The sequence below is a fragment of the Monodelphis domestica genome, chromosome 6 (genome assembly GCF_027887165.1).
Source record: "Monodelphis domestica isolate mMonDom1 chromosome 6, mMonDom1.pri, whole genome shotgun sequence".
NCBI lineage: Eukaryota > Metazoa > Chordata > Mammalia > Didelphimorphia > Didelphidae > Monodelphis > Monodelphis domestica.
In genome coordinates, this window is record NC_077232.1 from 292,032,663 (window position 1) to 292,093,610 (window position 60,948).

The 60,948-nt window shown below is 36.7% G+C and overlaps 1 protein-coding gene across 1 annotated transcript; it reads right to left on the bottom strand.

The window, feature by feature from the left end:
* Window positions 1-23,603: 23,603 nt before the first annotated feature.
* On the bottom strand, window positions 23,604-58,999 carry DCK (deoxycytidine kinase). The gene is made up of 7 exons (XM_001364549.4): window positions 58,498-58,999; window positions 46,537-46,652; window positions 42,154-42,347; window positions 40,491-40,638; window positions 37,551-37,666; window positions 30,092-30,182; window positions 23,604-25,025 (listed from the first exon to the last, which is right to left on the bottom strand). The coding sequence occupies exons 1-7, from the start codon at window positions 58,586-58,588 to the stop codon at window positions 24,999-25,001; spliced, it is 783 nt and encodes a 260-aa protein (XP_001364586.1). The 5' UTR covers window positions 58,589-58,999; the 3' UTR covers window positions 23,604-24,998.
* Between the last annotated feature and the right edge of the window lie 1,949 nt (window positions 59,000-60,948).

The window sequence follows — 60,948 nt, forward strand, 5'->3', positions numbered from 1 at the left end:
ACATGACCAAGGTTAAGAATCTTTGCTCTATTTTCAAAATATACTCCTGGTGACCCCTCTGTTTGCCAAGAGGTCCTTGATCACCCAGGCCTCAAAAACATCCTCTCCCACCAAAAGAAAGAGACAATATTTTTCCTCTAGTAAAGCAAGATGAGGTAGGGGAAATAAAGAGGAAAAGAGGAGATGGAAGAGAAAGGAAGAAGAAAAAAGAGAAAATGGAAAAACAAAGGAACAATAAAGGGATGTGCCTGAGCCAACTCATACTTGCTCATAACCTTCAAAATCAGCAAAGACTACATAGCAATGCTTGATTTATTATTTTGTTAGTTGTCTAGATTTTAGAAAGTGATGCGAAAATAGTAATAATGTAAATTAAATTTAAAAGTGTATCATGGGTACATTTTCCCCTAGAGAACTGGTTGTTAAACCTTTACCAGCACAAGGTTTCTTGATAAGGTAGCAGGGATGTGTGTATTCTTAAGAATCTAAGATGGAGATAATAAGGAGGGCTGGGAAGATGTGACTAAGAAAGAAGGGAAAACAAGAGTGATTGGAGAAGGAGAAAAATTGTGCCTTGGGAGTTCTGTATCTCTGGACTTAAGAGTTTAATTCTCCTCTTGTGTGTGACCTCTTGTTTTTTAAACAGTGTTACAGTTGCCAAACTGACAGTGCCAAGCCTGGAAATAGGAAGACTCACTTTCCTGAGTTCAAATCTGACTTCAGACACTTAAGCTATGTGACCCTGGGCAAGTCGCTAAATCCCATTTCCCTCCATTTCTTTATGTGTAAAAGGACCTGCAGAAGGAAATGGCTAATCACTCCAGTATCTCTGCCAAGAAAATGGACTCACAAAGAATCTGACACAACTAAAAAAACACTCAAAAACAAACAAACAAACAACAACAACAACAACAAAACGCTAGGCTTGCTAAGAATGCCCTAGTAGGTAGCTTCTAGTATTTAACATCACTTGGATTAGCCAAAGCAGTTCATTGGCCTCTTTCTCCTCCCCTGGATCCCATAAAGCCACACTCAGAGATTCAGCAAAATCCAAATGCCAGATAGGGCAAATGCAAAGTCACAGTGAAATCAGCAATACAAATACGTGAACAGGAGGGGAGATCAAAGCAAAATCAATGAAGGGCTATATCTTCATCAAACATTTACAGAAGGGAGCAGGGCAAAACAGACAAGAAACAGGGCACATGTTGAGACCATGTTTGTTTTAGAGTGATTTGAAATCCAATTTCTTTGCATGCATCTGTCTTTATTCTCCTAGCATTTTGTTTGAAATATACAACAATTTCTGTTAAAGAATAGAATTAGAAAAATGCACACTTGTTTAAATTGGGGGAATTTTTGTTTCTTGGATTGGAGTCTTGTTTGTTTTTTAAGTATGATGTGCCATTTCTTATAGAGAATTACGGGTAGTTTTAAGCCTCCATCATTATCAATCTGAGACCTTATGTTATTCACTCTGCTTAACTATGTAGTGGCATATATGAGCCAGGGAGCTAGGCTAAGGGAAGCTGGATCAGGAAACCGAAAAGTATTTTCTGGATTCAATGAGAATTTTAGAACATTTGTTAATATTGCTTTTTTTTCTTCTTCCCCTCTTCTTGTTTATTTAAAGGATCCCTCTGGTGAAGCAGGAAGGTGTGGAGTTAGCTGTTTATCTTCCATATTATAACCCTCCTTCTTGTACCCCAAAATGTTACAATTCTCCCATCCCTGCTTCCTTTCTTTTTAACTTAAGCCATTTGGGTGGAGTAGGGGTGGTGAAGTTGGTACTAGGACAGGATAAGCAAGGTCAATGATCTTGGGGCCAGGCCTGGCTAACGATCTCCTATCAGAAGCTTCAGAGGAAGGGATATGGAGAACAGAAGGCAAACACGAGGTTTTAGAAGTAGAGCTTTACAAAGAGTCGGTAGCTAAAAGATCAGTACCAGGTTTTCCAACCAGAACCCTTTGGACATATTAGCAAAAAGTCCTTCCTTAAAGGAATCTGTGGATCTTCTCTTATGCCAGAAAGTTATGTGGTCATGAAACTAATAAATGAGGAGGAAGAGGTAAAGGCAGAGCAAACATCATAATGCCCTTCCGCCTCTTAGGTACAAGGTAAAAAACTCCTTGATATACCCAACCCTTAATTAGCTCAAGGGCAAAAATTAATAATAGTCATTACTCTTGCTCTCTTTTGAGTGGCCACTGTGATAACTGTTGTGGCACCTGAAACATGTCTGGTGCAGTAATCTGAACTGTTCAGATTACTTATTGACTTACAAGACCTCGTCATTTTTTTATCGTCCCTTTTGAAATTTAGACTTCAATAAACCCTGACTCTCAAGAATAAGTTGTGTTTCTCAGAAAAGATTTCAAAATCACTTCACCCATCTCCTTCAAAACTCATGAAAGGTATTGTTTGGGATTAAACGAGAATTCGCTTATTAAGATCCTATTGCCCTCTCCATGTCCATTATCTCCATGAAACTCAAACAATTGAGATAAACAATTCTGGCTTCCAACATAGAATCTATCAGTTATTAATTCCTTGTAACTGTCAGCCTCCATTATCAATTTTCCGGCTTAATTTTATTTATATCTATGGATCTGGAAAAACTCTTTGGGGGAATCATGCTATTCTTCACAACAACTAGGACTGAATAATTCACAGTGTGGATGAATTGTCTATTAAATTTGGTAAACATGTAATTTTAGGTGCTTCTCCCAGATGATCCAAAGACATCTCAGGCAAGCTATGGCCTAGTTACCAAAAATGAATCTTTCCATTCACTTCCACTGGTGTCTAGAGGATCCCAAATGACTTCCCCGCCATGCAGCTGGTCCAAGAGCTATATTCCTGGGTCTACACAACTCCTCAGTTTGCCACCTCCCGCTTGTGACTTGAGTCAACTGTGCTTTCCTTCAATGTCCTAGGAATAAACTTCCCTCTACCGATATCAGGTAAGTCAATGATTATTCTAATTTTGTCTTGGGCAATTATTCATTTGGGAGTGGGAGTGCTAATTGAACTCTAGAAAAGTGGAAGAAAATATTTGTTTAAGAAGAGGTCACATTGCTATTTATTGACCAGATTTCTGAAAAAGGTTCAGAAGGATTTCTTGATCTATTTTCTGTCATGCATTAGACATTTGAGCCCTGACAGAGATTATTTAGGCTTAGGCCAGAGATCACTTCCTTTCTTAGGGGTGACAAAAGCTCCCCTATAATTGTTACATTACCTTGGACAGCCTCACCTTTAAAATTAATTCTTAAATTATTTGTATTTTCTCCAAAGGACCACTAACACTCTCAGAGGGAGTGGGGCAGCTACGCGGCTCAGTAGATACAGGAGATCTAGCCTTAGACACTTCCTATCTATGTAAACCTGGGAAAGTCACTTACCCCCAATTGCTAGGCCCTTACCACTCTTCTGCCTTGGACACGGGGTTATCCAGGTTAATTCAGAAAGCATCTAAATTTGGAACTTGGGAAAGTCTAGGAATTAAGACCAGAGTAACTAGGAATCAGAAGAAGAATGGACTCAAGAATTAGGGCCAAGGAAAAAGAAAAGGTGAGAGGTCAGCAGTACCAGACCATCCTTTGCCCTTAGATAAGAGAGCTCTGAGGGAGGACTTGAATACTCCCCCAAATTAATGCATCATTCTTAATCCTCTGAAGGAAATTAAAGCAAAATGTAATTTCAAAATAAGGAAATTTTCTCCAACCAGTTTAAAATGAAATAAATCTTTTACTGTAAGTTAAAAAAAAAATTCCTGACAGAATCAGACTGGATAGTAGGAGTAAAAGGGAAGTCTCAAAACCTGTCATGAACCTGAGAAAAGGAATATTTTCTTTGTTAATGAATTTAAGAGAATAGCATCTGTAATGGGCAGGAATGAGCACTAAATAAGCACTGTGTAGAAACACAAACACAAGTGAAAAAGAAAGTCTCTTAAAGGAGTCTGATGGCCAAGTCTAGAATGTAAGAAGCATATCTGAGAAGGAAACAAAGGTGGGTGGGCCAGAGCTACTCCCCAAACAGGAGAAGGCTAACAATTGTGAAAAGGGAGAACATTTTGCTTTTCACTATTTATTACTTAAGAAATAGATGAGAGAGAGAGAGAGAGAGAGAGAGAGAGAGAGAGAGAGAGAGAGAGAGAGAGAGAGAGAGAGAGCACAATGGATGAACAGATAAATACACAGAAGGATGGATGGATGGATGGATGGATGGATGGATGGATGGATGGATGGATAGACAGACAGGTGGGCAGATGGGCAAATGATCAGATGAATGGATGAATGGAGATGATAGATGCACAATCAATAGGTGAGATAAATACAGTATATAAAAAACACGATAGATGATAAATAGTTGTGTCAGACAGGAACACATGTCTGATAAATGATAGAGATAAATAGATATACAAACGCCCTAGAGAGAAAGAAGAGGGCCCAGGACAGAACCCTGAGAGCCATCTATGATGTGAGTGGATGATCTAGAGGAAGATCCAACAAAGGAGGCAGAAGAAGCACTAAGAGAGATAGGAGAACCAAGAGAAAATGATGCCCCAACAACCTAGAGAGAAAAGAGTAAGAGAAAGTAATCAACAGTATCAAAGACTACAGAAAGGCCAAGGAGAAAAAAAAATTGAGAAAAGGAAATGAGAGAGTAAGAACATTTCTTTTTGGAAAAGAGAACAAAGAATGGAATTTTAAAAGCCAATAAACAGGACTAGTTGAAAGGGAGGAGATAAAGGAGCAATCTATCAGATTAATGGAGAGGAAAAAGAAGAGTGAGAAGAATTATCTAACCAGATTTAAAACAGGAGAGAATATAGACCTAATTAACAAAACCTCAAAGGAGAAAGGGGAACAAATGAGAGGAAGGTGAGGCAGGACCACTTTTAAAAAGATCAAGGTAAAGTAACAGAAGGACTATAGTATTGTGTTTACAGCAGAAGAGGGGGGAGGGGAGTATAACTTGAAAAAAGTCAATATTAGTAACAGATAAAGGAAATATAAACATACCACAAATCAAAAGTAAATGTAACAAAATTATAAAAATCAAGCAGAATTCAAATTTTAAAGATGAGGTGTTACATATATATTGTGCATATGATTTTGGACTTTTTCAACATATTGATCAGTTGCACTGATTTTCCCCCCTCTAAAATACAATAGAGTAAGTTCTTCTTCTCGGCTGTTTCATTTTCAAAGGTTTCAGTTATCCTTGACCTTGAGGAAAGTCCACCTGCAAAACAGAGAGGTCGTGCCCCTTTGGTCTCTTCTGCTTTCATTTTCACTTTTTCACTTTCATTTATTTTTGCTTTATAAAAAAAAATTTTGGAGGGGGTTATAGAGCACAACAGGAGTGAGGAGAGAGAGTACATGAACATGGAATCAGCAGTATTTGTGTATATCTGGGGTTTCAGCCATCCATGATGGATCTTAGAATGTAACCACCACAGATATGGGGCCCTACTGTATTTGTTATAGGGCAGCATTGGCAAAGTATTGGTATACCTGCCAATCCAGTGAGGGGGGGCTGCCCCATTTCTCCCCTTTCCAGCCCCCCAGACATTTTTGTATGTCCTGCCCCTCTGTCCAGACACCCAAAAGTGAGTACTTCCCCCTGTCCCCTCCCCCCTCCACTCACAAGCACCTTGAAGTTGCAGTTTGGGCCCTAGAAACTTTTCTGGGGAAAAAAACACCCACCGGGTACTCCAGACCACCAGCATAGCTCTTAAATGTAGGAACCCTGAACCTTGGATCTTGAAATAAAGAGTAAACTGAGTGTAAACTGTTACTTGTTGAAATGGAGAAGGGAAACTGAGGGAAACTGGTTTCTTCACAATGACTGTTGTTCTCTGGCTTTGACTTGAGAGGCTGCTACAGGGACCTGAAGCTGCTTATTTGTAATGGAAGGATGCCACACACAGGGATGCTGGTATATAGGGGACTACTTATATATAAGGGACTTATATTATAAGGGACTGCTCTGGGATTTGCTCTGGGGTTTGCCTATTGATCCCTATTGATGATGGATGGATGGATTAACCTATTTCCTAACCTCCTTCCTCCCTCACTCCCTCCCTTGCCTCCCTCACCTCCCCAATCTTCCTTGAAGCCTCTGGCTCCTTCCCTCCCTCCTGAGTTGAACTATAATGATACTCTAGTTGCTTTCTCAGTCAAGGGGTTTATTGGGATAATAGGATGGGAAACTGAGGTAAGAGGGATGAGGAATTTCCCTAATCTAAATGAAATAAAATTGAGGGTTTGGGGAGTCACAAGTGTGACTCTTAGACTGTTATAAAGATGGAGGACAGCATCTCAAAATCTTTTTTCTTCTTCTTCACAAAAAAATCAGTAAGGTCTCTCAGCTTAACCCCAGAAAGAAACAAAGTTCAAAGTCTCTCCTTTTCTCCTGGCCAGCTCAACTCTCTTATAGACCACCAACTCAAAGCTTCTCCCTGATCAGCTTCCATTGCTCAGAGACAGAGAAACAGAGACCAAGTCCCAAAAGTCAAGACAGCCTCACAAAGGTCTCTCAGCCAGCTTCAAACCTCCAGGGAGAGAGTGAGTGTGTCTCCCAGTCAGAGACAAAGTTCAAAAAAAAAGTCAAGTTTCTCCTCTCAGAGTGTGGCCAGCAAACCCCCAACTGCCCCTCCTGGGGACATTCCATTGGAACCCTGGCTTTTTGCAATCTTGCATCTTGGTCCACAAGTCTTGCAAACCCCCACCCACCCACCACCCACCCCCTCTCATCTCTATCACAATCCCTTTACAAACTCTCTTCCTGGGGAAGTTATATAGCACAGTAATTAAAGCACCAGGCCTGAAGTTGGGAAGATCTAGGTTCAACCCTGCCCCAGATACTTCCTAGCTGTGTGAATCTGAGCAAGTCACTTAACCCTGATTGCTAGCCCTTGCTACTCTTTTGTCTTAAAATTAATACTATTTTGCATATTTTGCAATACTGATTACAGCTAGGTGGCTCAGTCAGGTCTAGAGATGGGATGTCCTTGGTTAAAATCTGACCTCAAACAGTTCCCAGATACATGAGTCACTTAACCGTAATTGCCTAGTCCTTACTGCTCTTCTGTCTTGGAACCAATATGCTGAGTTGATTCAAAGACGGAATATAAGGGTTAAAAAAAAAGAATTAATACTCATAGAAGGTAAAGATATTAAAAAATTAAAATACTTTCTTTAGGATGCTAATATTATAATGGAATATTAATATTAATTGTTATTACAGTGAAAGAGTAGAATACTGGCTGTGTGATGGAAAGAGAAAAAATTCGTCCGTGTAACCTCAGAGATATTGCACCAGTTGCTGATTGCAACTGGTATTTTCCAATATTGAATTCCTATCATTCTTTTTTATATTTCACAATCTCATTATTTTATATTTGTCACTCTAATTTTATCATTGCTGTTTGCTTTGAAGAGCTTTATGAGTGATGTAGTCACGGTACTTCTAGTAGCAGTGAGGGAAAAAGAAGTGAGTATATAGGTGGTACAGTGGATAGAGTGCTAAATTTGGATTCAAGAAAACTTGAATTCAAAATCTTGCCTCAGTTCAATTATATTGGCTCTACCTACCCATGAACAGTTAATATTTCTTTAATTATTTAAATCTGACCTTATTTGTATAGGAAGTATTATGTTTATGCAAAGAATGTTAACCACATTGACAGAAAGAACTATGGGAGTAGAAATGCAAAAGAAGAACATATGACATCACTTATCACATGTATATATGGGTCTGTGATTTGGGGGTTTGGCTTTAAAAGATCACTCTGTAGCAAAAATGAATAATATGGAAATAGGTATCAAGTGATAACATATGCACAACCCAGTAGGCTTGTTTGTGGGCTCTGGGAGGGGGGAGGGAAGAAGAGAGGGAAAGAAAATGAATCATGTAACCATGGAAAAAGATTTAAAAATAATTATGTTCATGCAGTTTCAGGTTTTTTAGGAAAATAGTTTATGAATAAATAAGATATCAAAAACATTGTAAGATGTAAAATGGGTAATTTTGTATACATTAAATTTAAAAGGATTTGTACAAATGAAACTAATTTGACCAAGATTTGAAGTGAAGCCATAAGCTGGAGGAAAAGTTTCATAGACAGTTTCTGGGATAGAGGTCTTATAGTGGAAATATATGTAGAACTTTGTCAAATATCTAAGAATACGAGACATTCCCCAGTTGATAAATGTTCAAAAGATATGAACAGGTAAATTTTGGATGAAGAAATCAAAGCTACATATAACCATATAAAATGCTCTAAATCATTATTAATTAGAGAAATATAGACAAAAACTCTGAGATACCATCTTACACCTATCAGATTGGCTAAAATGAAAAATATTGGAGGGAATGTGGAAAAATTAGGACACTAATACACTGTTGGTAGAACTGTGAACTGATTCAATCATTTTGGAGAGCAATCTGGAATTATAATCAAGAGTTATAAAACTATATATATCTTTTGACCCAGCAATACTGCTATTAGGTTTATTTCCTAAGGTGATTGGGGAAGAGGGAAAGAACCTGTATGTCCTAAAATATTATATCAGCTTTCTTTCTGGTGGCAAAGAACTGGAGACTGAAGGAATGCCTATCAATTCCATGAAGAATGGCTGAATGGCTAAACAAGTTGTAACATATGATTGTGATGGAATACTACTGTGCCATAAGAAATGACAAACAGGTTAATTTGGGGAAAACATGGAAAGATCTATATGAAATTACAAAGAATGAAAAGAGCATGGAGCAACTGGGTGTCAGTGAATTGAGAGACTGAAGGTCCTAGGTTCAAATGTGGCCTTAGACAGTTCCTAGCCGTGTGGCCCTGGGCAAGTCACTTAACCCCCATCACCTAGCCCTTACCACTCTTCTGCTTAGAACCAATATACAATATTGATTCCAAGATGGAGGGTAAAGATTTTAAAAACAAAAAAAGTGAAAAGAGCAGAACTAAGAGAACTATATATAGCAACAGAAATATTGCTTGAAGAATGATTTGTGTATGTCCACCTCCAAAGAAAGAACTGATGAATAGAAATAAATAGAACTAACTAGAAATAGTTTTACATATACAGAAATCTTTTTGTCAAATGATGCCTTCTTTGATGGGAGAAAGGGAGGGAAGAAAGGAGTTAACTTTGTATTTTAATGTGACAAACAAAATAAATTTTAAAATAAAATCTTGTCTGAGACACTTAATATCTATATGTCCTTGAACAAGTCACTTAACCTCTCCCATCTTCAATTTCCCTATCTGTAAAATGAGGATAATTACAGCACCTACACCACAGAGTTATGAGGATAAAATAAGTTGATATTTATAATGCTTTGCAGACCTTAAAGAGCTACATAAATGCTGGCGGTTGTCATTACGAGATAAAAGTATTTAAATCAACCTAAGAGCTCAGTGGATACAAAAGATGTCTTCAACATTGTATTATCATGTATTGTGTTACCCAAGCCCTGTATTATTCATTCTAACACAGTAACAACTACGCCACTCTAAATTGGAAGCTCTGAAATATACTGTGCAAGGTAAAGTTTCTTAAGAGCATAAATTTGTCTTTTGTTTGTGATTGTCCAAAACCAGGTAAAAATGTCTTACTGACACATCTGTTATCTATCGCTCATGGAGAAATGCCCACAGAACATGCCACTTAGCTTCTCCAAGGGCTTAAACTATTCACAAGTAGATGTAAATTGCAGGAAGATTGGGGTGGAGGCCTTAAAGAAAATGGCAGGACCATGTTGAGTGACATTGCCCCTTTGTCATTCTTTGCCCCTCTGAACAAGCCACTTCCTGCCTCTGGCTGTTATACCCCTTGAATATATGGGTTTGTGACTGCTTGCTCCAAATTATTTTCTGACCTTTATATAGGATCAAAAGAGCTGAGAAAATGTCATTTCAATTTCAACCCTGCTCAGAAGTCTGTAGTGCTCAGACCCAGACCTAACGGAAGTTCATACTGTCATAACAATGTCTCTCTTTCCCCTTTACAGTGATTCCCTCTGACTTGTGAATGCCGTATGAGAAGTTTTGGTGTCACTATGTATCCATGAGTTATCAGTGGCTGAGGATAGAGGGTTTTTCCTACAAAATCAATCATTTCCCCCCCATTGTATCTACCAACATTTAAATGATGCTTCCATGCTCTAAGATGTCCATATGGGGTGTAAATCCCACTAAAGGGAAACCTCAGATAAGACTTAATCTATGGACTGGCTTAAAGACTCCCGTGGACTTGTATTGCTTGGCCTAATCTTCCTCTCAAAAAAATTATACTTTATTCATGCATGTGTCATGAAAGAAAAGGAGATAATTAAATTGAAATGGAAAATATCTGTTCTCACAATTCAAGTCTCAAGATGCCGTCCCAAATAGTCTTTTCTGGGATCATGCCATCAGCAACTCTCAGGAGCCTGGGTCTTCATAGAGGACCACCACTAAAATTCCTCATTGGTCTCCCACTAGGAAAGATAATAAACCAAATTTCTAGCTAATGAATTTTTATTTACGTTGTTTTTTATTTTACATTTTATTTCATGTAATATTTTGTTAATAATTATGCTGATGATAAATATAATAATTTAATAATAATAAATTTAAATTGATAGTGCTTTCTCCTCTTAGGAGGAAAAAATGTTCAATGGACAAAATAAAATCTGACTTAAGGATGCAGCATATCTTAAATTACCATGAACCAAGTATGTATTGTTGATTGTCTAGAAAATATTACTGATGGTGATGATCAACTTAATTTAAAAGCTATTCTATACTCAGAGCAAAATGAATACAAAAGCAAACATACATCCTCTGAGTTCTGAAATTATACTACGATTATCTGCTTTAAACTGATTCCTACAATTGCCTCTCTAAAGGTTGCAATTTCTAAAAACTAAGCAATTTGCCTAAATTTTTCAAATGACTCTTCAATGACTCTAAAAGTTCCAATAGTTTCCCCATCCAAGATCATGTTTTAGGTTTTGTTTTATTTTGTTACTTTTTGCTATAGTTTTCATTGGTTCACCCTCTTAACTTAATTCTGAGTTTACATTCAAATGGGGAAGACAAACATGAAAAATAATCAGGTATATACCAGACATATACAGTGTAGATGGAAAGAAATCTAAGACGGGAAGGCACTAGCAGTCAAGGGGACAGGAAAATGCTTCCTGGATAAGGTGAAATTTGAACCAACTCATAAAAGGAATTTGGTCAAGTGCTTTCTTATTCCATTTTTGAGAACGTACTTTGTGTAATTACTGGTATTAGTTGTTGTTTACAAATCTGATAGAATTCTCCGATAAATGCATCAAAACCAGGAGTTTTCTACTCTCCCCCCCCCCCCCCCCCCCCCCCCGTCACCACTTGCTTTCCCATTTTTCATAGAAGGTTCAAGCCTTCCCACCTTTCTCGATACTGGTTGCTCCTAAAAACTCTGACTTTCCTTTTGCTGAGGCACAATGTGGTCCAAGAAGAACTACCTCCACTCTCAGAAGAAGTGAACACCAAATCCCTGTAGATTGTAACTATTTTAATATTCCAGTCTCCCTTTACAGAATATATCTCTCCTCCCTTAGAGCTCTTCTTCAGTTGGATCCCACACCATTAATGAGTCAACATTTCTCCCTTTTGTTTTCCCTTTCTTCAGCACTGCCTTTGACCACCTCACTTATTCTTCTATAGGCCATTTCCTGCTGAGATTGTAGGAGTGGTTGCTTCTTTCATTATTTATCATTGACTTGATTAGGGTATATCACACATTCCTGTCTTCTAACTACTCTCTACTCTTTTATGAATTCATTGATTCTTTTTTTTTAATAATATTTTAATTTTTCCCAATTACACATCAGAATAATTTTTAGCATTTGTTTTCTCACATTTTGAGATGCAAATTCTCTCCCTCCATCCCTTTCCTACTCCATCCCTGAGATGGTAAGCAATTGTAATATAGTAGGTTATACATGTTCTATCATGCAATAGTATCCATATTCATCATATTGTGGAAGAAGACACATATCACTGGGGAAAAAAAAACTCATGAAGAAAATAAAATGGAAAATCATATGCTTTGATCTGCATTCAGAATGCATTGGTTCTTTCTCTGTGGCTATCAATTGTGCAATTCACACCCACAAAATATATTGATTCATTTGCTAGAGTGTGGGAGGGTTGAAAGTTGATCTGTAGCAATTTAGAAATATTCCTATACCATCACTCCTGCCATTTCTTTTAGTTCTATCTTTATTTTTATCTTATATATCTTCAGTGAAAAATCTCCCCTTTGAAACTATTTTTCTTCAATTCTGTAATTGTCTTTTTCTTGTTTGTTTTTTTACCCTTTTGGTAGTCTCTAAAAATGGAGTGATTTGTTTTGTCTCTTGTGCTTTCCTTCATTATATTTTTTGCCTTTTTTGTGTTTTTATTGTTTGGAGTATTTATAAGTCTAATAATATATAGTCTAATATATGTAATATAAATCTTATAGAGTTTTGTTTTAAGAATGCTTTAAATGCTTCTCTTTTACTGAACTAACATCTTTTTTCATTGATAATTATGTTTAGGATTGCAGGATGTGTCATTTCCAGTTGTCTTAAACTCCTTTGTTTTTCAGATTATTCCATTCCCTTCGAAGGTGGGTGAAGAATAATCTTGTGTTATTTAAATGTTCTTTCCTATATATTTTTCCCTTAGTTACTTGCTGAATTATTAGAATTATTCAATTTAACCATTGTTTCTGGGAGTTCTCAGAACAAGGTTGTTGTTTTTTCCCTTGGAGGCGATTTATGATGCTTTGTTTTCTATATTAAGTTTTATAATATTTCTTGCATTATGGTATTCAGGATTTGTTTGGTTTTTTTACATTTGTCATGTTCTTCTGGGAGGGCTACATTGTCTCTATGCACTTTAACTTTGTTTGATTTATTTTGTTCTTTTTTTTTTTTCAAACTTCTACCTTCCATCTTAGAATTAGTTCCAAGGTAAAAAGTAGACAACTGAGGTTAAATGACTTGCCTAGTGCCACAGAACTAGGGGGTGTCTAAGGCCAAATTTGATCCCAGGACCTCCTGGTCTCTAAGCCTGGCTCTCAATCCACTGCCCCCTCATGTTTTTTAACATTATTGCTTCTCTTCTTCCAGGCTGTCCTTAATTTTAGCATCTTTATATTCTCAATCTGTTGTCTTCACACTTCTTTGAATAGATTTACTACCTTAGTTTCAAATTTTTCTCTTCTGCCAAATTACTTCTGCTCTTCGGGTGATAAATTGTACCATTTGTTCCCTTTTAATTTCTTCCTTCAAGATTCAAATGTTTCTCTTGAACCATTCAGGAACATCCTACTGCAGTTAGTTTCATGCTATCTTGGGAATCCACAAGGTTCTCTGTTCACCAGATGTTGGTTCAGTTTCATTTTTCTTATAACATTTATTTAGAGATATTTGGAGTCATCTAGATATCTTGATAGCTATTATCCCTTCTGTTTTATTATCCTACCTGTTGATTTATCTGCTCATGTTCCTGGTTTTTCCCTGAGTTTTTATCTCCTGATATCTTTGATACAGCTTTACATGAATATTGGTGTCATACTCCAGTTCCCTCTATTCTTTACTTCTCTGACTAGGCATCACTTCCTCAGGCAGAGGATGTTCCCTCCTTCCCATAATTCCCCTTCCCCACAATTGACTGGGCAGAGTTGAAGTCCATTGCTTATTGACACAGATTGGCAGAGTAAGAGCCAGGTTAGAGGCTACAGCAGCAATCAGAACCTTACTGAAACCAGAGAATGAGAACTGAAAAGAGGAGGGGTGGAATTGAGTACATTAGGAATTAGTGTTCTTTGATATTCATTCATAAAATTTTTACTTTTTCAGGCTTCTTGATGTCTTTGCCTTTAGAGACAGCTGTAATTGCTCTATTTCTAGTGCATAATTCCTCTTTGGGGGATTTTTTGAGTTAGTGAGAACTAGAAGAAAATATCTAGGCCTCCATTTGTTGATCACTTCTTTCTTGATAGAAGCTAGGGAAACTGAGAGTTGAAGATGAGGGGAGAGAGCATTCTGAGGATGGCAAGCAGCCACTGCAATAGGAAACAGTGTCAAATTAAAGGAACAGCAAGTATACCTGTATGACCAGAACATACAGTGTGGGAGAAAAACACAGGACTAGAAATGGTAGTCAGTAGTCAAGAAACACTATGCACTTACAATGTACCAAGCGGTGGGCTAAACACAGGGTATACAAATTTTTTTAAATAGTCCGTATTTTCAAGGAGTTTACAATCGAATGGGGAAAGACAACACGTAAAAGAAAAGTTGAAAAGGGGAGAAGTAGGTAGCAAAGTCAGAGGAGGAGCTCATAGTAGAGAAGTCAAACAAGTTCAAAATGAGTGCAGTCATGTAAGAATGTCGGAAATGTTCCTCATCTTAAATAGAGGAATTTATGCCTTTACTTTCCAATCAGAGGGACAGAGAGAACTGATAGATGTCATAAGGCTGATTGGATCTGGCAAGATGATATTTATCACTGATGAGTTTACTAGGGGCATGGTGAAGAAGTCAAAGTTTAAAATGATTGTGGGGTTAGGGAGGGAAGGGATGAAGAAATGTCTGAAGAGATGGAAAGGGACTAAGATGTTTAGAAATTGTAAAGTGCCAAACAGAAGACTTTGTATCTGATTGCAGAGGTAATAGGAATTCAGTAGAAGTTACTTAGTAGGACAATGACATGATGAGACCTACACTGTAGGAAAATAACTCTGGCAGACGAGTGGAGGATGGAGTGGACTCATGAGAAACATATGGTAGGGGGATGTGATGAGGGCTAGAACTAGAGTAGCAGTTATATGAGCGGAAAAAAGAAATGTAGAGGAAAACTTTTGATATGTAAAGTTTTGTAGGCACAACCAACAAAATCTGGCAACTGATTGAAATGTGACTGGTTTTTCCCTCAGTTTTATAAGCTTCACTTTAAACTCATTTTCAAAAGAGAAGTTCCAAAACAATTTTAAGCAATGGAAAATCTCTTTAGAATGTCATTCCACTCTACTAGGCTGAAAGCAACACTCATTGGGATTTACAAAGTCTTGTTTGTTAAACGCAAAAAGACCTCCAAACTTTTTCAAGGGCATTTTAAAAGTTTTGTATGTTTTATTTTCTAAATAAAATTAATTTGGCTCTAAGGGATTGGAGGTTTCCCCCAAAACTAAGACCCATTCACAAAAGATAAAAGCCATTCTTATATTCAAAAAAAAAATGAGACGTAGACTTTGAAAGGCAATTACAAGAAGAATTTCAAATATGTTTCACATAATGGCAGTGTAAAACAACAACTCTATGGGACATGGAGTAGCCCTCGACATGACCTCCATGATATTACAAAACACGTATCTCTCTCACCCCATTTATAAGAACTGACAATACTCTACTCATTCTCAGGCTCATTTTCTGTAACCTGCTCTCACACCAAAAAGTCCAGGTCCCCAGAGGCAAATGTTCTCAGGGTCCTAGGAGTAACCTAGCTGAGGAGAAACATACTTCCCTCTGCTCACGATTCTAATTCTTAAGCCCCTATGCAATGTTTCCTACTTTTACATCTTAAACAAAAGCACCAACACATTGTTATATAGCAAAAGAAGTAATATTTTGACTACTATTATGTAAAGGCCAATTCATAAATAATGTACAATACACATATAAACCTGGGTCACAGTCTTCCATCCAGTATCATGGGGAAGAGTGGGCACACACTTAAAGTGTTATAAGGAAATGAGCAGGAGGGGATGCTGCAAAGGAAGAAGCAGGAAGGTTCCAGCTGGAAAGGAAGAAGCAGGAAGGTTCCAGAATTCTAGGAGAATGACAGAGTTGCTTTTCCTTGGGGACAGTTGAAGCTAGAGGTTGTTGGTCTAAGCTCCTTGGGTGGACCTTGTGAGTTGGACTAGTCTCCCTTTCTTGTGACTGTGTTTCTGATTCATCTCCTGTGTCCCTGTGTGTATCCAGTTGTTGCTGACAGAGTGATTATCCAGCAGAGCTGCTCAAGACATCTAAGAGTCAACTGTCAGTAAGAACTCTTTTCCTTTTGTCCTGTTCCTGCTTACCTTCAGTCCTTACCACCTTTATTCATCATCTGAGGGGGGTTAATTTGGTTAGTGAAAGGTATTTATTGTAGGAATTGGGACTTTGGGTAGAGAGGGGTTAGATAGTACAGATACCAACTGTCATAAGATAACAACTAGATTTTGGGAGGGAGCTTATTGATATTATTAAATTAGATCATCCTAATTCCCTTCCCTTCTTTCCCTTAACTTGAATAAAATAAAGTTACTCTTTGAAAGCCTTCCCAAACCTAAGATCTTCTGGTAACTGGCCCAAAGACAATATCCCTAACCCAGTTTAAATAAACAATATGTATAGTTTATTATATATATATATATATATATATATATACATATATATAATATTTTATTTATTTTTATTTCAAAAGGAACTTGGCAGGGAAAGCACATGAAGGGAGGCGGACCCATACATTTAGGGTGAGTCTTAACTCTGGACTGCCCTTGATGTTACTGGTCTATCTAGGAACATCAGCACCATAGAAAGCTACTTCTCTGCTCACTGCTTGACTGGTGCTGATCACTATTGGGAGCCTTTTCTTTTCTCTACTTGAACACAACATAAAAATTCCCTTTTTTAAAAGCCAGAGGATCTTCTGGGTAAATATGGCAGCAGTCTAGACACAGGACTCTTCCTCTTCTCACCACCTGCCAATACAGACTACCTCAAAAAAACAAAAAAAAAATTCACATGAACGAAGGGACTCTACAGTAGGGCACAGCATTGAAGGTATGTGGGATTTGGGCATTTCCATACCATAAGGGGGTGAAAAAGCTTTCACCAAAACGTGAGCTGATCCACCCTCCCCCACCCCAGCTACAGAGCCAGAGTCAGAGCCCGCAGTAGAATCAGTGAGTGAGCGAGGGGCACCTCTGGAGCAAGTGAAGGGCACCTCTGGGTCCTTGACAGCTGACTGAGACCACCGAGGACCTACCCCTGAGAGCAGCTTGACCTCAAACTCCAGCAGGCTGAGGAGAGCAGACCATGTGCACCCACAGGGAAAGGGCAGCAAACAGAGGAAGCTGCAGAGACTCAAGAGCTGGCCTCAGTCAAAATCCTTGCTCCTTAGCTCCATACACAGAGAGCCTGCCCTCCTCACTCAGATTTCTGACTGGAAAGGGAAGGAAACACACCATAGTGATGACAAACAGTGCCCAGGAACAACTTCCCAACATCAAGAAAAACAAAAAGAAGGCAATGACCCTGGATAATTTTTACAGAGGAAAAATTCAGACTACAGAGGAACTAGCAGAAGAGGAAATCCAAATAAATGTACCAAAACCTTCCCAAAAAATGGAGATTGCCCACAAGCTCTTTAAGAATTTAAATTGGAGCTTACCAAAAAGATGGAAGCCTTCTGGCAAGAAAAGTGGAAAATAGTTCAAAAAGAAAATAACAATTTAAAGGACAAGAACTCCCAATTGAATAAACAGCTAGAAGCCACAAAAATCAGGATAGACAAAACCAAAAAGGAAAAATCAAAAGATTATAGCAGCAAAACAGGTCTTAAAGACCAGAACTGGGCAATTGGAAACCAATCATCTTGCAAAACAGCAAGAATTAATAAAACAAAGTCAAAAGACTGACAAAATAGAAGAAAACATAAAATATCTCACTGAAAAGATGACAGATCAGGAAAACAGATCACGAAGAGACAATTTGAGAATCACTGCTCTACCTGAAAACCCAGAAATAAACAGAAATATTGACATCATACTACAAGAAATTATCCAAGAAAACTGCCCTGCTCTTGAACAAGAAAACTGTTCTTGAAAAGCGAGCAAAATAGACATTGAAAGAGATCATACACTAAATCCTCAAAAGACAACTCCCAGGAATGTAACTGCCAAATTCAAGAGCTTCCAAGCTAAGGATAAAATTTTATTAGAAGCCCAAAAGAGACAATTCAGATATCAAGGAGCACCAATCAGGATTACACAAGATCTGGCAGCTTCCACACTAAAAGCCAGATCATCAGGCTACTAAAGCAGCTGAAAAGCCTCTCCAACTATTTAAGAATTCTCTCTTTTTTTTTTCACTTTACTCTCTTTAAGTCAAAAAGCATGTTCTATGCAAATAAGCTAAAGCAACCTAACTCTTGGCAGCTCTTAACAGCTTCAGCATGGTCCTCCATCTGATCAGTACCCTTAAATTGTGTTTCTTTGCACTCACATTTGTCCAGTTCTCAATCTACGGAAGATATTTTCTGCCTTTCTATGATATTGACCTGTTACCACATAAACAAGGATCATTCTACATCATTCACAAAAAGTCCTTATTTTTATTCTATAGAACAATTTCTGTCATAAACTGTCCAAAACCTATATCAGCAATGTATATTAAAAAACATTTTCCTATTCCTTTTAGGTATAAAGATGTGTTCTTCTATAACAACATCTTTTTGGAAATTAATACAAAACTTTTCTTTCACACAGAAATACTACCCTTTACATAATCAGATTGCTCCAGATGGAAAGGTCCTGAAAGGGGCAAGTTACTCGTCAATAGTATTATTTTAAAATAGACAATGGAGAGAGAGAGATAACCTCCTAAGATGATTACTTTGAAGGGTATGCCAGCCCCATAGACCTATAAACACAATAATGCATTATTTTTCCAATCAATGTCATAACTTAACCTGGTATACGTTTGTGGAAACCCTGTGATATCAGTAATCACCATATTATTCCTGCTATCCAATATTCCTACTTAACAACTTGTTGACTTAATCCATGTTTGGTGTGTCTTCATGGCTCTTAGCATATCAAAATATTTGGAAAATTATATTGTATTTTTATAACATCTATAACATTATATTTTATAACATTAGTCAGTTACAAACTTCATTTAGTAATATGTAAGGTATTCTAGGTTGTTTTGTTAATCCTTATCTTCCATCTTGGAATCAATACTAAGTGTTGGTTTCAAGGCAGAAGAGCAGCAAGGGCTAGGCATTTGTGGTTAAGTGACTTACCCAGTTACACAGTTAGGAAGTCTGTGGTCATATTTGAACCCAGCATCTCCCTTCTCTAGGCCTGGCTCTCGAATCCACTGAGCCACCTAACTGCCAATTTCAGAATTCTAAATGCTTTTTTAAAGCATAGCATGTGATTATCTGCAAACACATGCACACATGCATGCATGCACACACAGTATTTCCAGATAAAATAAGTTAATTATTTTGTTGTTTATGCATTAAAAGCAGTATTTGCTGACAGACTAGGCTAAATTTTCTTTAAAAGACATTGAAACCATCCTTGAGATTTTCTCAGGAGGTCCAAACCATTGACATGGTTTTCTGGGGTCAAAGTACAAAATCCAGGCCACGAGGTGGCAGGAGTGGCTTTCCCTCAGGCCTAACATAGGCACAGCCAACATAGAATCAAGGAAGCTGTGCTCAATTGAGTCAAAGTTGTACCCTTGCTTTCTATCCTTTTCTTATGGTTAAGTAAAACTTTTTATTCACTTGTGAGATACTCTACTGGTGTGTCTTTTCATTCCAATTCCAAACCAGCCAAACTCAGGACTGGCTTACAATATTTTTTTTTATGCTCACTGAGTAAAAGACAGTTATCGTCATTATCCATTTTTTAAATGAAACAAACACAACTTTAGACTCAATAAATCATCAGTGAATTGTATCTCACTCAATTCTGTCACTATGTAAGTGTTTAACCTGAACTTACTTTCTGTCCTTTAGGAAATGAAGGATATTCCTGCTTATCAGGTTATTTATAAAGGCCCTTTTCTCTCTCTCTCTTGACTCATCTTGGTGATCTTATTATCTGTCACGGCTTTAATTTCATTCTTCCATCATTTGCAGAGCTATATATCCAGCCCTAATCTCTCTCGAACTTCAACTCCCATCTTTAGCTTCCTACTAGACATTTCAAACTGTTTGTTCCAGAGCTATATTTAACTCAACAGTACAAAAACAGCTCATTTTACTTCGCCCTGTTCTGGACGAAGCCTGATTCAAACCAGTTCAGTGGTTCGGGCTTGGGCTTAGAACAAAATGACACACTTAAGTCATCCAGCACTTTACAGAAAAGCTCACTTAATAACATGGAAAGAATACGGAACAGAAATGCAGCACTGATTCAGGTAGATTCAGTCCCTTTATGCCCATATGGAAAGGGATCTGGTGAGAAGGACATGTTGGAATGAAATGGTTCGTTGATTGGCATAGCAAAACAGGACATCTATCAAGAGACAGAGTACTTCTGGGGTGCCCTCATCATGCTCTAGTCCAGAAATGTCAAACTCAAAAAATTTGAGTCACTAAACCATTCATAAGGATCTCTGAAGGTTGCATATTGATCTAGTATTAAAATGAAATCGTTTCATTGTGTTTTTATTAACTTTATGAGCAATTTCCCAATTACCTTTTAATCTGGTTCAGGCCCCACTCAGGAGGGCTGTGGGCTGCTTGTGGCCTTAAAGTCACATGTTTGCCATCTCTGATCCAGATGACCAGAAAGCCGAGGGGTCCATGGGGCCGATAAAGTCTCCACCTCTCAGTGAAAAACTAGTCCGGTTTGGGAGGAATGGGATGCCAGTAGATGTTGCTCCTACCACATCCCAGTCCCTGTCCTCTTGAATGCTCCCATTTCTGATGAGAATGTCAACATTCTTCCTGTCTTCTATGTTTATAGTCATCATATTGTCTACTCCTTCCTCTCTCTCTCACCTCAGCTATTCTAGCAACTGCCAAATTTGGTTTCTCCACAATGTCTGTCCCATTTGATTTCTTCTCTACTGCTTCAGGCCCTCATCATCTCTTGCCTGATCTTAATTGCTTTTCTGACCCTAAGTCTCCCCCTACTTCAATACATCTTCCAAAAGGCAACAAAGTGATTTCCCTTGAGTACAAATCAGACTAGGACACTCTGCTATTTCATAAAGCTACATTGGCTCCCTACTGCCTCCTAGGATAAATGACTATTTGGCTTTTAAAATCTTTTGTAACTTGATACCAACATTATCTTGAAAATTATGGCTTCAAGTGGCTTAATTGGTACCTAACTACTAACAGAATTAAAGTTGTGGCTGCTTTACATCAGGCATTATTTAAATCCATATGGTCACCACCAATACCCAAGAATTAGTTTTATACTCATTTTAATACCTCACAAGAAAAAAATGTTGAAGTTGAGAGGCCTTCTCATGATAAAACAGTCCTTTTTAAACAGGGTGTGTGTGTGTATTTATAGACAGAAATATGTGTATATGGGTATTTGTATACACATATAACATATATACATATATAGAAACAGTATCATATATAGTATATAAACATCATATTTATGCCTTGCAACTTTGAGATACATAATGAACATGATGCACAATTAGAAGGCATTCCACAGAGACCGCCTAAGTATTTCATTAGAAAAACTGTCATATGGTGGTGAATCAACTAAAATTTTAATTGAAGCAATAACTTCAGCAAAGTTGCAAGACATAAAACAAATCAGAATTTCTACATTTTAGCCCAAAAAACATAGAAGGAAGAGAGAAATTCTACTTAGAGAAAATAGATGGAAGATAGTATAGAGATATATAATGGGTAGGTATAGATATTCTCATGGCTATTTTTTGGACAGTGTTGCTGCTATAGACAACAAAATATTCATTTAGTGAGGTACTTATTCATCAGTAAATGCTTTTATTCTGGCAACATGTCCCTTCTCCCAGGTCTTTTCACCACCAAATGATAATGCTTGGATTATAGCCAGTTCAGCAGGAAAAAAAAAACCAAACCAAGTATGTGATGACCTCATGTGGCAAACACCTAAAATTACTGCTTTAACTATAAAGGAATCATGAACTTCAATACTAAGAGATTTTTGCTACAATTTCCATTTTTCAAATACTTCTGCTAATGGGCATGACAGAAGGCTAGTATTTGGAATCTTAGATTGAAGGGCCACTTCTGTCCCCACTTACCTCTGAGGCTATCATTTACAGATGAATTGCTAGCATGGGCCTGTGGGGCTATTTCCAAACTAATAATTCCCCAAACTAATGAAATCATCTGTTAATAGTTAATAGTGTTAATAGTGACTAAATTCTCCTATTAAAGGGGGAGAAATTGACAAAATTAACACTATTGAATACACTTAAAATCATCAAGCAATAGGCATCAAGTGTTGTATATCAAATTTTAGTCACTGTGATTCAAAAAACAAAGATAATTGGAAGGCACTCCATGAATATTCATTCTCCTTACAGTGTCTAAATGACTCAATTAAAATTCTAATTGAAATAATTTAATCTTTGGCAAAGTTGCGAAATACAAAATAAATTCACATTGTCAGCATTTCTATACATTTTCCCCCCACCAAAATAAAAAAAAAAACCTAGATGGAAGTAGAAAAAGAAATTCCATTCAAAATCACTCTAGAATGTTGTAACTAGGTGGTATAGTAGATAGAATGTTAGACATGGAGTCAAGAAGCTCAGAGTTCAAATATGACCATCAGATATTAAGAGCTATATAACATTAGGCAAATCCCTTAACCTGTATCAGTCTCAGTTTCCTCATCTTTAAAATGGGCATAATAATAATATCTATCAGGATTGTTGTGAAGACAAAATAAGATATTTGTAAAGTTCTTTGCAAATCTTAAAACTCTATGCAAATGTTAGCTATTATTGACTAATAGTAGTAAATCACTCAAGAACTAACTAAAAGCAAAGATAAAAGAGTTAGACCTAACTAACTGGAGAAATATGCCCTATTCATGGATAGGTCAGTATAATTAAAAAAGTATACTTAAATTAACTTGTTTATTTAGTTCCATGCCATTAAAGTATCAAAGAATTACTTTAGAGACCTATAAAAAAGACAACAAAATGCAAAAAATCTCAAGGGAAATCATGAAAAATAGTAAGAAGCAGTTAGAAAGAAACAAATCTCAAGGCAGTAATGATCAAAAACTATTTGGTACTGGTGACTCAGTGGATAGAACACTTATTTGGAATCAGGAAGATTCTTATGTGTAAAATGAGCTGGAGAAGGTTAGTTATCCTTCTGTGCTTGAGTTAGTAAAGAGGTTCAGTGAAAGATGGAATGAATTTCTGAGTTGGGTTTCATCTTTATTATTCCCACACTGCTTGGAAAACTCTTCTCTCTTTCATCTGAGGCATAGTATGCTCATAGAATTCTTTCAGAATCTACTCAGTCTCTTCTTCAAATCGGAAAATACATACTCATTAAGACTAAATATTTTCAACAACCAATGAAATGCTAGATAACTCATTAATAAAGCTTTATAATTCATAGAGAAGACTAGCAACTTTTGTTATAAAAAAATCTTTCCTCATAAGTTTTTTAAATATAAAATTTTAAATCCAACTTAACTTCATGATAGATATACAACTTCAATGCAATTATCTAACCTAAGCAGATAAAACAACTTATGGAAAATAAACAGCCCACAAAACGCGTAGATATTTTAATAATATTTATGGCATTTTAAACCAAGTTCCTTTTACAAAAAAAAATCAGTTTATTTGAAATAATGCACTAAGCTCTCACATTGATATAAAAATCAACAAAACACTCAAACTATAAAACAATCAATTTTTCCAAAATGATATCTTAGTAAGATATTCTTGAAATTCACCAAAGAACAAACTATATTGATATTATATATCAAATTATATGACCTATGTTAAGTAAATATTTTACTTCACTAGATGACATGAAAACTTTTTCATTATACATACACCTACCATGAAGCATGTGAGCAGAGAACAGAATATAAATAAGTAATGAAGGGCTTTATAAAGGAGCTCTTGTGTTTCTGTGATTTTTTTTTCATAAACACATCACGTGGGTCAGCAAAGAGAATCAAAGTTTTCTGAAGAAACTGTTTTGGTTTTGTGAGTATTTCTTATAAAGGAAAACAATATTTAAAAAAATTTGGGGGGAAAATTCTGCAAAAACAAAGCAAATGGAAGTGATAACTCAGTGCTCTCAAAATAAATGGAAATGTGTATATGCAAATACTCTTTCCCTTCACTTATTAAAGCCAAACAACTACCCAATCACTCTAGATATCTTCAGGCTATTTTGGAATTAGGATGTCCTCCCTTCAACATCTATGGCTAAGTGCTGGGAGTTAAAACTAATCTACACTGAAAAACAAAGGGAAATTATCTACAGTAGTAAGTTGCCCATGTTACTTAAGGAACATCATACAATTCAGTATCTATAATAATTCTCTCCTTTTTTAAAAGAGTAGATGAGATGGTAGGCGCCTATCTATGAACACCATGAGTAGCTTATACTCAACAAACAACTAGATTTGAAAACGTTAAGCCTTAAATCCTCCATATTCCTATGACCATGGAAGATAGTAAGAAGCAACAGCACAGAGGAGGCAGAGCAAACTGTAAAAGTGACTTTCCATGTGTCAGTGGCCAAACTTGGAGACAGATCCATCTGCTTGTTTAGCCAGCAGCCCTGTCGACAACACAACAATAAATATCAATGAAGAAATGAGATTCTGAACTTATTTTGCCTTACTTATAATATTAATTAAGGGAAAGATATACCAAAGAAAATTTTTAAATAAAGCACATGGGGATCCTCCAATTATGAATTCCTGACATAGTTAAAAAGCTGCCTTGGTTCATACTAAGAACAATGCTTTTATGATGTAATTTCATAAATGTTTCCAAAATTATAAGATGCTAATGGTCATCTTTTACAGAGATTGTCTAAAAAAAAAATACAGATTTCACACATGGTTCATGTTTTTGTTGTAGTTACAGCAAAGATGAAAATGCACAAAGATGAAGTATTTGGAATCATTCGGCTGCCTAATTGTCTTCTGTAATATTACAAAGTGCTCAAAAATTCCTTGACCTAGGGGGAAAAAGAGAAAAATGTTAGATCCCTCATGGTCTTCCATTTATATTTTCATAAACCTACTTCCTAAATGGTCCTTAAAATAGGTATGTTGCTTAATTCATTGCAAGGTTTGAAAATTTTGAGTTACTGAACTAACATCTGAATGTAAAACTTATTAGTAGCCAAATATAGTCTTCAGTCTAAGAGACTGTCATGGTTTATAAAAATGCCCAAATCCAAAAAAAACAGAAGTAATAGGGTAATTAAGGCTAGGAAAGGATAAGTGAAGCTATCTCCCATTTACTTGAAGAATTTTATCACATTTTCTCCTCAGATCTTCATAGAAGCCCAAAGTGGCTTGGCGCCTGAGCACTGAGTTGCAAGAATTTGTTCCCATTTCATTTCCAAAAGTCAAGAATGTAGAAAGTATGACAGACTGAAAACACTGTGATTTAATAATTGTAGGAATCATCAAGACTTTACTAAATCTTGGACTTTTCATAAAGATAGAAACAGATTTGCATTTCTATCTTCTCTCTCTCCCCTTCACTGGACTGCTATGAATCTCAGTTCAATTATTTTCTTACTCTAGAGAAGTTGGAAAAGAGTTAGAGACCCGGGGGGGGAGGGGGGAGATGGACAGAGAAAAATTATCTCTCCTATGAAAATCAGAAGTATTTTGTTTTGACTCCCAAGTATCTTATACTATCTTGTATGTGTTCTATTTGTGTTCCATGACTTCCAATTATTAGTAAAATCAATGTACTCTTACAGATGTATAGATATATAGATATATAGATTAAGAAGTGACTAGAAACATTAAAGAAAAAGTATTTCACTCAAATATATCTATTCCATTTTCACTAGAAAATGCTTTTGTATTAAGAAACCATAGTAAAGTCCTTTTTTCAGTTTTCTGAAATTCAGGTAAAGAATTGGACTGGTATGGAGCTGGGATTTCATTGTTGTAGATACTCTCCCTTGCAAAGGCGCAAACTCCAGTGCCAGTTTGTAGGTTTTGAAAGTTGCCTGGGACTCTAAAAGGTGCAATGACTGGCCCAGGGTTACATAGCTGGTACATGACTGAAACAAGACTTAAACCCAGGTCTCTCTTCTAGACTCCAAAGTCAGCCCTCTAATTCACTTCTTCATAAAGCCTGTCGAGATTGAGAGATAAAATGGAAGCTGAGATCATTCAGGCTAAGGGACCTGACAACTACTGGTGGGAGATAAGATGAAACAGGAAAGGAGAATATGGGCCATACACAGAACAGAGCTAGTGGGAGGGGGGAGAGGAGACTTGGACAACAAGAGTATTAGAAAGACGATATTTCCAATATTCTATCCACTGAGTAATACAGCCCTTGGCTGAGCACTGGCCAGTTTTTAGATGACCACAAGCCAAATTAAAAGCAAAACAAAAACCTCTTTCCCTAAGCTCATAAAATACTCCTATTTATGTGTTGGCTATTCTTATAAAAATAGAATTGATATAACATATCAACGGATCAAATTAAGTCTATTGCAAAAAGTTTTTACATAATCTAGGTATAGTAACATTTTCCTTTATAATTACTTATTTTAGAAAAGAATATAAATAGTATATTACACAATGGATTAGCTTTATTTATTTCTCTCCAGTTGTGAAAACCTATTTCATAGTAAACAAGGCATGCGCAAATGCAAAAAAAAACAAAAAATTGATATCATATACTGATTTCCATGAGCTAAATATTTTATACAAATACTGCAAAGCCCAAAAATATACTTGTCTTCCTTAAATAATAAAATTTTAAAATATCTGTCCTTTTGCTACAGCGTTATAAAAATATTCAATTTTGAATTACGGTACTTAAGGTAAATTTAATTTTGACTTTTGAAATTAAACAGAATGATTTATTTTAAAATAGATAATTGATTGAGATTCCAAAGTGTTCAAAACTGCTACGTGACCATAGCTTCCTTGGAGATATTAATCAAACTTCAATACTTAATGATGAAATACTTAGACTAGTATTCATAGGAATCTGTAAACCAGTTCCCAAATATCTTACAATAGCAGTAGTATGATCTAGAGAAAATGTTTCAGTGTTTAAAACTGTATAATATTTAAATTTAATTTCAAGATTAAACAGTGAATGAAGTTCCTTGTGACTGGGGAAAGTATGCAGCCTCTTCTGCCTTTCCTTACGTCTGCCTCCTGGCCTCCTTCAGGTCCCAGCTAAAATCCTATCTTCTACCAAAAGTCTTTCTCAGTTCCTCTTAATTGTAGTGCCTCCATGAACCAAGTCCTATTCTATATGTAGCTCATTTGTACACAACTGCTGTGTGCATGTTGGGTCCCCCCGTCTCCCCATGAGACTGTGAGATTCTGAAGAGTCTGTCTTTGTATCTTTGGGATACAGAGCTTAGTTCAGTGCCTCGCACATGTTATTTTTCAGTTGTGTCCAATTACATCGTCTATGGGTTTTTTTGGAGTGGTTCACCAGTTCCTTCTCCAATGGATTAAAGCAAACAGGGTTATGGGTCATACAGTAGTTAGTGTCTGAGGCCACATTTGAACTCAGGTCTTCCTGAACTCCAGGGGTCAGCACTCTATCCACTGAGTCAACAAGGATTGCCTTCCATGTGCCTTACACATAGGAGGTACTTAAAATAAAAGCTTATCATCTGGCACACACAAAATCAATTCAGGAAAAAAGGGGGATTTCTTTAGTAGTCTCTCTTTCTTGCTCAAATATTACTGCCTGGATTGAATAAGGGATAACAATGAGCAAGGCATTATACAAGGGGCTAGAGAAAGACAATAATGCCTTTGAAGGAGCCTACATTTTACTGGGGTGACACACTAGTATAATTTCTTTATGAACTGATATTTTTATGGGGTGCTGAATTATAATTTCACTGCTGGAACTCCTCTAAAGAAATTCCCCTTAACCAATGCAGATTTCAAACTGTTCTGCAATTTATAGCCCTCAATAGCTGCCTAGGACACTAAGTTGTTAAGTGAATAGAGCAGAGTCACACAGTCATCGTGGGCTAGGACAGCTCTGAACAACACATCCAGGTCTTCCTTCATTCTTTGAGCCAATTAGTGTTGCATCCATGTGCCTTATACATAGTAGGTGCTTAATAAATGCCCGTTATCTGACAATATGATTCACAAAATCAGTTCAGAGGAAAAAGGGAAATTCCTTTAATAGTCTCTCACTCAAATATTACTATCTGTGTTGAATAAGAATAACCATTGTCTATTAGAAAAGCCTCACCTATCCCCCCCTTGGTTCAGATTAAATCTATTAAGTATTGGCAAGCAGTCTCTCATGGAAAAGAATCCAACAAACCCTATCACAAGTCTGGGACCCATAGCCCAAGGACACAGGACACAGCAATGGATAAAATCGATTGATCTAGGAGCAGAGGACCTCAAGCAGAACTTGTGCCATCTGACCCTGAGACACCTGGGAGGAGGACTGTGCCTTGGAGGAACATAGTTGGACAATGGGTTTGGGGAATGGGAAGAAAGGGGAATACACATTTATATAAATATTTACTATGTGCCAGGCTCTGTGCTAAGCTCTTTACAAATATGATCTCATTTTATCCTCACAATAACCCTGGGAGGGAGGTGCTGTTGCAATCCCTATTTTTATAGAGGAGAAAACAGGCAACAGGTAAATGACTTGCCTAAGGTCAAACAGCTAGTAAGGGTCTGAGACCTGATTTAAACTCAGGTCTTCTAACTCTAGGTTCAATGCTCTATCCATTGCATCACCAATGAAGTGTAAACCTGGGATGTAAAAGGAAAGGAAGACTAAAGTTCTAAAAGCCGAGGCATCACAGAGTCCCCTATGTTGCATGATGCAGGTTACCCACATTTATCCATAAATAGAACACTCAAATCTCTCTTGGCTCCATCTCTTCCATTCACATGACCAATTTTAGACCTTTATTGTTCTTTGCTTAGTCTCTAATAATATCTTCCTAATAGGATTCCCTAGCTCCACACTATCCTCCAAAAGCTTCTTCCAATAAAATTAGTCTTTACAATTCACCAACCTAATCATGTTACCTCCCTGTTCTAAAACCCTGGTGGCTTTCTATTGCCTAAGGAAGAAAACACAAAATTCCTGATCCTAGTAGGCAAGACTCTCTTTACTCTAGCTCTCGACTGCTTTTTCTGAATATTTTACATTATTATGTCCTTCCCACCCTAGATTCCATCTAGACTAAGGTGGTTGGTTCCCACTCCCACCCTGGCCTCTCAGCCCTCATGCATATAAGCAGATTATCCCAAGTCTAGACATACAAATCCTTTCTCATGCTTGAATGTTGAGCCAGGCTGTTCCTTCACCATTCAGCTCAAACTTCTGCATAAAACCTTCCCAGAGTCCCTAGCTACAAAATTTACTTTTCCTTCCTCAAATTTTCCTAGAGCATTTTTACTGATTCTCCTTTAGCTTGATTACATTCTACCTTGCGTCATACCTCATATCTCTCCAGGGCTTCAGTCCCCCATCTCCAACTTGTTACAAGTGGATGTCTCATTGATACCTCAAATCCAACATGTCTGAAACAAAACTCATTTTCTTTCCCACCCTCACCTCTTCCATACTTCTCTGTTATTGTTGAGGGTACAACCATCACTAGAGAAATCTAGGCTCAAAACTCCTGTGTCCTCCTTGATTCTCCTTTATCCTCAGTTGTCCCTCCCATCCAATTATCTGCCAAGCTTTATTCATTCTATGTCAGTAAAATAGCATGCTCTTTTACTGGATGACACTATCTTATAAATGGCATAGGTCAAAACTAAACATTTTAATACTAGATAAATTATAATGCAAATTTAATTTTGCATCAGCTAATCGATAAGTTTAATAATGTTCTAATGAATTTACTCATGAGTACCTACAATCTCAAGTTTAATTTACTGTGAAGTCATATTCTAATATTTTTCATTATTATTAACATTAAGTCAATTTAATTTTGAATAATTACTTCTTTAAACCACAATGAAAAGTACATGATTTCTAGTGAAGATAAAATGAGTTGAAAAGATGATGTTTCTTGTCATAATTTACCTTTTCAACAAGATTTTCATATTTGTCCTTAAAATCTTCAGTAATGTCCAATGTTAAGACAGGTATCTCTCGCAGATAATCAAAGTTGGTTCTGTTTAAAAAAATGTATTTTTTAAAAAGGAATTAGAAAGGCATAAACTATTCAAAACTGAAAGAATATTCGGACGAAAGTGAGAAGTTTGAAAGCTCTAGGGGGGTATGTCCAGAAAACATTAAGTACTCCGATTTGGCTGGGATTCAAGGTATATGAAAAAGAAATTGAGACCAAATTTTACAGGACACTGAATTCCAAGCAAAGGAATCTAGACATTACTTGGCAGGTAAAAGAGAGCCAATAAAGATTTTTGATCAATGCGATTGGGAGATGACAAGACCAGTATTCTGCTTTGGATAGAGTAATTTGGCAGCAGCATATAGGAGACACTGAAGAGAGTTCAGGTAAGAGGTAAAGTGGGCCAAAAAAAGGGTTGGTAATGAACCTGGGGAAAGAGACAGATGCACATGATTTTGTGAAATTATTGGACTTAGTTAATTAAATAGGAGGAAGTTTAAAAAGAGAGAATAGGAAAAAAAGTTGTTTTGAGTGGCCTTAAGAATGTATCATAAAGGGTAGATGTTGGGACAAGAAAAGCCCTTAGAACTCATCTAGTCCAATCTCCTATTTTTGCAGATAAGGTTGAAAGAGATTAAATGATGTTTCCCAAGATTATACATGGACTAGGAAACAGGTGAATATTCAAATCCAGATCCTCTGAGCCCTAACAAAATGTTCTTTCCACTACAGGGCAGTGCCTTCTTCAGTAGCAGTACTGACAAAAATAAGAAAATCAATAATAGGTGCTTATTTTATATGGAAGTTACTAAGTTTGATTTGAGGTACTGATGAGATATCCAAGGGGAGATCCTTAAACCAAAGGGGAAGACCAAAAATCCTGTATCAAATTTAATACCCAAGGAAAAAATAACCAATGAAAATTCCTCTCCTATTCACCAGGGTCTAAATATAGCTAAAGTACCAAGGAGAGAGGCTAAGCCAAGGTTGAGTACAGGCAGCAACCCAGCTGACCCCTCTCAACATTTCCCTCTGGAGCAGCAGAGACAACAAAAGATCAGTGAGATTTTCCAGACTAGAACAACTGAAGAAGTTGGCAGGAGAGGTCTATGACACTAGGGTGGGGAACAGCCCAGAGCACACATAGCAGCAGCACCAACAGCCTTGGAGGCAGCAGAACATTTACAGCAGGTCTTGAGGACAGGTGCAACAGCAGCAACAGCTTTGGGAGCTCTCAGTCCAGAGATAATAAGAAGGTTGGACAATTGAACAGAAAGTGATTACAAGGGCCTCTTTGCTGGCACTAAGTGCAGCTGGTGCTGCTTGTTAACTTTATTTGGGACATAGAATCCTTCCTACCTTACCCAAAAAGACACAGAAGAAGAATAAGACAAGTGTGTAAGGGAGTAATAGAAGGGAGGGGAAAGAAAGGGATGGTGATTAAAAGCAAAATACTTCTGAGGAGAGACAAAGTGAATGAAGAGAGAAAGAGCATAATCAAAATGAGAAAAGAGAGGGGGATATAGAGTTGGTAATCCTAACTGTGAATGTGAAGGGATGAACTCGCCCATAAAATGGAAGTGAATAGCAGAGTGCATTAGAAACCAGAATCCTACTACAAGTTGTTTATAAGAAATATATTTACGGAGGAAGCTAGGTAGCTCAGTGGATTGAGATCCAGACATATAGACAGGAGGTCCTGGGTTCAAATATGACCTCAGACACTTACCAGCTGTGTGACCCTAAGCAAGTCACTTAACCCCCATTGCCTAGTCCTTACCACTCTTCTGCCTTGGAACCAATACACAGTATTGACTCCAAGACGGAAGGTAAGGGTTTTAAAAAAAAATACATTTAAGTCAGGAAGACACACATAGAGTAGAAGGGACTGGAGCAGAATTTATTGTGCAGCATCCTAAGTAAAAAAAAAAAGGCAGGAGTAACAATCATGATCTTAAAGCTAAAGCAAAAATATGTCTGATTAAAAGAGATAAGGAAGGAAATTACATCTTGCTAAAGGTACTATAATATCAATACTAAAATATACATACTAAATGGTATAGCCTCCAGATTTTTAAAGGAGAAATCAAATGAGCTACAGAAGGACATAGACAGTAAAACGACAGTAGTGGGGGACCTCCACTTCCCCCTTTCAGATTTAAATAAATCAAACCAAAAAAATAAACAAAGAAGTAAAGGAAGTGAATGGAATTTTATAAAGTTAGAACTAATAGATCTCTGGAGAAAAATTGAATGGAAATAGAAAGGAATATATTATATCTTCTTTTCAGCAGTACATGGCTCCTACAAAAAAACCATGTATTAGGGCATAAAAATTTCACAACCAAATGCAGAAAAGCAGAAATAATAAATGCATCATTTTCAGGTCATAATGCAAAAATATTATAATCAATAAGTGGTCATGGAAAGACAAATTAAAAATTAATTGGAAACTAAATAATCTAATGCTAAAAAAGGGCGGGCAAAGAACAAATTATAGAACCAATCAATAATTTTATTAATGAGAATGACAATAAACAATATAACAAAATTTATGGAATATAGTCAGAGCAGTACCAAGGGAAAAATATATATCTCTAAACACTTAACATCAATAAAACAGAGAAAATTCAGATCAATGATCTGGGCATGCAATGAAAAAATTAGAAAAAAGAACGAAATAAAAATTCTCAATTAAAGACTAAATTAGAAATCCTAAAAATTAAAGGAAAAATTAATAAAATTGAAAGGGAACTATTGAACTAATAAGACTGCGTTGGTTTTATGAAAAAAAAAATAGAACACTGATGAATTTTATTTTTTTAAAAAAAGGAAAGAAGATGCCCAAAGTCACAAATGAATTCCCCAGTCTATAGGAAATTAATACAGTATCCTCCACCTGTGCAAAAGACCAATTAAAGGTTTTGTGAAAGATCAAGAAGGGGAAGGGTAAAAGGAGAGTGAAGCTGTATCTAATTAAGCTAATGATTTAAACTTAACCTCTACTTCGAGCTTCAGGGATATTGATCTAATATTGTTACTACTGAGAGACAAAAATACATTGAGAATAATACACTAATTTTCACTCCATATACCACCAATAAAGAGGAATTTAAAGCAATCATTTTATGACAATAAATCTGACAATCTAGGTGAGATGGATGAATATTTACAAAATATAAATTGCCCAGGTTAACAAAAGAAGAAATATAATACTTAAATAATCCCAGTTTAGAAAAAGAAATTGAACAAACCATCAATGAACTCCCTAAGAAAAAATCCCTAAGGTCAGATGGATTTACATGTGAATTCTATCAAACATTTAAAGAACAACTAATCCCAATACCATATAAACTACTTGGGAAAATAGGCAGAGAAGGAATCCTACCAAATTCTTTTTATGACACAAATATGGTACTGTTAACTACACCAGGAAGACCAAAAACAAAGAAAATTATAGGCCAATTTCATTAATTAATATAGATGCAAAAATTTTAAATAAAATGCTAGCAAGGAGACAATAGCAACATATCATCACAAGAATCATTCACTATGACCAGAAGGGATTTACACAAGGAATGCAAGACTGGTTTAATATTAGGAAAACTATCAGCAGAATTGACAATATCATTAAACTACAGAGATCGTGATTATCTCAATAGATTCAAAAAAAGCCTTCAACAAAATATAACAACCATTCCCATTTAAAACCCTACAAAGCATAGGAATAAATGGGTCATTCCTTAAAATTGTAAGTAGTATCTACCTAAAACCATGGCAGGTATCATATGCAATGGGGATAAGTCAGAAGCCTTCCCAATAAGATCAAGAGGGAAACAAGGATGAGTATTATCACCACTATGATTTAGATTTGTATTACAAATACTAGTTTTGAAAAGCAAAAGAATTAGAAGGAATTAAAGTAGGCAATGAAGAAACCAAACTATCACTCTTTGCAGATATGATGATATACTTAGAGAATCCTAGAGAGTCAACTAAAAAACTAGATGAAATAACTTTAGTAACATTGCAGCATACATAATAAATCATCATTATTTCTATATAATGCCAACAAAGTTCAACAGCAAGAGAGATAAATTCCATTTAAAATAACTCTAGACAATATAAAATACCTGGGAACCTACTTGCCAAGACAAACCCAAGAATTAAATGAAAACAGTTACAAACACTTTGCATACAATTGAAGTCTGATCTAAAAAAATGGAAAAAATTTAATTGCTCATGGGTAGGCAGAACTAATATAATAAAAATGACAGTTCTACCTAAATTAATTTACTTATTCAGTGCCATGCCAATCCAACTACCAAATAATTATTTTATAGAAAAAAAAAGAAAAAAGAAAAGGAAAATTCATCTAGAAGAATAAAAGGTCAAGAATATCAAGGGAACTAATGAGAAAAAATGTGAAGGAAGGTGACCTAGCAGTACCAGATCTTAAACTGTACTATCAAGCAGTAATCATCAAAACAATTTAGTACCAGCCAAGAAAGAAAATGGTAGATCAATAGAATAGATTAGATACTGTTATGATTAAAAATTAATCTTGGGGTTTGGGTTTTGTATGAGTTTGCTCTTAAAATGACCAATATTGAAGTGTTTTGTGTGATAATAAATTTTTTTAAACTACAGATTAACTACTAAATCTGTATCCCAAAGAGATGAAAAATAGGAGGGATCTACATGTACAAAAATATTTATAGCAGCAATTTTTGTAGTAGCAAAGAATTGGAAACTGAAGAGATATCCACTAATTGTAGAATGACTAAACAAGTAATGGTATATGATTTTTAAAGGAATACTATTGCACCATAAGAAATGATGAACAGGATGATCAACAAAACCTGGAAAGGCTTATATGAAGTGATGCAAAATGAAGTGGGCATAACTAGGAGAATATTGTACACATGGTAACAGCAATAAAATATGATGATCAACTGTGAATGACAAACTATTATCAGAAATGCAAGGATCCAGGAAAACTCAAGGTACTCATGACAAAAAAAAATCTATGAACTGCTATAGAACAAACTGACAAGTGTGAATGCAGACTGAAGCATGTCATACTTCACTCTCTAAACCTAAAATACAGTTAATAAAAATGGCAAGGAGATTTTTATTCATCTTCTTGTCACTAATAAGAATCTGTAGGAGACTTCCAGGCTAAGATGGTTGCCATGTAGAAGGTACTTCATGACTCTTCTACTACTAATCACAACAAAGCATCTCAAAAGGACAACACCCAAAATTAGATGAAGGAAGGGGCTCTCCCATAGGATGCAGCCTTAAAAGTTTGGGCATTTCCATGTTATAAGGGGGTAAAATTAAACCTACCAAAGTGCAAGCTAATCACCCCACACACACCACCTTCCTTGCCAAAGTCAGTGACAGAGAGCTCTTGGGAACTGGCTAAGGGCACCACAGTCTTACACCTGAGTGCAAAGCCTTGGCAGCGAGACTTGGGACCCACAGAGCTCTCCACAGGAGTGGAGATAGCACAAAGATGGGCTGCCCACTGCAGTCACGGTGAAGACTGGAAAAATAACCTCAGGGCAAAAACTGCTCTGTAGCTCACTGCACCGAGAGCTGCCTAGCCTCCTAACTCAGACTTCTGGCAGAGAAGGAAAGATAAAAGTAACACAGCAATGGCCACCAACACCCAAGTACCAAAAAATGAAAGATACAACAAAGAAAGCCTCTGACATTGGATAACTTCTATGGAGAAAAGAAGCAGAGTACAGAGTCGCGAGCAAAGAGTGGCAAACAAGCAAACACATTCAAACTTTCCAAAAATTATGAAAATTGGTCATAAGCTCTCAAGGAACACAAATTGGAATTCAAGAACCAACTAAGAAAGATGGAGGAACAATGGGAAGAAAAGTGGGAGAAAGAAATGCAGGTAATTCAAAAGAAAAATAACAATTTAAAAGATAGAATCTCCCACTTAGAAAAACAGGCACAGAAATCACATGAAATAATAAGCAAAATGGAGACCAGAATTGGCCTGCTGGAAGCCATGAAAAGCAGGTTAGACCAAACCAAAAAGGAAAATCAAAAGATCATAGCTGAAAACCAGACTTTAAAGACTTGAATTAGGCAAATAGTAGCCAATGATAACACAAGACAGCAAGAATTAATAAAGCAAAGTCAAAAGAATGAAAAAATAGAAGGAAACATAATATATCTCATTGAGAAGACAATGGACCTGGCAAACAGGTCCAGGAGAGACAATTTGAGAATCACTGGTCTACCTGAAAAGCTAGAAAAAAACAGGAGCCTTGACATCATATTACAAGAAATTATCCAAGAAAATTGCCCTGATATTCTTGAACAAGAGGGCAAAATAGACATTGAAAGAGTCCACAAATCACCCTCTATATTAAATTTTCAAAAGACAACCCCCAGAAATGTAATTGCAAAATTCAAGAGCTTCCAAGCCAAGGAGAAAATACTGTAAGAAGCCAGAAAGAGACATTTCAGATATCAAGGAGCCCCAGTCAGGATTACACAGGATCTGGCAGCTTCCACACTAAAGGACTGCAAGGCTTGGAATATGACATTCAGAAAGGCAAGAGAATTGGGTCTATAACCAAAGATCATCTACCCATGAAACTGACTATATACTTCCAGGGGAAAGTATAGGCATTTAACAAAATAGAAGATTTCCAAGTATTGTAAAGAAAAGACCAGAACTAGATGGAAAATTTGATACTCAAATACAAAATTCAAGAGAAACATGAAAAGGTAAACAAGAACAAGGGGGGGGGGGATTTTTTTAACGCTTCAGTAAGGTCAAATTGTTTATATTCATATATGGAAAAATGATACTTGTAACTCTCAAAAATTGTTTTCATGGAGGAGTAGAAGCACAGAAGAAAAAAACAACTGCTTGATCACATGTGTCAATGGGAATATGATTGGGGTTATAAACCCTAAATGATCACCCTAGTGAAAATATCAATAATATGGAAATAGGTCTTGACCAAAGACACATGTAAAACCCAGTGGAATTATGTGTTGGATATAGAATGGGTTGCAGGGTGGAGAGGGAAAGAACATGATTCTTGTAATCCTGGAAAAATTGGGATTGGGATTGGGATTGATAAGGAAACAGCTCTATCTGTTAAAACACCTTGCTATCATCCCAGGTATTTTCTCAATCACCTACCAGTGCAAAAAAAAAATATATATATATGTGTATATATATATATATATACATATATATATATATATATATACACACACACACATATATATATATATATATATCCTGATTCTACATGTTACCACAACCACCTGCCAGATTTGATTAAAATTTAAGGGAAAAAATTCATTCCAAGCTGTATGTGGAACATAAATTTTTTTAAGTTTTGATTTTAAAAGTCTTACTTCAGTGTTCTATTCTGGAGCCAACTTTCATGTTTATAATGCAGTTTTTCCAAGTATTCCAGAGGAATTTCTTGTTCTTCTTCTCTTCCCCTCAAGAATATTCTATGTAAACATTTCTAAAGGAATAAAAAAAAAGAAATTGATTACTTTTCACAAACTTTAAAATACAAAAATCAAGCAAACACTGTCTTTTTTAGGTTCCATCTTAGAAATAATTCCTGACAACTAATAGGCTTTCCAAAAGTAACTATATAGAAATTTTACCTATCATTTATGGTTTTTAGTTTAAGAGCTTTTTTAAATTTTAGTTTGTCAATCTAGTGAGTACCAGTTTGGCTTTTCCATTGAATTTCATATAAAAAAGGAAAAAATTAATGATGTAATTGTAATTCTGCCATTTATTATGGGGTCTGGTCAACATTCTCAAATCACTGTGGTTTTTAAATAAAGATTTGTAAATATATTACATTAAAAATACTGAAGTTGGGGGCAACTAGGAGGCCCAATGGATTGAGAGTCATTGGATCTATCATTGGATAGAGATGGGAGGTCCTGGGTTCAAATCTGACCTCAGACACATCCTTGCTGTGTGACCCTGGTCAAGTCACTAAACCCCCACTACCCAACCTTTACCAAAAATTCTTTTGCATTAGAAACAATACAAAGAAGGAAGATAAGGGTTTGTTTTTTTAAAAAGACTGTAATACCTAAAAGATCATAAATTCATTTTCTAAAATAGATGAGTTATGTCATAACCTGTTTTTACTTTATTCATAATAATAATAATATGAGAATAAATTCAGTTTGTACTATATGATACTATTTCTCTTATAATTTTCTTCAGACATATGATGGCTAAAAACTAAACATATTTTATGGGCCAAAACTTAAGCAAAGTCTTTAATGATTTGGTACCCAGAATACATGTTATATCAAGTCCATGTGTGAAAGGGAAGTATCCCTACTTAACATTAGTAAGTCACTAACAAAGAAAGTTCATGCCCTAACAGGCCACAAGCACTGTGTTCCCCCCACCCCCACCCTACGGTGCAAGGCAAATTGAAAAGCTGTGATTGATTACTGAGATGTGATGAGGAGAGCTGATGGATGGAGAAAACTGTATATAAATGGGAGCCTAAGAGAGATTCCCTCTCATTCATTGCTCAGCTCATTCTTGGCGGCCTTTAGCATGGGGAGCATGATCTGTGGTGGGATTCTTGGTGGTGTTGGCCTTGTGTGCACTGAAGATTCTCAGCAGTTTTTCAGCATCTTTGACTCTTTGGATTTTGGCTTTCTGATCCAAACTTTGGATGCTGTTGAGATTCTAATTTGGGTCTGCATTAATGGTCTGGAGGCACTAGGATTAGGACTTAGGGTATTTTTTACTTGGTGATATTTTCTACCTCCTTCCTATATCTCCCACTTTAATATCTACCTTGCTATAAATTAAGCTACTAACAGCTTACTGACTCATAGTTTAACTTTCATAAACAGTGACCACAACAATTTTTTATTGTTATATTTTTTTCAAACCCATTTTAATTATAATACATGCTTCTTTAAAAGAAAAAAGTTATTGCCAAAATAGCCCTTTAAAATTATAGTAAATTTAAAATTGCTTAAAGCTAAATGGTGTGCTCATATTAATAAAAAGTCCACTTCTATATTATCTAAATCTAATAGAGAAGTGTGCATAAGATTCTGATAAAACTACTTAAAGGGAAATGAGTCAAGACATCAGCACATGGAAATCTAAGTAATTGAAAAACCAGTAAAGATCTTAAAGAACATGTGAGAAATATATCTCCTCTGCCAAGGTAGACAGGCAGAGGATTAATAGGACAGAGTATCATATATTGTTCGATACGACCTAAATGTTTTTGCCCAATTGTTTTCATTTTCATATGGCTAGAGAAAGGTTGTTGTTAGGGAAATGACTGTGATATAATAAAGATAAATAGGTATCAATAATGCATATTTTAAAAAGGAACATTCATAGGAGAACATGACTTTAGAATCAGAAGACCAGAACTCAGGTATATAAGTATCTTATATACATAAGCAACTTACCTCTCTTGGCCTCAGTTTCCTCATTTGAAAATAAGGGGATTGGACAAATGGTCTGTAAGATCTGTTCCATATCTAAATCTCTATTTCTTTAATAAAATTCCTATATTCATACAATTCTGAAAGGGCTAGTGAGCATAATGCATATTTCTGCTTGTCAAAAATCTTGCTTTTAGGAAGGTAGGGTTAAGGAAGGAAAAAAAAAAAACCTTAATTCTTTTCCTTAAATAAATGAGGTAAATTACTAAGGTTAGAGTTCATCCATATCCTCTTTACACTCAGATATAACAAGAACAGAGGGGAGGGTAACTGCTATGTTACCAAAATTGCATTTTTAAAGGGGTTCTTCCCATCAACCATGAAGTCATTTCCTGGCTTCTCCTCCTTCCTTTAGCAGTCACTTTATATTCCCCCTCCCATATCCAAGTCAATCTCATTTACCAGAAACTACGTCCCTATACCTAACATGTTCTGCCCAAGTCCTTTTGGAAAGGCCCTCTCTATCTTTAACATTTCTTCAGGTTTGAGAGCTATTTAAGGGTCTCCAGGACTAAAAGGCTGGCCATCAAGTTTCCCTAGAACAAACTCTTCAGCACTAGGACTAGAGTTTGAGAGGAAGGAAGAACTGGCAACATGTACAAAAAAAAGAGAAGGTTCAACAACCTGGTCAGAAGACTTGGCAAACCTAGGATTTGAGGTGTGCCAAAGAAAATTGCACCCTGTATACCTCAAAGAATTTCATCAGTTTTCTGAAAAGATTGGAAAATTACAATATATAATCCTCCCACTGTGCAATAAATGGAATAACAAAAGGTAAAATACATTGAAATTCAAAGAATTTATAAGGCATAGAAAAGCTTTTCTATATCTTACCTCTGGAGTGGCTCGGAGATAAATTATCCCATCCAGTTCAAGACTCTGACCAAACTGGTTATTCATCCAGTCATGCCAGTCTTGATAAATTGTCCATTCTGTTTCATTCATGCAATCAGACTCATATAAGTTAGATGCAAAAATATACCTGAAAGATAATATGGATACATTATCAAAATTACTCCCCTTTGATGAAAGTCAGTTCCCAATCACTTACTAGATAGACTATGAAAAAAAAGTATAAAAGAAATGTCCAGAAAGGCAATCTGGGGATATTCTAATATACCTGATTTAAACCCTGAGTTTGGGGACTGCTTGGTGCTATTCAAATGATCAAGGGGAAAAGAAGACTTACTACAGCTTGTAGCTGCGAAAATATGGTTTCAAGACTGAATTGCCAAAACTGTAAAAATAATTTTAGTGTCTTGATTTAAATCAAAAATAAGTAGTCGCCATGGGAAAATTCCCAAATATGAAAATATACCCAATTCACCTGGGTTTTATGGAGATTTTAATTAATACAAATGAAGGAATTAAGGAAAGGGAGAAAGAGAGTAGAGCGTAAATAGTATGAAGGGCCTAGGCCAAATAGCCTAGGCCTGAGCCTTAAGAGAGACTAGTCAGTCTTTTATCACTCACCACAAGATTTGTCCCAAGCAAATTCCAGTCCTTCACTGAAATCCTCAACTCCTGAACTGAGTTCAGAGACCCAGCTCCTCCAACTAACTCCAAACTCCAACTAAGTTCAGAGAGCCAGCTCCTCCAAACTAACTCCAAACTCCCCCCTAAGTTCAGAGAGCCAGGTCCTTTTAAAGAGAAATTTCTCTTGTGTCACCTCCCCTAAATTTTCACATCTACCAATCACAGTAGACGTTTTCCCCAGGACTGACCATTCTTAGTTCACATCTTCTTTTGTTCTTACTTTCTCTGGGTAGACTAAAACTTCACACCTCTTTTGTTAAGCTTGCCTTTTGTAAGTTGCTTGACCTTTTAGTGATTAATTTAACCTTTATAGGTACTTAGCACCCTTTTGTATTAGATCTAAAAATAGACCACCTAGCTTAGGGGTTTTGCTTCACTATAAGTATGAGTTGGGGACTTTTCATTGTTCAGTAAGGAGTTTACAACTTTATCTTGCCCTAAGACACTGTCTGAGCAGAGTGGAGTAATTTTAAAAGTTCTCACATTGTTGCAATAGGGGAATTTGCTTAACCAAATCTTCTAAGGTACAGTTTGAGCAGTTTTAAGATTCACAAGCTCCAATAAATCACTTAAAGAAAGACTTAAAGAGCCAGGGAGTCTATGAGTTCTAGAACTCATGGGGAAGAGGAAAAGTATTGATTTACAAACAGGCCTCATAACATATCTAGGTTGAAAATGAACAAAAGCAGATCAGAATTCTGAGATAGGGGAACAGGAATGGAGAACTCACTTCAAAACAGCCCACACATGGGCAGGGGTCCTACTCTAAATTATCCCTGGGTTTGGAATGGAGGGAGAATATCAACCATGTATCCATTTTAGCACCAAGTTGCTGCTGGTGCTCTCATCATTCATTACCTCCAGTGTTCAATTTACCCCAACTACTTATATTGCTTGTAACTCAAAGAAGCTGAACAAACTAATTAGCTCCTATCCAAGGTTAAGGAACCAAGTGGTATACCTGTCACTATATACAGAACGCTCAAAGAACACCACAGGCTTCTCAGCCTCTTTGAACTTCCCATTTACAGCAGAGAGTTGAGCTCGTATCCTGCTCAAGCAGGCATAGGTCTGGAAGGTGAATGACCATCGTTCTGGTTTTTCATACATCATCTGAAGCACATTCCCACCGCTTTTCTGAGAAGTTGTCAGTTCCTATTTTAAAACAAGAAACTAAATTGAGTGGGCTTTTAAAAAATAAAATTCTCCCCCAAAACAATGACAGAAAAAAATACTCATCGATCCAAAATAGTTAATTTCTCACTCTGTAATTCTGTCTACTATAGTTCCCTGAGCTGAATATAGATAAAGCGATCGATTCATTAGACTAGGGTACACACAGTAAATAAAAATCCATTTGTGCCCATTGACAATAATGTTTAGTCGTTCAGTCCTTCAATAAGAATTAAATGAACACTGGCTCTGTACCAGACACTCAGTTAAGCAATAGAGCTACAAAGACAAGTGACCCTGCCCTCAAAGAACTTTCATGGGGTGGGGGAGGGAGGGAGGAGATGGCAACACGTAAAGTGCCCAGTAAATACAGAAGACATACAAAGTATGTCACAGTAAGTCTTGAAGAAAACAGTATTCTAAGAGGTAAAAGTGAGAATTTCATATGCCAGGCACCACTGAATTGCAGATCCTGCCCAAGAGTCAGTGTCCAAAGACCAACCCCTTGTTCCCTATCCCCCATGAAAGGGATTCTTGGTAAACTTGCAGATCAATTTCAGTTACCTAGATGATGCTCCTATAAATAATTTTTTTTAAATAACACTTCCCTGTTTTAGAATCAATATTGATTCTAATCAAAAACGATTCTAAGACAGAAAAGTGGTAAGGGCTAGGCAATTGAGGTTAAGTGATTTGCTCTGGGTCACACAGCTAAGATGAAGACATTCTTTTCATTAGCATGTATTCAGGGAAGTAAAAGTTTACCCTGTAAACTTTATCATTGTCAGAATTCATCGCCAGCTTTACACTGCCACTTTAGATAGACAGAGATGAAAGAAAATGCATTTCCCAGGTCAGATATTTAGGGACAATATGTAAAACATTGAACACAGGCAACTGCATTACAACTACCACCCATAATCCCTGTAATCTGACTGTAGAAGCTTAATGTAGTGATTGAGACATTTCATTCACTCAGGCCACCTGGCACTTCCTGTGACCACAACAGCTGTGGGACATTACTATACCTTTTGTAGTCTGAGAGATTTTATCCAACATTTTTGCTGAAACCTCTACTAGGTGTCCAAACCAATGTTATTAAACTTGGGTAAGTAGGGCTAAGGGAAGGAAGGCAGGAAGGAAGTTTATCAAGGAAGGAAAGGTATAAGCATTTATTAATTACCTACCATATGCTAGGCACTATGCTATGTGCTTTAGAAACTTTATTTCATTTGATCCTCATAATCCCCCAGGAAGGTAAGTGCAATTATTATGTCCATTTTACAGATAAGAAAACTGAGGCAGAGAGGTTAAATGTCTTGCCCAATGTCACACGCCTAAGTGTCTGAGGCCATATTTGAAATCATGTCTTCCTGACTCCAGGCCCAGAACTCTGTGAACTGCACCCCCTAGATGCCTCCCATGAAGGGAAAAAAAAGGAAAAAGAAAAGAAAAATTTGTACAGGAAAAAAATATGGCAATTTCACTAGATTTTAAAAATAGAATTACTGTGAATTGAAATAAAAAGGTCTGTATTGTCAAATTCCTCCTCATTGAAATATAAAGTATTGATAAAAATAATTAAACAAATATACCCTGACAGCACATGATAGTAAAGATATAACTGAAAAAGGTCCAGAAGGGGAAAACTAAAACCACCGGAAGTTGGGGGAAAGCCATTTATGAGTATGGACTAAAAAGATTAACAAATTCAATCTGAACAAAGGGAGATTGAGAGGGAATATAACTGAAATCCATAAGAGCCTAAAGGAATATGAACTTCTTTACCAAACCTCTATAACCACCATGTCTCAGCCTTGACCTTTGGATGACACAATTTTGTGTGTTTTTTTCAGAGCTTGTGGTATACCATCAAATAAAGAATTATGAATTGTGGGATGATCAAATGTTATTGACTTTGCTACTAAAAGTAATGCAAGGATCCAGGACAATTCTGAGGGACTTATGAGAAAGAATGCTATCCACGTTGAAAGAGAGAGCTATGGGAATAGAAATCCAGAAGAAAACATGTGATTTATCACTTGTTTATATGAGTACGTGAATTAAGGTTTTGGTTTTAAAGATTGCTCTTTTACAAAAATTAATAATATGGAAATGGGTTTGAGTGATTTTATATGTGTGTGTGTGTGTGTGTGTGTGTGTGTGTGTGTGTGTGTGTATACATATATATATATGTATGTATATCCCAGTGGAATTGCTTGTCAACTCCAGAAAGGAAGAGGAGAAGGAAAAAACATGAATCATATAAACCATGTAAAAACTTTAAAATAAAAAAAAAAGAATGTATGACAATCTTCAAATATAAAAAGGTCTTTACTGACTTGTGCTTTGGTCCTGAACAGCAACAGAAATCATCAAAGTATGATAGGAAAATAAGCTTTCCACATAAATATGGACAATGCTAGAAGGTCTGGCTAATAATCCTGCCCAGAGACAGTAGAGGCAGTGCAAATAGATTGTCCAACCTTCCCATTTTGTCATCAAAATTAGTGGTAGCTATACTGAGCACCTCATAATATTTCTGCCACCAGGGGGCAGGCAAAAGAACAAAGAAAATTAAGATAACCCAAAAAAGCTTCAAGTCAGCAGCTAGAGAAACTAAGGCCTCTCTTAATAAAAAGTGATGTTACTTCTATTTCTAGTCAATTTATTAGGCAAGCCATTATACTAAACACTGGTGATTCAAAGACGGGGGAAAAAAGTCCTTGTTTATAAGGAGTTTATGTTCTGCTAGAAATACAATCTGCACACCAACAAATGAAAGACAAATGAAAAGTAAACTCAGGCCAGTGGGTCAGGTAAGAAAAACTCTTCTGTAAGAACTGGTGTTGGGGGGGCAGCTGGGTGGCTCAGTGGATTGAGAGCCAGACCTAGAGACAGAAAAAGCTAGACTGATGCCAAACTGTTAGATGCTTTAAATGTCTCTCAGAGTAAATTGCAGAATGGCAATCACAGAAGATTCTTGAGCAGGGAAGTGGCAGAGTCTGCCTTGCACATTATTAGGAGGAATATTCTGCCAGTTGCAGGTTACATGGATTGACAGAGGAAGAGAAAGCAGTAAGAACAATTAGAAATCAAATTCAATAATACAGAGATGATTAAACCCTGAATTAGTGTGGGGGCTGTACAAGAGAGAAAGTTGTATGAGGGCCATACTTCCTTCTCATCCCCACTCTGCTTCTAACTTTCTAGATTTTCCCACTATGCTTACGGCCCTTTCACCTTGGAACACACCTCTAGCTCTCCAACCCCTTTCTTCTATTGAGGAGTTCCTACTGAGGCATAAATTTTGGAGACTGGTCTAGGCCAATCTTCTATCATTCCCCTCTCCCTGTTTGGCTTAGAATAGTAAATGGAGTGATGGCCATTAAGTCTGGAAAACTCGAGTTCAAATCCTGTCTCAGACACTTACTAGCTTAATTGTATGAGCTCTAGACAAATCATTCAGCCTTTTTTTTTCAGACTCAGTTTTCTTGCCTATAAAATGGAAATAATAGTACATACCTCACAAGGTTATTATGAGGATCAAATGATCCTCTTCCACTTTTAGATCTGTGAAGCATTATATTTATATACATTTTTATGTATATGTTAGTTATTATAATCATTATTATTATCATTCTCCCCAGAGTTTAGCAGTATTGGACATAGAGTAATAAATTCTTGTTGCCTTGCCTGGCCTTGCATTGAGTAGAAAAGTGGTGGAGGCAGACTAGATTAGACTGGCTCAGCTACTGACTGGATATAAGGAGAGAAGGAATTTCTTCATTCTTTTGGCTCCCACAGTGGTTTGTTTTGCTGCTGACCAAACTTCCTCTTGGGCAAACTTTTTTCCCTTAGCATTCTTGACTACTTTCTCCTATCTGCCTTTCCCTGGTTACCATTATACTATACCTAGTTAAGTGTGGGGCTGTATGGGGCCCACTTTCCTTCCCTTCCTACTCTTGTTTTCTTAGTGATCTCAATGGGTTCAATTATCATTTCTATACACATGCTTCCCAAGTCTCTACCGGCACAGTACCAAACATGTCACATTACTACATTCACAGTCTCCATATGTTAACAGTTTCATTTGAATGGAAACAACAACAACAAAAAACCATTGAATTGCCATATTGAGCACTGAATAAGCAATGCACCATTTTCATACCTCAAATTCATCCTGCGTGCTCTGAACATTGCACCACCTGGCAACAGGCTCAGGAACCACTTCCCAATCATCAGAGACTTGCTTAAGGATATTTACAAATGTTGATTTCCCTGCAGCTGTCAAAAGGTAAAAGAATACAATAATCAGAAAGTGCTAAGTATTCATTAACCTTTATAAATGTGTTCTTAAAATAAGATATATTATAGCACCCATTTTTTCAAAACCAATTTCCAGATTTTTCTTTGGAGTTTTCAGTTTTTTTTAAAATGTAAGATAAATCTGTAAAAACAGACAACATATTTTGTGGATTTCGAGTTTTGATTTTAAATGTAAATGAAAGATTGAGATATTTGTGGCAGAAAGAGTATGCTAGTCATAGACACTTTCTAAGTCTAATAATTTAGGTTTCTGCCACATTATATTTTCAACTATGTAATATCTATTTGGCTCTTTGGCCAGTTGACCAAGTTTACTTCTCTATACAAGTACTATAGTAATTTCTAAAAAGAAAGATTTTGTTAGCTCCAAGACCACTTATATAATAGTTTTAAATTTTTTATTGATGCCTTTTTATATCACCTAGATTTGCAGATAAACACCTTCTTCCTCTCCCCAAAGGACCATATTTGAGGAAGAAAAAAAAAATAACAGCTCTTCAAAACCAACACACTCCTGCCAGCACATCAAACAACATCCTACATTTATAGTCACCCACATCAGAAATGAAGGAAGTGTTGTGCATTCTCTAATCTTTTCTCTTGGGTCAAACTTGGTCCAGGATCAAATTAACTAAGAAAAAGAATTTCAGGAAATACTGTACTTTTCCAGTGACCTGACTTTTCCAAGATTATGCAAATGACACACAAGTTCTAGCAGGTGCTACCATGTTGTAGCAGGACTCAAGGCCTTTTAGCAATAGACTAGATTTATGATTTCCAAGAACCAACCCAGTTAAATACAGAGAGATTCATCAAAAGGATGTTAGAAAAATTCTTCAATTGAAAGAAAAATAAAAAATAGCCCCGTCTTGTTCAGCCAATTCACTTCTCCAGTAATGAGAAGTCAGTCGTAAAAAAGAGAACATTGAGAGAAGTACATGGTGTTTAGATTCTATCTGAACAGTCTCGATAGTCAAAATTAGAGATCCTTGTCCAATGACTAATATTACTGGATGAACTGAGATTTGTATCATGTCTTTACACTCAGTATAAATTAAACCAGAAGACAAAAAAAATTGCAACCAGATGAAAATTGGCCCACACAGGTTTGCCATATTGATGTAAATAAAGAAGTGGGTGTGATTAGTTCTGTCCTAGAATGCAAAATTTAAAAAAAAAAAAAAGCATTTCACAAAAGTTTGGATGGTTTCTATGTTGATATGGATTTAGGAAAATAATCCTATGAAAATTACTGGAATTTATTTACCACTGTTTATTATAGAGATAAAGGAATTCCATGAAGAATTTAATGAGACCCTTCCAAATTCAATCAACATATATTTTAATATTGGGTGACTTCAGAACAAAGGTGAACATGGGGAGGTGGAGTAACCAGTGGAAAAATTGGTTCGGGTATGAAACAAGATTATAGCCTGTACAGAAGCTTCATGCCTATATATCTTAAGAGTCAGAAGTTGATGGCTTTAAAGATGAAAGAGAAAGTGACCTATTTAATTTAACCACTTCGTTTTTCAAATTTTGAAACCATAGATCTAAACAATTAAGTGACTTGCCTAAGGTCAGACAAGTAGTAAGTAGCAGAGCCAGAATACAAATTTAGATCCTCTAAAAGTTATAACTTTCCAAAGAATTTATACCACAAAGGGTAAAATAGATATGATGGTAATTAAGAGGGATAGAAGTATCAAGTGAGGGAGTTTTTTGAGGATGGGAGAAACACTGACATTTTTGTAGCCAATAGGAAAAATCTGTTTTGCTTGACCAAACACATTTGTAAGAGGGACTTTGTTTTTCTCTTATTCTTAATTTAGGGGTGGGGACTGAGTAGATTTTTGCTGGCTGAAAAAAAAAACCCATAATTTTAAAAAATGAAATTAAATGACTAATTTGTGATGTGGCAGTTAATTCTGAATCAGCAAAATGTATACTGGCAAAGCATAGACTTCTAATAGCAAAGAAAGGCCAAAATCAACAGCAACTAACAGACATAAAACTGAAACTACTCTTTCTGAATTTATTTAAACAACTGTTGAACTTTAAAAAAAAAAAAAAGAAAGACATGGATAAAAGAAACAATGCCAGACTATTATTAGTCCTAAAGAAAATGTCTTCCACATAGGAAACTCCAGATGAAGAAACTTCCTCTCCCAATGCAAATCTGAAATTGTTCTACAGTTTAGAGTTTCATGGAGTTGCCTGGGAAAATTGAAACAATGTAAAATCAATTGCCATAAGGAGATGAAACAAGCTTGAAAATAATCTATAAAGACCAGCAAACTTTCATCTTTTTACTAGGCAGAGGTTGAGCAGCCAAGGATAAACACTATTTGCTATATAATAAACTTGTTTGGAAAATCTAATAGAGAATTTTGTTATTGTGGTTGTTTGGTTATTTTAGTTGTGTTCTCAACTCTTCATGACCCCATTTGGGGTTTTCTCAGCAGAAATACTGGGGTGGTTTGCCACATCATTCTCCAGTTCATTTCATAAGTGAGGAAACTGAAGCAAATAGGTTTAAGTGACTGGTCCTGGGTCACGAGCTAATTAAGTATCTGAGGTCACACTTGAATTCAGGAAGCTGACTCTCTTCCTACCTCCAAGCTTGGGGACTCTCTCCACTGGGTTGCCTAGCTGCCACAGTAGGGAATATTGCCTAATAAAACAGTAAGAACATTGGAGGGAAAGGCTGAAATCAAAAGCTTAACAAAATGCCCAATTTAGCAAAATCATCCCAAGAACATTTCTAGGTAAAACTGAAGAAATGCAAAAATGCAAAAGATCTGTCAAAATTTCAGTAACAGACTTTCCTCCCCCTTGACCTCTCTCTCCACAGTCTGTAGATTGCACTCTTCTCCCTTCTACTCCATTTTCTGTTTCTGTGATTCTTCTTTCTCCTGCTTCTGCTCTCACATCTCTGTGATTGCTCCTTCTCTGGCTCCTTTCCTGGCTCAAAGGCCACAATGACCCCACTAAAGGTTGGGTGTCCTTCAAGGCTCTGTCCTTGGCCATCTTTTCAAAGTATTCAAAAGTCAGAAGAAATTAATTCTAATCATGAATCTGTTATTTACCCATGTGACCTAGAGTAAGTCAGTTCACCGGCCAGGGCCCATTTCCTCATTTATAAAATATGGGGGATGGACTAGAACAGAGGTATCACGCATGTAAATGGACTCCTGAATGTCTACTGCACTGGATAAAAATGTAACTGAGAAGTACCTGACAAAATAAATAAAACTAAATAACACAAAGCCAATGGTAAACTGAGGTTTTCTAAGTCAATATGCAACCTTCACGGATCCTTCTTTGTGATTTTGTTCCCATTTCTATTTGATTTTGGTACCAGTGAACTAGATGACCTAGGAGATCCTTTCTATCTTTAGATCTATGATTATATGATTCTTGATGAAAGTCTGAGGAAGGAGCAGGAAAGTATTTGCAAAGATAGTAACCCTACAACAGGCTAAAACAAGTAGAGACGAAGATTCCAAATGCTTACTGACTGTTGACCATAAAAAAACAATTTGTTCTCACTGAGCCAAAAGGTACTTAAGAGTCTTCTCCCAAAAGGTGTCATGCCTTCTAAGCATATTTACTTTGTGTCTTCAGAACAAAAGTCCTTAACAGATATATCAATATAAAAAACTATTTGAAGATTCTCTGAGTATTAATGACAACTAAGGCATAAAACAGAGGTATGTTCTTGCCAAAATATATTCACCACTGTCATGGACAGATAGATAGAAAAGTCCTCTAAATTTACCATATCAAAGCTTCCTCAATGAGATCCAAAATCATTCAAAAGAGGTCAGATTCACTTTCTACAAATGATATATCAAGAGAATGAAGAACTTTAATTGTCTAAATTATGTTATTAAATAATCCAAAGAACTGCGAATACACAATGAACTGGATGGTCCCAGAATTGGAGAAGTGTGGGCTAGATTTCCACATGCACAGTACTTTTAGCTTCTTCCTAAAAGAATTCCAGCTTTTTTAGATTTCTATGCCTATTGCCTTCACACTTTCTCAACTTCTTGCAAACCAGGCTTCCATCCTCACCACTCAACTGAATTGCTCTCTACAGCATAACCAATGACTACTAAATCGAAATTGCAAAGATTGAGGAGCATGAAGTCTACATTCAGTACCACCAATTCCTTACCTCCAACTCACTTTTCAAACCCTGATGATCTAACTTTCAGCCCACCATTCAATTCAAACTATTCTTTTCATAGTTACTAGCCATCTCATAATTTCTAAATCCAACTACCTTTTCTCAGTCTTGACACTAACTTAAAGCCAAAAAATAGATGAAAACGAGACGTGTTTTTAACTGATTCATAAAGAGAAGAGCCACTTCTTCCTCAGAACCTAAAAGAAGAAAAGAATAGCAGTTGAAAAAGGAGAAGAATGGAGTCTTATTTTCTCAGCTGAGCAACAAGCAAAATCCTCTAGTGAGAGGAATAAGGGAGAAGGATAATGGCAAAGGAGGCTGGGCAAGAAAAGAGAAGGTTTGAAACAACTGCTGTAGGAAAAGTCAAGCAGGAAAGAATAATTAAAGGATTTGTCCTGCAACAAAAACAGTCACATGATTTATCTAACAAATTTATAGAGGCTCTAGTAAGCACTCAGAGATTTTGAGGGTGGAAGAGGCAACATTTGGTATTTTCTCCTCTTTGAGGTAATGCCCTTAAAATGATGTCACTTAGAACTAAGAGTTTCTGACAAACATTGTGGGACGATCAAATGTAACAGACTCTGCTACTAGTAGCAATGCAATGATCCAGGACAATTCCAGGGGACTTATAAGAAAGAATGCTATCCACATCAAAAGAAAGAAATGTGGGAGTAGAAATACAGAAGAAAAACATGATTTATCATTTGTTTATATGAGTACATGATTTGGGGTTTTGATTTTAATAGATTGCTCTATTGTAAAAATGAATATGGAAATGGGTAACAAGTAATAACATTTGTAAAACCCAGTGGAATTGCTTATCAGCTCTGGGAGGGGAGCGAAAAGAGGGAAGGGAAAGAACATGAATCATATAACCATGGAAAAATATTGAAAAGTAAATTAACTAATTTTTAAAAGTAAAATAAAATAAATTCAAAAAAAGGACTAAGTTTCTAAATACTTATCTTGGGAAGTCACTTCTATGAACCTAGGTTTCCTCAACTATAAAAGAGTGAGAATAACATTTGCTTTACCTACCTCACATAACTTTTGTTGAGGATTGTAAAGATTAAATTAACTCTCCCCTGCCCATTTTTAGATTTAATCACCAAAAGCGTATACACCCCACTTACACTTGAGTGGGGGAGGTCTGTGACCCACATGTGTAATAGTGGGTGAGGAATCAGAAACGACTGACTTCCCCGTGGGCAGTCCTAAACAAAGCTTTAGCTATAATTGGTACATGTCAAAGTGGAGGAAGTCACAGGAAGTAACGGAAAGAAATGGTCTTTAAAAATGCCAAGAACTTCCTGTGGACAGGCTCTTCAGTCTTTTGCCTTCGACTTGACTTTGGAGGAGTTCCAGCTTGAGACCTCAGACTGATACATGGTGAGTGAAAGGCTAACTCCCTTTCTTGGATTTTCTGAAGGGACTATCCTCAGGAGAGACTTACCCTCTTGGGAGAGGCTCCCTGCATCCCCAGGTCCTCAAGGCCAAGGCCCCTCTGGCTAAGGACTAACTATAGCTCTGCCTGGGTTGAGCCAGGGCTGGAGCAAAATACTTAGTGTGCAGCCTAGATATCTTATCCTATCCTCTCTCTGATTTTTCTTACTTTCATTCACTCCTTCTATATTTTATAAATAAATTATTAAATTAAATCTCTTTGGAATTAATTAAATTCCTGGTGACTCTATTCTTAAATAAGCCAGTCCAATCTTTTATAAAAAGCCCTCATATTTCTACCCCTTACAGGATCTAACAAGATGAATAATGTGGAAGTACTCTAAACTGTAAAGAAATTATCCTCTAAAATGTGAACTGTATGTACTAAAAACAACCAAACTGGTTTTATCTTGAGTTTATGTGATTATATTATATACCTCTTTATAGAAAGCATAGCCTGGATCTGGAGTCAGGAAGATTTGGGTTCACCTCAAATATCTATGAGGTATGTAACCCTGGGCAAGTTACTTCACCTCTGTCTCAGTTTCCTCATCTATAAAATGGAGATAAAAATAGCACCTACCTCCAAGGTTATGAGGATGAGATAATATTGATAATTCACCTAAAAAAATATTTAAAAGGGCCAAATAAATGCTGACTAGCTATTATCACTGAGAAACCTGAAGCCTTGTGAAGTAACCAACTAGCTCAGTTCTCAGTAATAATCAGCAATCAAGAGATTCTCACTCTGTAGGCTACGTAGTACTCTAACCTTGTTCTTGCACACTGGTCTTATTAGGTTATTACTATTACATTATAGATATTAGTTCTGCCTCAGGGGCATGCTCATCAATGTTTAACAACCAGCTCTCCAGGAAGAGAAAACATATGCATGATGCACTTTTAAGTTTAATCTTCATTATTAACATTTTCTCTATGTTTCTTAAGACTAGACAGTCAACAAAATAACATATCAAGTCCTAATTTATAGCTTTTGCCCATTTCCAAGGTATAAATGATCATACTGACAATTTGGCAATCCTGAACTGGTTCAAGCAGGCTCCAACATATCCCTGGGTCTGCCTCCAGTCTATATTAAAAACTCATTTGTTATTCCAATCTTCCTTTTCTGCACAAAGTAGGAGAAAGGAGGCTCAAAGGAGTTTTTTCTCTAGTCAACTCAATTCAACAAAAATATAGGAAGTGCCACAAAGTTTAGATGAGACAGAGTATCTGCCCTCCTGGGGTATAATAGTGAAATATGACACAAACAAATAACCATCATATAAAATAACATGATTAAGTGCACAGAAATCAAGGGGGGGGGGGAAGATGGTCACTAACTTAAGATAGGAAAAGAGATTAAGGAAAAACTGATAGTCCTTTGGCATTTCAACAGAACGGTAAAAATGGAGTTCCGTCCTTTTTCTTCTTCCAAGGGATACTAACAAGGGGGAAAAATCTATAAAAATGAGGATGGCAATGAAAGGACAATTGAGTAAAGAATAAGAAATTTAGATGATTGCCCCAGAACTGGAGCAAGACAGTTTGGAAGAGGAAGCCAGACTTTGGTTATTTTCTATGCTACATGTAAGAGTGTAAAGAGACTGTATTTGGAGTTAAAAGAACTGAATTCGGATCCTAACACTGCCACATATTACCTATGTGCCTTTAGGCAAGTTATATAATTTCCCCTAGTTTCTTGTTTCCTCACCTATATGACCTACAGGTAAGTATATCTGATGAAGGGAAAACAAAAAGTGATCATGGATGACAGTAGTATTTAAAAGAAGCACATAAATGGAAGCACTGAAAAAGTAAACAACCATAGTGCTAATCAGAGGAGTGAATTGGGGTAGCTAAGTAGCACGGTGAATACAGCTCCAGACCTGGAATCTGGAGGACCCAAGTTCAAAACTAGTGTCGGACATTTCCTAGCTGTGGGACTATGAGCAAGTCACAACCCTAACTGCCTAGCCACTGCCACTCTTATCTTAGAACTGATACTAATACAGAAGGTAAGACTTTAAAAAAAGAAAAAGAAAAGAATAGATGGTATTCACAAGAAACCAACAAAACATATCCTTAAAAAAGTTCAGGACACCAACTGAATTCCAAAATCATTTCCTCAACTTATAATACTAGACTATTCTGCCTTCTTTTGAAAGGTCAAAGAGAAAGGAATGCTGGTCATATCCTAAAAAGTTGAAGAAATACTATCCTCAAAACAGATTTTAGCAGGGGAACAATACTCTTATTTTCCAATGGGGCAAATATCCAGTTCTTCAAACTTATGGAGGCAAAAAGGAACATAGCCAAGAATATGCGGGCAAAAAATTGGGGGAAAAGTCATGGGAACGAAAAAGTCCTAATGATTAGTGTTTTATACTAAGATCATTGTGCCAAAAGTCATTCTGCCCAGAATACTAAGATCAGAGGCAGGAGGTGAACCCACCATAAACAAAGCATAATAGTGTTCCACTATGATGGAGCGTGAGGTGAGGGGTTTTACAAGTACATCATAACATTGAGCAATTTAGAAAACAAGGTCTGGAAAGAAAGGCAGTAGAATTTGAGGTTACAGAGTTCTTTTTGGCTTGCAGAACAAGGATTTCTAGGACATTGACAACTCACTGTGGGAACTAGGCATTTCACAACTTCACAAGTTCTCAGTTTCCTCATTTGTAAAAGGGACAAGATCTAGAAAAACAACGACCTCTGGAGTATGAAAGAGAATCAAGAGAAAAATGTCTATAGGCACTTCCAAAACCAGTTAGTCATATTAATACAAAGTACAATTCATATGAATAAGTCAAAAACGTCTTTCTACAGTCAAAATTAACATTGTTTGAAAGACTGTCTATTCTCCAAGTTACTTCATACGAAGTAACAACTTGAACTAAGCAACATACAACTTGATACTTTTTACTAGAACTTTACCAAACCTAAAAAACACTCTGGAAAGAGACATATTAGTTATTTAATTATCAATAATCTATGATTTATATCAAATATTTAATTATTAATATTTAAAAACTAAATTCAGTAAATCATTTATCACTTGTTGATGACAGATTATTGTTCTCCAAGGACTAGACTAGCTATTTTTGAAGAAGTTCATAATCTTGATGGCCCCAGAATAACAAATTTTTCTTCCAAAGAAACTTTAAAAGACCCTCTACTAAGTTATAAAAGGATTGTAAATCATGTAGGAGGGGGAAATACCTATACCAACCTAATATGACTAAAAATAGTTCATATATAACATTTTTTAAATTGCAAAGTGCTTTCAATACATTATCGCATAGGATTGAAAGGAGATGGGAGAAGAATAGGTAAAGAGAGAACTGGGCAAAAGGAGAAAGGAATTCTAAAGGTAATTTAGAGGAATTTAGATTTATAAATAAGCCCATGGAGTAAATTTAGGAGAAATATGGGAGAAATTGAGTAAATTAGGTGATTTTGAAATATTTAGACAGATGCAGAAGGGCAAAATTGAATCTGAGGACTCAGAAACATGGGAGAACTTGAGGATATGATAAAGGAGAACTTGAAAGATAATGGAGAACTGAAGAAGAGTTAGTTCTGAAGGAAGACTGTATATAGTATAAAGTGAACCCAAGCCTATGATGACTACATACCATAGTGGTGTATGAATTAATTAGTAGGAAGTAAACTAATTGCTTTATATCATAAACCTTACAATTTTTTATATCTTCAAAAAATTTTAATACCCTTTGGCTTCAATCATTTTATACAATTTTGCAATGAATTCACAAGATTTTGACACATCCTTTAATTCTTCTTCAGGAAACCACAAATCACAGTGAATTCTAACCATATTTTCATTTTTCCAATTCTAGTCTTGTTTAATGCCTAAGGTTTTCAATGGGGGAAAATTATTGCTTTTAAACTATTCATTAACCTAGAATATAGTGAATCAAGGGACCTGGGTTCAAATCCCAGCTCTGCCACTTACTGATTCCAGTTGGAAAAGTTGTGTTATTTCTCTTGCTCTCAGTTTCCTAAACGATAAAAGGGTTTTGACTATATGACCCCCATTTCCTGTTATAAATCTATTATCCTTGAAGCCTTGTTCTAGCCATGGGACAGAAAAGGAAAAAATATTGAATGAATATTATAAGAATGAAACAAATAGGGATGGCCCCTCTAGGAGAACAAATTGACCTTTTATTCACAGAAAGATGAAGACTTTGGTTCCGTTTTAGTGGTTTCAATCATATTTGACTCTCCGTGACCCCATTTGGGGTTTTCTTAGCATCCTTCCATAGCTCATTTGACAGATGAGAAAAATAAGGCAAATAGGGTTAAGTGACTTGTCCAGGGCCACTTAACTAGGAAGTGTCTGAATCCAGATTTGAACCAAAGACTTCCCAAGGACAGGGATATTTTTAAAAGGCAAATGAAAAACTGAGTGAAGGTAGAGTTGAGGAGTGAGAACAATAAGTTCTACTTGAGGTATGTACAAAGATCAAGTGTGAATGACAACTATTGTCAGCAATACATGGATCCAAGACAACTCCAAGAGATTCAGAACAAAAGCTATCTACCATCATAGAAGAAACCAATAGAATCTGAATGCATTTTGAAGCAATTTTTCACTTTATTTCCTTCATGAGTTTTTTCAAATATAAGCAATATGTCTTCTTTCACAACATGATGAACATGAAAATGTGTTGCATGACAGCACATGTACCACCTATATCATATTACCTGCTGTCCTAGGGAGAAGGAAGAAGTAGGAGGGAGGGAAAGAACAAAGATCCAAAAAATGTTAGAAAACAATTATTAAAATTGTATCTAGGGGCAACCAGTATAGCATGGATAGAATGCCAGGCTTGGAGTCAGGAAAACCTGGGTTCAAATCTGGTCTCAGACATTTCTTAGTTGTGTGATCCTGGGCAAGTCACTTTACCTGACTGCCTAGCCCTTGCAACTCTTCTGTCTTAGAATTGCTAATAAAACAGAAGGTAAGAATTTTTAAAAATTGCATCTAAATATAATCTGGAAAAAATATACATATATATAAAATTAAAACCAAGTGCAAGTGAGGCCGAGATAGGTAGTGATCCCTCTAGGCATTTGAGTCGAGAATGGAAAGAAAGCTAAGAGTTAATGGCTCATATGTGGAAGTTGTGTGCATAGACTTGGATAACTGAAATGGCAGAAATGAAGAAATTGAAAAAAAAAAAGGAATGAAGAAATTGAGATGTGCATTTGAGTCTTGAGCTGCAGAGAGAAGTCGGAGCTAGAAATCATTTTGTAAGTCATGTCCACAGAGGTAATATCCAAAATGGTGAGAGTAGATGAGATGAGGAGAGTAAAGGACGCAAGATGTTTTCCCCCTTTAAAGCAACTAGATATTAAATTACCCCCTCCAAAAATAATAAGGGGAAAATTACATATGTATCATACAAATATAACATTTTGGGAGCACTGAAAATTTGTTGAATAGATTTCTCTAGAACCCAGAATTAGAGATGGGGAGTACAATCATTAAATCCTTCCTCCTGAGTTTTCCTAATCTAGATGGTTAATTTAATCACCTATGGTGAGACCATGTCCACTCTGTAAAAACAAACCTAAGCCTAGGTAATTTGAGACCCAATTGTAATCTTGGTTTCTCTGGGAATAAGTCATCTTCCAACCTTACCTGCCTTACTAGGATCTCTGGGGACTAGATAAGGATGAATGTTCTAGTGAAGCCTTGGTACAGGAGAATGAGTCTGACCCCCCTGTGACCAGTCAAAAGTCCTCAGAACTTAGTACCCTTCAGCCTCAGTTTCCTCACCTGAAAAATGATGGGAGAGGCCTAAATAGCTTCTGAGCTGCCTCCCACTTCTAAGATTAAGACGCTTTGCCTGGGCCTCAGTTACACCGCCTGTCTCTTAGAAAGGTTCCTGAGCCCCTTTTAGACCTCCCCTGCCCGGGCCCCGGTTTCCCTGCCCGTCAGCTCGGGGTACTGGGTGGGAATGTCCCTGAGCGCCCTTCGGGTCTCAGTTTCCCCACCTGTCGGTCCATAGGGCCCTAAACCCCGTTCCAGTCCTCCCCTGCCCGGGCCTCAGTTTCCCTACCCATCAGCTCTGGGGAGGCTACGGGACTGTCAGGAGGTGGGGGAGGGGTCGGGGCTGGGAGGCTCACCGATGTTGCCTTCGATGGCGATCTTCTTGATGCGAGTCCTCCCCGCTTCGTTGGCGGGAGACGGACAGCTCCTCTTGGGCGGGGTAGCCATGACTTCTCCTCAGCTGCGGCTGTGGTCCCACTGAGCCCGGGCAGGGTAGACGCGGGAAACACCAGCTTGTTTGATTTTGGCGCGCGGGGGAGGGGCGGGAAGATGGCGTCATGCACCTCTTCTCTTGCCCCGCCTCTCAGCGGACGCTTCCTCCGCCTCTCCCGACCCTCTCCCTCAGTCTCTGCCTCCCTGGGTCGCAGAGTGTCGCACCATCTCCCCCTCCAGAGATAAGGAAGTGCTCAGAGCACCAAGAAAGGGTAGTCGGAAGGGGCCGATTTCCGAGTGATCGATGGACGCCAGTGGAGAGGTGCTCTCCTTGGTAGTCGCCTCAGTGCTCCTGGGAAAGAGGCTGCCTGGTCCTCCAGAAACGGAAGGCTTCCAGTGAATAGCCTCCCAAGTTGAATGAAGGTACCCAAAAAACTGTCCAAGGAAGAACAATGAGAACCGAGTTTCAAAGAGCTTTGAGTATAGAACAGGTCCTGGCAGGGATTCTCAAACTTTTTGCATCCGGTGGACATAGGCTAAAAATATGTAGAAGATACACAATTCTCAGATTATGCTGACTTTCCTCAAGTACAGCATTTCCCTTTGCCCATTAAGTACTAGTACTGGAAGGTTGGATGTCCATAGGGCAGCTGCTACCTCAGGTTTTAGAACCAAGGCTGCCAAATGAGTGCCCACCAGTGGGTTCTCCATTAACAATCAATTATTAGGTTAATTAGTTCTTAGCTAATGCCCTTTACTAAAATGGCATAGTAACACACACACACACACACACACCAGTAGATATAAAACATTCTCCCTTCTGGAGAGGAGTCCTCCCCTCATAAATCAAGAGCACACTTTACTCTTTTGCTGAAGATCAAAGGAGGAAGAAATAAGTGGTTTTATGTCCTGGAATATATTAGAGACCACCTGTACAGAAAGAAATACTTAAAGAAGCAGACCATAAGACTAGCACTAAAGTATGGCACAGTAGTGATGGAGGCTTTCAATCATCCAAGCATTTGTTGAGCAGCTCATAATTTCTTGACTTGCCTTCTTTTTAATTTCATCCTTCCAAAGGGGAACCAAAAAGGGAAGTTGTACTCTGGCACTGATTCTAATCGAAAACAAATTGATTTCTGGGGTCAAAATGATGAAAATTCTGGGTAGAAGTGGCCACTCCATTTTATAATGTTTAATACATCACAAAAATACAATTGCATCTCAAATGAGTGGCAGTTATCTACTGTTTTAATTTATTTTAAAAAAATAATAAAAATCTGTCTTCCAACTGAAGACCTGTATCCCTGGATAGGGTGAGTGAAAAAAACCCCTACCCCCTTTTATGATGATTAGATAGTTATGATAGATAAATACTATTACCATAAGTGAATACTCATTATTTATGATTCTTTTAGTATTAGTATTAGTATTAGTTTTAAGGATTGATTTAATTAAATTTTAGTTAATCATTGTTAGTCAGCATTTAGGCCTTAAACTTCTGATGTCATGTGCCCTCAGCAACCATGGTCTTGAACTTGTAACCTTATCACCCTAGCACCCCTACTCCCCCTTGTATAAGTTACATTGCCATCAAATGGCTTTTTCTACCAATGAAAAGTACTTCCTAGCTGTTTCAACCAATGTACATTACTTCCTCGTCTCTATTTTTATCATGGTATATAAATTGTCTTGGGTTACTTTTTTTTATTTTATTTAATTAGTCGATTTAGAACATTATTCCTTGGTTACAAGACTCATGTTCTTTCCCTCCCATCCTCAATCCCTTCCTATATCTGATGCACAATTCCACTGGGTTGTACACGTGTTTTTTGAGTTATTTTTAAACTGGCATGAAAGTTGTGATACTTCTTTGGTTATAAAGGAGGCCCTCTCAGAAGGCTCAAGGTCTTTGATCTTGGCCAGAGTCCGGCTTTATCATGAGAACAGCCCTCTCTCAATAAACCTATTTCTTTTTGGCTTGGAGACTTTATTTCTCTTATTGGCATTTCTGCTAATAGAATTTTCCCCACATTTATATTTTTATCCTGTCTAAAAGATTCAATTGGAGTATGAGAAATTTGGAAATGAGGGTGCAGTAGCATCAAACATCTTGTCCTGACCTTGGGTAGTCTCCTAACAATTGTCAGCTGAAATCCCAATTGAGTGGAGAGCAAATAATGGTGTCTTAGTGCTGTCGCTGAATGTTAATCTGTTAGCCCTTGAAAAGAGTAGAGAGGCATTTGAAATACGTACTATTATTTTAAACAATAACTGGTCTGCAAACTGAATCCATATATTCCATTACCTCCATATCTGCAGCTTCATTTTATTCTTAGGAGGGAGGGATCTCTTACCTAATTTGCAGACTGGAA

What these genes read in the sequence shown, in the direction of transcription:
- DCK (XM_001364549.4), bottom strand. Translation starts at nt 58,588, where the DNA reads ATGGCTACCCCGCCCAAGAGGAGCTGTCCGTCTCCCGCCAACGAAGCG. An exon ending in CGTTCTGTATATAGTGACAG is followed by an intron (nt 40,639 to 42,153) that starts GTATACCACTTG and finishes ATTATCTTTCAG; the next exon opens with GTATATTTTTGCATCTAACT. An exon ending in ATCTCCGAGCCACTCCAGAG is followed by an intron (nt 37,667 to 40,490) that starts GTAAGATATAGA and finishes TTATTCCTTTAG; the next exon opens with AAATGTTTACATAGAATATT.